This window comes from Agelaius phoeniceus, chromosome 3, assembly GCF_051311805.1.
Source record: "Agelaius phoeniceus isolate bAgePho1 chromosome 3, bAgePho1.hap1, whole genome shotgun sequence".
NCBI classification, from domain to species: domain Eukaryota; kingdom Metazoa; phylum Chordata; class Aves; order Passeriformes; family Icteridae; genus Agelaius; species Agelaius phoeniceus.
In genome coordinates this window covers 57,980,380-58,052,468 of record NC_135267.1, presented here as the reverse complement: position 1 = coordinate 58,052,468, position 72,089 = coordinate 57,980,380, and the positions used below count along the sequence as shown (strand labels likewise).

The 72,089-nt window shown below is 40.6% G+C and overlaps 1 long non-coding RNA gene across 1 annotated transcript; it reads left to right on the top strand.

The window, feature by feature from the left end:
* The first annotated feature begins 22,932 nt into the window (after positions 1-22,932).
* LOC143693712 (uncharacterized) lies at positions 22,933-45,298 on the top strand. Its single transcript, XR_013181650.1, has 3 exons — positions 22,933-23,040; positions 39,845-40,009; positions 43,938-45,298. It is a non-coding gene; the product is annotated as an uncharacterized LOC143693712 (long non-coding RNA).
* The last annotated feature ends 26,791 nt before the right edge of the window (positions 45,299-72,089 follow it).

Here is a 72,089-nt window from a genome sequence, read left to right as displayed (position 1 = left end):
GATAGGAGAGCTTAAAACATTCTGTGCAGGGTTTAAAAAGTCAAGACCAAAAGCCATTAGCACCAGGGAACTTTCAATCTGGAAATTAAGAAAGGGAGAAAAAGATATGTGAGGAGAGGAGGTACTTAAAAGACACTAAAATTCCCTCAGCTTTTACAAGTATCCTGTTATTATTATATTGCTTTTTTGAGTCACATAACTGAGGCTAAACTGAATCTGCTCCATGGCTCGAAGGGCAGCCGGGAGTAACAAGCTCAGCACACTCTGGCCTTTTATTCTGAGTGAAGGGTAGAGATACAAACTGTGCTGCAAGCCCTTTGGCCCAAGAATCAGAAAAACCTGCTCCTTTGTTTTGCCTCTTCACAAATCAGCAGCAGCCCCTTTTCAGACAGTGCATGATGGAAGGGTCAATCACCTCGTCTTCAGTCTAAGATTTTCTCTGTAGTACCATTTGTCTCATTTTTGACAGCTATCAGCAGTTTTGCTCAGCGGACGTGGGACATTGCTGCAGACAATTTACAAACATCAGGGGAAAGAAGGGAGTTGGTGGTGGTTTTGAATTCACAAAAGTTCTTCATTTTTTGTTGTTTATAATGAGTAGCTGAAAAATAAAATGAGTGTTTTGTTTCCTGATGTGCACAAATATTTGTTCAAAATAACTTAAATTGTTTACTGAAGTTACTCCATTTGAACATTTCTTTTTTAGGCATCATGTGAAAGCTCTTATTTCTTCCATGATGGATATTTGTCATCAACTCAAGTCAATGTTTGGACAAATCAAAGGATGGATTGTTCTGTTTTGCTTGCTTGGATTGTGAAATAGGAATATCCATAACATGACAGGGCATGAAAGAGCCTGTAATGAATTAAAGCTGTACTTTAATGAATGGGCTTTTAATTTAGTGGATTCCTTGGAAACAAGTGTGGTAAATCCACTTTCGGTAAATCCAAAGGATGGTTGACACATACGTTTTGTACGGGTGGGTACTGGCAGACAAGAGCTGATGATTCATCATTCCAGATGGACTGTTTTTCAGCAGATGAGTGTTCTAGCTATCATATTTCAATTGGGAGAATTGCTCTGGTGTAGAGCCAATAAAATGTGATTATCTCAGCTCAAAACCTGGACAGATGAAAACATTCTCAAGCCGGATACTTGAAATCATCCAACCAACAAGTATCTCCCAATCTTCACTGTAAAGTAGGCAGGTTTCTACCTGCTAAATTTTTTGCTCAGTTGGGCTGAATGGAATTAAGTCAATGGATATTCCATGATGAGCACGGAAGGACTGAGCAGGCATATACAAGTGAAACATGGGATAATACTTAGTGCTTCATTCAAAGCTGTGTGTTAATTCAGATGCCCCTCTTGGCATATGCTGCACCTGAGTGTTTTTTACATTTTAAACCATAAACAAAGATAACACCTACCATCCATTCTTAAGAGAAAAATAGAGACATCTGTATCCAAATGTGTGTATGATGAAAAATGTGACTGTTCATCTGTACTAAGTATTTAAACCACTGAATTTTGCCAAGACAACTGTGCCAAAAAAAATGGGTCTTTAGAAAGCAAGACCTGTAAGGGAACACAGGAAATAAATTGGATTATTTTGCTCCCCCGGTCTTTTCAGGAAGTACTGGTTAAATGTACTATTTGTTCCATAAGGGTTTAGTAACCCACTAACAGAACCTGATGTACCTCTAACCATCTGATGTCTCATTATGATGCAGGCTTGCATCACTTTTTGCTTTCAGATGTATCTCAGAGAGTGCCACCATGTCCATGTGCCAATCTGCATGAGAAGAGTTCAGGGCAACAGACATTCTTTGCGTACTCCCATTCAGAGAGTACTTCAGAGAATACTGGAGCTGAGCCCTGTAATCACAACCCTAAATAAACACCTGGGAGTCCTGATTGCCAACAGTTCCCTCAGAAAGCCATGAAGGGCTAGTCTGGAGAAATGCTTTTGTGGGATATGTGACAAGAGCATACTTAAGGATATTTGTGCCCTTTTCCTGCAGCAACTTTTTGGTGTTGAAGGTGCTAGCATGGTTTTTAGTCCTTGGTGATCCCTTTGTGTTTGATTTTGTATTAACCTGCTGTTAGGCTTCTGGTTCCAGCTACAGACACTGACTCATCACTGTAGAAATGCCTCCTACTGCTCAGTGAGGCAATGTACTGTGAACAAACTTACCGTCATCAATCAAAACTATTTCACAAACTTGTTCCTGGCTTTTGTTGACCCTGTGTTTTCAGAACTGAGAGTGCAAAATGCAAACTCTGTAGCTCAGGACTGAAAGTTTGAATAGGATAAGAGACACTGTTTCTCTGCACTCAAGTGTGAGATTATGATTGCAACCAAGTCTCTGGTGTGACAACTTTGTGAGGTAAAAATGTAAAACCCTTGCCCACATGTGTAAGCATAAGCTCCATCTCTGCAGATGTTGTAGCCTAATTTAATAGCTGGCTGACTGCTTCCAGTAAAAATGCACAAGAAAATGTGAACACAGCAGTAAACAACTTTTCTTATATTTTTTTACAAGGAGCTAAGATTTGTCACCCTAACTTATTGGCAGAGCTCTTGCTGGCCATAATGACAGCAATACCTAATGCTACTGTAGGTTTACCATGCATTGAAAGACACCAGCCAGTGCATCACATATATTAGACTGTTAGTGACTCAATGACACAATTAGTGTGCAGTAAACAAATGCCTGGAACTGGAACTCTACCATGGAGACATTCCCAGCTATGTTAAGCCACATCATGATGATATTTAAGGCATGCAGGATACAAAACTCAGCAAGGGGATAACCTGGAAATTAGATGCCAGGGTAGATACGATAAGGCACTTTATCCCATTTAGCAAGACTGTCCATTCTGGTCTGACCATGATGTACACTGGCACCAAACTGGAGGTTATTGACCTGATCTTGTTTGCATCTGACGTTGCTGCTTTTGATAGCAAATGAGTTCTGGTGCTATGAGCTTGTAGGGCTGCCAGTTTCTCAGCAGATTAGCATTGGCTGACCTTATTTTTTAGACTAGCTTGTGCAATCACTCCCCTAAGGATTCCCATAGATCACATAAGTGAATGAAATGGAGGTTGCAAATATTGAAATCTAGCACTGATCCCTCTGGTTGAGCAGGATGTGATGAGAACTTGCATGTGCACTAGGCAGGCAAGTGCCTGCTCCTTCTCAGTCTAGGGGAGAGGAAGGTTTATGTAGAAGGGCTCTGTGGCACAGGGCATTGGGAAGCACACATCTGACTCCGTATGAATTTAAATTCTAGATGCCTGGATATTGCTGAACAGTCTTTCCCCCTAAGCAATGGCCTGTAGTGCTGCTATGAACCATGCAAAACCAATTTGCTCTGTAACCACATGTGGGAGTTCCACTTCCCTTCCTGCCATGTGTCTGTGACTGCTGCAGCCAGTGGCAGGCAGGGAAGGTGAAAACTTGGCTCTTTTCTACAGCCACTGTCAGCCCATTGCATTCTGAGCTGAGGAGTCCTGGAAGCCTGAACTGCAGTGATCTTGAAATACAAGATTTCTGCTGAGAAACAAAGCCAACTGGGCTTTGGTTTTTCTAATACCTTGATCTGCTTTACTCCTATGTAATAGGAGTAACTTTACATAAGCAAGGCATCACTGATTGTAATTGGAGGGCTAACAATCATGTGAAAATGCCCTCTTGTAATCTGTGAAAATCTGGGGTGGTTTACTAGGGGTCACTATGGACTGGCTGCTTTGGTTAAATTGCCAGGTGATCCTAATTGAACCCCAAACTTCCTGAAGCGCTCTAATTCTTCTTAGGCTATGCGTATTTTTCTGAACTGTTTGGGAAGTGCTACATGTGTCTGTTCTCATGTACTTTTTCTTCCTCTCTTCTTTACTTTTTTCCCCTTCCCCACCCTCTTCCTTCCTTCCTGTCAAAACAATGACAGCTTCTGTTTTGCAAAATGGGCAGAATTTTAGCAAAATTTAATATGGCAAAAATTTTTGGCACATCTAAATATGTGCTTTCCTGTGCCGCCTGGTTCAGGGGTAAAAATTACCTCCACCTTTTTTCTCCCTATTACCTCTTGCTCATAAACTATTAATACAAGACAATATATTCCTAACAGTTAAAAAACCTCTTTATTTCTCAGATGTACAAGCAGTGCCCTTTCCTCACCCTCCATCCTCCCCTGTACCAAAACAAAGGAGAGGCCAGCAGGACCGGAGTGTGTGAATTCCACTGGCTCCCTCCTCAGCCATTCACCCCCATCCCTCCCACCAGGAGGTGAACACCATCCACACATCATTTGAGACAAGAACAATATAAAACAATCTGCTTTCAAATTTTCTAAATATTTCACAGCTTCCATTGCAGCCTGTTGTCTCCACACCGTAAACTTGTGCCAAGAACTCCCCAACAGCATTCTCCTTTGCCTTCCCAAATCACTCAGAGAACAAACAAACCTTTCCCTGAGTCATTGATTTTTGCAAGAGAGCATTTTTATTTATTAAAAATGAAGGCAGAATGGCTAGAATGCACAGTTTACAGCTCGCAGCTCTTCAATGAAAGCCATAAGTATGATCTTTGACAGCACAGAGATGCTTTCACTTCTGTGTACTTCCACCTGTTATCAGGATTTTTCCCTGCCCAGACAGTCAGGGTACGGCCATGCTGGGGAGGAAACAACTGTCTGCCAGTTTTCTAGCCTCTGCAAGCCCATGAGGCCCTGTTGTTCCATCTATAACTGTTTTTTATGGCCTGAATTAAAAGCTTTTGAGGTAACAAACAGTGTGCACAGGATAATATTATTATCTGTACTGCAGGAACCTATACTGAATGGCTCAGCCTAGTTGGGAATGTGTCAAATTAGTACTGGAACAATTTAACAGGCACTAGAATTAATTAGGAGGATTTTTTCCTTTATTTAGAATTTTAAAAATTAAGTTATCTAGCACCTAATCATTAAGTTGGACCATAGAAATTTTCAGTACACATCATTAGAAATACTTAAAATTATTTCAGTAAGGGCTAATATTTGTCTGTGAGGTCCTAAACTCATGAGGTTGTAGACTTGTGATAGAACCAAAAGTGTGCCTTGCTCTATACGGGTACATTTTTACTGGGACATGACTACATTTTGAGCAGGCATATTCCTTCATTGCCTTCATTTATTTCCCCACTGTTCTAGTAGCGTAGTACATTTGTATTTCTATTTTATCATCTGGCTCCCCTCACCACGGCTTTCTACTTTTTTAAAGCGCCATTGGAGGAAAAGTCCGACCATTTGGTGTTTGTGTTTCAGCCCTCCCACTCTTCACTGAGCTCTTCCAACAGAGAAAGCACGATCCAGTGACTAAAGCAAAGAAAGAAGCTTAAAAGAGAGTGGTTCTGTTTCTCAATAGGACATCAGTAGCTGTCACGTAAAACAAGCAAACAACTTTTTCAGCTCCTTGAGCCATGATGTAAAAGAGTACATCTGCCCTGTGATGTGACTCAGTCTGCAGGTGCACAGCAGCAGGCAAATAGAGTTTCCTTTCATTCCATTCAAAAGCTTGTGTACCTGAAAGATTGTCTTTTGATCTTTTGTCCCTATCTGTATCACCTGGTTTAAAACATAAAGAGGTCAGTATCCTTTCTGAGGTGTGGAGAGCTTGTATTTTCCACTGATCTGAAACCATCTTGCCACTACCTGGTGCCTGAAACCCGAAAACCTGTGTCAATATGTCCTAAATTTGGCCCCCAGATTACAAGGCATCCAAGTTAAATGGCATCTGATAATTCTGAGAGTTGGTCCAATTGCCTAACAGAAATAGACTACCACAAACCTTAATCTTTCATCCTTACAAAAATGTGTCAGGGTGCCTGTATAGATGATGTATTGATATGAAACATCATCCCTATTGCTGTGGAATAGCTGTTTAGCAAAATTGGCTATTACAAAATTAAATCACTGAGCTTTGCGTGTTTGTTTGTTGGCTGGCTGTTTGCTTGATCCAGCTGGAAGCAGAACAGTGTTTTTGCCTGCTTTGGATAGAGCTTGGGGGAAAGGCTGATGGAGACTGAATCTGCATCTGCACTGACAAAATCTGGTTTGAGCTGGAGATATTTTTCATCCTGAAGTTCTCTGTTGCTGTTATGGCATATGTTTCACTCCAATAAGGCCTGTTTCTGGTGTTCATTAACAAGAAAATTTCACTGTGACTATCTGCAAAGGTGTGAGAAGAGTGATAGGAAATGCTGTCATTTTACCTCAGGGAACTGAAGACCACCAAGCAGGCAAGTCAGACAAGACATGGCAGGAGAAGCAGAACATGTTTTTGGTAACTCCTGGGTGTGTGATCAAGGACTGGATCTGTTCACCATCTCTGCACAGCTTGAAATCTATCCCAGTCTCTGGAGATGCTGAGTATCGAGTATACTGCAGATATGTTGCAAACCTGAGTCTGCTTGTTTAGGCACTCTGGATGGATCAGAGGCAGGTCCAGGACTCACCACAGGTCTCCCAGAAGGCGTGGCAGTCATTTCCAGATGTAATTTGCTTTCTTGGACTCGGGGGTGCTGCCATCTCTTAAGTTTGAACTCAGGCTGTGAGTTGTAGGTGTGTGACTTGGGAAGATTTGGGTCAAACAAAGCCTGAAATGTAGGCAAAAAGCCCACATGCTCCTCAGTCATGAGGAGCAAAAACTTTATGTCTGTACTTGAATCTGTTCCCATTTCCACTTACCAGTGTGTGATGGCCTTTCAGCAGCATTCCCTACAGATTTCTCCCTCACTATGAGCTAAAACAGGGTTGTTGGCTCTCTGGGCCATGAAAGCAATTCCTTTTGAGGCAGTATACTGCTAAACCTGCTCAATAGCTCTCAAGAGGAGTGTGAAGACTGTTTTTACAGCTGAATATGGTGCATGGGTTGAAATGCAGGCCTTTCATCTTAGAGGTTCCCTACCACATGTTTTTGTTATGAAGAACAAGGTCAAGTCTTCTGAAATTTAGTGCTACATAGCTAACAGTTTACATAGGGCTTTAGACAAACAAAGGAATCTACATTATTATAATAACAGAACCTCTACTTTTATATAATGAGCTAAAGTAAATGTATTGCAGTTTAACAGCTGATTTGGAAAGTCCTTTTCACAGTCTCTGTAGTCTAAAAGCCCAAACCCCAGGAGTATGAAGACTTTTTGAATAAACTAAACAGCTCTAACCATGGTGGACAATTTCTTGCAGGTGATGAACCATTTAGAATAGTTCCTGTGTTGCAGGAATATTTGCTTCTCTGTTTTCTATTTCCTTCAAGCAAACTGCCTGTGTGGAGCTGGGACAGTCCTGTGATCAATATGCTGCCACATACCATCTGCAGTTCTGGAATTTGCTTCTCCCACCCACATCACGGTGGTTTCACAATGTGCTTTCTTGTACTGTAGCAGGGACAGCCTCCTCAGGACGTGTTTTTCTTAGTCACATGGATTTGTCAGCCTTTTTTCCTAATCAAATGAGCTTTTCATTGTGTAGTCAGCACTGGATAAGCACAAGGACTTGCAGATGACTCTTCAAGGAAACTTTCAGTGTATTTAATTTACTGCTTATGATTTATTTCCTTGAAGCATATCTTACTTCCCCACTTAGACTGAGCAGTAGTTCCCTGGCACCTGTCCTGGGTGAAAATGACAGCGTGATCCTTTATCAGCAGTGAGCAGTATTTCATGTGAATATTTGTGCTGCAAAACCATGCTGTCAAAGGAGCTGTGCAGGGGTGGATAGACTGGGAAAATCTGTGGGACAGCAGGAGGAGTTAGCATGTGGGCAGTGTGGCCCACTTATTTGTTGTAGAGACCTGACAGGATCTGGTCCTGTCAGACAGAGCCTGAGCTTACATGGACCAGTAGAGCTCTGCTACATTCAGTGGAACTACAGCAGTTTATGAATCATTACTTGTTTTTCTTTTTTAGTATCCTGCTCCCTGGTGACCACCCTGACTCGCCAATCCTTTTCCTGAGGGTGCATTTCCTAGCTGTTAAATGTCAAATTATAAAGTTTAAAAATCCTGCCAGTTAGGCTTCAGTTTGCATTGCTGTTGGTAGTTAATGAGCAATGGTATGTGGCTGCACCATCCTCGGGGGCTTCATCTCCTCATCATGTTAATGGTTAATTATATTACAGAGACCCACTGAATGGAGAATATTCCCTCTTTAAAAATTGTTCTCTCCTCTGTAACAGAGGATCTGTCTGAGAAGAGAGGCATTTTGTAAGGCTGGTTGAATTCTTCAAAATATCTTGAATTTTGGGAGAACTATAACACAGCACATTTACTTTTTTGGTGTCATGTGGGAACAGTACCCATGTCCTGGGGACTGCCAGACTTGTGGCATCACTGTGGACAGTTTCAGTCTGTGAGCAACCATCTTACTGCTGATATTGTGACCCACTGCTGGTGAGCCTGACCTCTCCAGAGTGGGAGCATGAAGTTCAGCACAGTCTGTTGGACTTGCTGGGCTGCCTGAAGAAGCTTGTTCAAAGCTGGAGGCATTCACTGCTGCACTGTGCTGTATCCTGGGCATGTGCTAAAGCCAGAAGAATATTCAGAAGAGGGAACTCGAGGTAACAAGAAGACAATACTGCTCAGATATGCTGTTCTTAACCAGTTTCAGTCAGTTTTTCCCACTTCTCTACTAAAATTCTGTTTGGGAAAAAAAAAAAAAGTAACACTCCAAACCTTTTTTTTAGTTCTCATTCTGGTTTTGTGATTGAAAATAAAAATGTAAGCATGTATGTGGCCCTCTTGAATCACATTTTCTTCTTAGTGCTATTGAATTGGGCTCTTCCAAACACAACAAAGTCTTTTCAGAAATATCTTTTTCCACTAATGTTTCCCATCAGACTGCTGCAGGCATTCAAAGAGTGACTATGTAAGTAAAGGAGACAAATGACAATGCCAAACAATGCTGAATTGCTGGAGGTTAAAAAGAGAAGGGTTTGACAGCTAATTGAAATCTAAATGGTATCTTTCTGGTATGCTACTTCCCCATTTGTTCTCTCTTCACTAGCATTTAACAAGCCTTTATTGATTACTGTGGCAGATTTGTACTGCAAATGGAATCTAAAGGTTACTTTTTTGGCCAATAATCACTGGCTATATATATTTCATATCTATCTATCTTGCATGTTTCACAAATCAGTGCCTGGGAAAATCATGTCCTGATATAGTTGTATGTAAAGGTGAAATAGCATTGGTTATTTTTAAATAATAAATTTCAACACCAGAGTAAATTCTTCACTGAGATATACAGAAAGTCTCTGTTACTGCTTCATGACCAGCATGCCTGAATTTGGAGATGAGCTCAGCATCACAAATGTTCTAAGTTCCCTCTGAGCCTGAAGTCAGGTCAGCCATCTCTGCCCTTCTAAAGTGGGAGTACTTCAAGTCTAATCTGTGGAAAGTCTCTTTCAGATTCAGCTGGCAGCTGCAGATCTCTTCTGGCCTAGACTTAGATTCCCATCTCCAGGGAGCCAGCCATAAGGTCCCATGTGTCCTCTTGCATCCCTGTCCCAGTCCCACATGGGGCTGATTCCCTCTGGGGCTTGGCCCACCTGTGCATTGAAAAGCTAATTTCCCAACTGTGTATATGCCTCTAAGACTTTTGCTTACTAGCTAAGGTTATTAGTCAAAAGGGGAGGATTTATCAACCTGATAGAATCTGACAGTGTGTGTATCTTCCACACAGTTCGTTTCTTATCAGCCACAGTTCCTTTCTTATCAACCAAACAATTCCTATAAATAACTGTTAATTTGCAATTTTTGGCATATTTCCCTCCTCCTTTTTCCTTTCTTATGCTGTTGCCAGATCTTCTTGTGTCAGTCTGAACTTTGGCATCAAAGGCCATTTCCATACTCCACGATACTCTTAATTTTATAACCATATGAAACATCCATACCATAAAGAGTGTCAGGCTCCCATTCTGATCCTTAGTCTCCAAACTGAATTTGCAACCCAGCTCCAAAGGGCATGTAAAACCACATCAGTGTCACTCCCTCTCTGTTACCTGAGGGGCTGTAGGGCTACCGGTGCATTTCCTTCATCACAAGTTTGTACTGCTACTTCTCTTGATTTTACCAGAATTTTCTACACCAGTGCTGGTAACTTTATCAAACAGATGTGAAATCTCACTGTAATGCCCACATTCCAGTGGGCTTGTTTTTCCATTGCACTCCAATCTTGTTAGTCATAAACTCCTGGCCTAGTTTGCCATAATTCTGCCTGAAACTGATGTCAGCTATGGTTAAATGAACTACCTCAATTTCAGCTTTAGTAAAAAAATAAGACACTGATATGCATCTGAAATTTTCAGATGCATGAAAATTTCTCAACAGCTAGCACCTCATTCATCACTTTTGGCACTCCTTGGTATGAATTGTCTTGATCTACTCATCCATTTGTCTCCAATTAAAATTCTATAATATTCTGCCTACTTGGTTGCAAATTAACTGGAAGTATTTAATCATTATCAGTCAGGTTCTTCTTGATTATCCTCAAATTAGCTATTCAAAAACAGAAGTGTGAACACTGTTAACTAGGACTTTCTCTAATTGCCTTTGATTCAGTCATGGTTCCTGCTTGTGAAGCAAGGCTAAGTTGTAGAGGGGAAGATGACCTCTTCATCCATATGTTGTACCCAGGAAATGGTTACTCTCTGGATGCAGTACTCATTATACCCATATTACTATAATAAGGTCAATAGCCATCTTTATTCAGGTTAGAAAGTTGTCATCTAAGGTTTTAGAAAAATAGATTTATATTTCACTAATGGCTGCATGCTCTTCAATAACACACTCTGAATTTTCAGATTCATTTTATTATAGACGGACACATAAGGAGTGACTTCTTGTTTTGGCTTGTCTTAGCACACAGGACCCTGCCTGAACCCTTTACATCAGGATGTTGTTACACTCATGGTTTGAGACTCACCTGAAATGGATCTGTGTGTGTTTTAGAGTGCTAAGAACAATCAGTAATAGTAAAAGTAAGGATTATGGTACCACATGAGGTGATGTTTCTCAGCTGATATTCAGCTCTTCACTTCGCCCCTCATCTCCCAATGTATTTTTCCCAGACTCTGAGCTCCCTTGTACATATTCCCTCTGCTTTTTTCTACTGCATCAGTCTCATACAGTGCTGGGCATTGTAGGGTGGGAAGATGGAGCTGACCTCTGCTGGGAGCACTTGCTGCCCCAGTCCATGTGAGTGTACTTAACTCTTAGGAAATACTCTTACTGCCCAGCAGCCCAGAGCCACAGGTAGGCTACAGTGGGCAACCTGAACATTAACACCGGGCATCAAACAACATCTGCAAGTGGGAAATGTAAAACATGTTGGTGCTCATTCCTCAGCTATAAATAATAAAACATTCCTTCAAAAATGAGTATATCCTCTCTGTCATTGTTCTTTATTTCCGCTGCAAATAACTTGCAACAATAAAAATGAAGGGATGCCAAATTTGTGTGGCTCTTCAAAGTAAATTCTTTACTTGAAATGAAGTTCAGTTGGAAAGCCTGACCCTTCTCAACAGTTTTGCAGGCAGATGGGTTACTGCTGTCCTTCAGCATGGAGCCATCCTTAGGGTGCGATGCTCCTTTTCTCTCATGAATCTGAAAGAAAGGGATGAGCAACTTTGTCTCCCTCCTGTCTTGCAGAAACTTTCCCTGCTGCCTCTGGGTGGAGTCCCTCAAGGCCATGAACATAATGGTCTGTTCAGTGTTGCTGGCTAACATCCTCCTCCCCAGAGCCATTCCGTCATGGCTGACTTTCCTTACAGTTCTGTCCTCAGGTTCCTCAGACTTTTCTTCCTTTCTCACTAACAAGCATTCATTATTTCTCCCTTAAGCTTCCCAGTATCCCACAGCGGATTTTTGCAACTTTTAATTTCCCAGGAGGGATATGAAAGGTCTACAAGTAAAACGCTTTGCTTGCTCTTATCTGGGAGATTACAGAGGGGAATCGGATAAAAGCAGGGGCTGAATACTCAATGCTTTGCCATTGTCAGCAGCAATGCACTTTTGGTAGAAAATGCCATTATCCTTATGCATGAGGGTTTTAAGAACTTTTAAAAGGCATAAAAAATTGAGGAATCAAATTCTTCAGGCATTACTCTCTGCTGCCCTGAAGTTCCTTTTCATTGCACTGGAGGCAGAGGAAGGAAATAGAGTGGCTGGATCCCTCCACTCCCATAAAATATTCAACAAAGAGAGACTGTCCTTACTGCATACCTGTTTCCTCCTCATTGTGAGAGCTTGAGGGGGATGTGGAGGACACGACTCCCCATCAGCAGCATAATGAGAGGTGAACGGGCTGGGTTGGTCTGCTGCTGTTCCAATGCTGTGCAGCAGGAAGCTGGGATTCACACTGATGTCTCACTTCCTCTGGCCTTTTTGAAATTGATAATTGTGAATATTATCCACACTAATTATTTTTGAGAAGTTGCGATGAGCATCCTTGTAGGAATGTTGGACTGTGTCAACAATTAAGGGCTGCCTAGAGGAGAAAGATGGCTTTTTCTTTTTCAACAGCACTGATTGAACTGTGACAAACCACTTTTTTCCTTGTTTCTCTTGATGTTCCCTTATGCTATGACATGAATAAATTACACAGTGGGAAGTAAATGGGAAGATTTCATACTGATAACCATGTCTGTGCTTTAGTTTTCCTTGTTTTGCTTCACCATATTCCCTGCTCTAAATGAATATGTGCAGTTACATAGCTCTATTCTCTCTCAGTATAAAATGGCCCTTTTTTTCCAGATGAAATTTTCTTGTTTCATAAAGTTCATCTTCATTCTTTCTTCTGGAAAGGCCTTGAGAAATGTAGAATTATGCTTAGAAATCTAGATATGGTAGAAAAAATAATGTTAAATGTCTGTCTCAAGTCCCTATACTTGTACCTGGAGGTAGTAAAGTTAGAACTTAACCTCAGAATTTCACTTCCAGCCCTTTTACACATTTTCCTCTATTTAATGTTATTGATTTCAGGTTGCATTTCATAATAACCATTATGCCAGGTGCTGAACTGGGTGGCTGTGGAAACCATCTCTGTGCTCCTGCTGGTAACAAGAATGTGCTGGTTGTAGGTCAGGTTGCTTAAACTGCCACGAGGATGCTGCACATCCTCCTCATGGGCACGAGGAGGCCAGGCTGTGCTCAGTAATGGGCTGACTCTGTGCCTGGTGTGCCCTTGCTGCCACCAAACAGACACAGCTGAGCTTTGCTGTTTGTTTCCTGTTGGTGAGGGAAGGAGAAGCCAGCCCACTTTGGGTGACCCAAAGGAAGGAGGGTATTGCCATCTGGGAGACAGGTATATTGGTATAAGGTGTAGTCTGAAGCCTTGTGGCATTTTTCATTTTATTTCTGCTCGTGTTAGATGGGAAGCAAGACTCAGATTGAGCCTCTGGATGTAGCATGCATGCCAAGGACAGGTTACCCTGGTCCTGTTTCTAGCCTGACAATGAGCCTCTCTGCTGCTGTTGCAAGGTCCTGTTACCCCTCTGTACTGGTGTACAGAGCACAGCATGATGTCTTCAGCAGGGAAGGGGCACTAATGACTGCAAAGGCATGGCAAGGCTTCACTCACTTAGATTTGCAAATGGCTTTGCTTGTTTCTCAAGGAAAAAATAATGACATAAAGCTAAATACTGTTAATAGTAAAAACTGGCACTCACCTTTATAACCCACCTTTAATAAACAAAGGTTTTAGTTTAATTGCCCTATACTGCATGTTAGAGGCATATATGTCTTACTGATAGTTAAATCAGGTTACCCCCCAAACAGCCTTCTGTGACCATAGTTAATTGCATAAAATTTTAAAATTTACAAAATCAGCTTTTGGGATTAAATGACAAAACTGTCAGTCATGTCTCTGAGGACTTCCTTTTTTTCCTGTAACTGTTGCTTGAAGGATTTCAAAAGCTTCTTTTCTTACTTAGCTTGATTGGTGAACCTAATGGTCGTTTTGATTTTTTGTCTTATTCTTGATTATTTCTAAACTCCCAGACACTTCCAGGAAAACAAGTTTCCTTGAAACAATGTGCCTCAGAAACAATATTTTATCATAGGAAACTGTAGAAAGCTTGTGGGCTTGAAGCAGAACTGATTTTCTTTTCACTCATCTTACAGCCTAACATTACACATAAAAAATGAGTCTATGAAATTTCAATTGTTCTTGTGGGACTGGAATTTTAACTAAAGGAAAAACATTTCTATAATACCTGCTCAATCATAACACAGTTCAGTGGCCTGCTTATGATCAGGTTAACTATCCTGATGCTTCCTTATCTCTTTCAAGGACAATCTTGCATCAAAGTCAGCCCTGCACTGGAAGCTGGCAGGTTTTTCACTCCAGGCTCTAACAACCACTGCCTGCTGGCTGCCAGCCAGAGGCACAGCATCCCATATGGCATCACCCACAGAAATGCATATCCACACGCACATATACATGCACATATATATAAATATATGCGTATACATATATCTCATAGGATTCCTTTTGTAAGGCTCCTTCCCTGAGGCTGTGCCTTTGATAGAAATTCAGCTCCTCTCAGTTTGGTTGCAGGAGTTCCAATCCATGTTACCAGAGCAGAGTGATGCTGTGGGTGACATTGCTGTGTGAGCATCATTTTGCTTTCTCCACCCCTCCAGCATGCCTCTGATGTGATACACTTGTCAGCAAGGGAGGTGTAATGCTCTGGAAGATCCCTGCAATCACAAGCCTAATATGTAGAGGCCTCCCACAGAGAAACTAAAATACCTCTGTTACCTCATTGCTGGGGATTGCACTTGCAATAATAACTTCAAAATGAGAATCAGAAGCAGCCCAGTGAGTGGATTCCTCCTGACAGGGTGTGCTTGGGAAGTGGCAGTGGTAGAGAAATGGTGCAGCGTTACACTTCATTGTGCACCTTTGTTCTATAAGCTCACTAAGAGAGCTGTTCTATGACACAGTTTTAAAGAGTTTCTGTTGTCTGCAGTGCCACAGATTTGCTGCTTACATCAGTAGGTATATGAAAATCCCACAATTTGTCATACTGGCATCCACTATAAAATGATGCAGTAGAACCATAAGAAAACCAGCATCTGGGCTGACTCTCTTCTCCTCTCTGAGGCATATGCTCATTTTCTAAGGATCTCTGCCATAGTGTTAGTGGATCATGCCTCCTCAAAGGCTAAAGATTGATCACCTCTAATGCAAAGGCTGAGCATTGAGAGCTGCAGAGTTTTTCTGATGTCAGATGACTTTATGAGAAGCTGTAGAGGTGGCAGCACTCAGGAGAGGACTCTGGCATTTCCCAATTATATTTGCAATACAGGTGTATTTTGACAGCTAAAGAAGCCCTGGATATGCTCTGGCTGCCTTCTGCCACGCAGAGGGACTCTGAGGTGTAAGGGGGAGGGGTCACAACCACGTCTCCTTTTAGCACTGGGCTAGGACACAACTGGGGAGAGCACAGGATTCCATCCTGGGAAGTGCTCATTCATCCCATGTCTTATTCAGATTGGCCCTAAAAACTTTTGTCTGAGCTGTATAATTTACTTGCGTGTTCAGGATAAATGATACCTGGAGTACATTCTGATATCGCTTATGTTAGGGTGTGTGCAAACACGCTGCCATTCATTCTTTGGTCTGGCTGACAGGCCTGGGTGTAAGCAAAATAGAGAAGCCTCCATTGTAACTTAGACAAAGCCAGCAGCAGCCAAGACTCATCTGTGTACAGTTTAATTCTGTGGCAGAAGACTGTGTGGTAGATGTGGCTTCAGGAAGGTTATCTGCAGTCTTATGAACACTGCTAGCAGTTGGGAACCAAAATTCAATTCTGCCCCCAGAGTCTGGGAAGTTCTCAAAGTTTTCAACATCTGATTCACATTTTGGTTAACCATCTATTTTTGGATATGTCTCTTCTCACTTGAAATGATGTGGATCAAGTATTTTTCTCTCATTATTGGGAGTACTCTTTCATCAAAACTAACTCTCATAATTTCCTGATAGCTCTGGGGGCTGCCATTGTGGTGGGAGTAGCAATAGTCAGGATGGTTATGATGTTCTTCAGAGAATGTGCCTTTCTTAGGCAGGGAGTGCTGTATGGGTGGTAAGACACTTATGTCTGCTATTGCATTTGGAGGAGTCATGTCACTCTCACTTTTGGCTTGTTACCAATCAGAGCCTCCCATGAACATATAGGGAGGCTCTGCAAGATCATCAGAGGACAGCTGCTGTGAAAATTACCAGTGTGTGGAATTAGAATCAATTGGACTTTGAACCCTGCTTCATACTGTCCTGGGTCTGGCAGATTGTGTAAGTACATGAAAGGCTTTTTGTTCATCTGTAACTGTGGTCATTAACCAAGGGACAGGCAGTTACAGTAAGCAACATAATAATCTTAAATTCCAGAGATGATTGCATAGGACACCAGAGAAACAGTGGATTATCTGGTGTTGGTCTAGTAGAAAGCAGACCACAGAGAGATCAGGTGGCAGTGAAACACAAAAAGAAATCTTTCTGCAAAACCAGCTGTTATGTTTCATGCAAACCTTGGCAACAGTGGCCCTCTTACCTGTGTTTCCCATAACAGCTCTTGGTTTCACATATTCCACTGACTGCACGCAGTGAAATTCCCTTAAGCATATGTGTCTGCTTTCCATCATTAAAAACTTTGTTTTTAAAAGAGGAAAGCAGAAGCTGTTCTGATTTTTCCTTTGAATTACATGATTTCATTAAAACTGCTATGTAATAGCCCAGGTATCAAGTTAGAAGTGGCTGCCTCTGCAAAGTGCTTTTATAAAGTGCCTATGCCAGTGCAGCTCTCTGCTAGGAAGGCAGATTTCCAAGGAGAACTGTAACAGAGGAGGATCAGAGCAAAAAACAGTGATGTAAATGTTTCTTAATTGAATTCAGTTTCTCAAGGCACTGCAATCATTTGTATTTATGAAAGGGTGAAATTCACTTGTATGTTATTTGCATATACATTGGGCCATCCTTTCTTCTAGATAGGAGAATATATATATAACCTCTCTCCTTTATTAAAGGGTGACATCTGCTGCAATGTCACCTAGAGCCACTAAGCAGGCTGGAAGCTGGCATCAGGGAATGACAGTGCTGGCAGCAGCTGCTGAGCGTGAGGGTGAGATGGGAAGCTGGCTCAGAATGAAGAGGTTGTGATATGTGGGAGGGGGTGGTCACAGGGCTCGAGCAAGGGAACATCTGGACCTGGTTTAATGGAACGTCACAATTGCTCAGCACAATTTAAATGAGCCATTAAAGGCAGCACTGAAATAAAAGGTAAAAGTGCTCCGTGGGAAAATGAAGCTTTCCTGCCACTGCTCTGGTTGGTCTCCAGCAATGCTGCCTAGCTCATTGGAGTAGTTTGTCAGCCAGGGCTGTGCTGCCTGTCAGCCCTGTGAGGTGCCTGGGGTGGCTGCTGGGAATGGCAGGTTAGGCAACACTGAGCTCTCTAATCTGCTGTTCAAAAGTGAGATTGGTGACTGCAGAGTAGGCATAGCATTGTTTTAATTGCAAAGATTGGAGATGTTCACACATGCTCTGAAAAACCTGTGATCAGCTTTGGTATAGAAAATTCTTACCATTCACTATACTTCAGTGAAAATCTTGCCTTCTTAGATTAAAGTTTAAACTTCTCTGCACCAAATTGCCAGAGTGGCATTTTCTATCTGTAATATATGGCCCAGCAGGAGACATCAGAGAAATTTTAGGGCAAGTGAATGTTATGCCAGCTGAAGTAATCTCGCTTTTTTTTTTAGAGAGAGGGTTGCATCTTAAGAGGATGAATAATATAATGAATCTTTTGGCTTGTTACCAATCAGAACAGTGAAATTGCATAATCTATCACTATTTTGGAAGGTGAATGACAGCACCAGATGTACAACATTAGTGACTCAGATCTTAGGAAAGTGATTTAGCAGAACAATTAAAAACCTTGTGTTAAGAGATGCTCAAAAGACAATAGCACAATTCTTCACAACAGAGGCTCAAAGAATTGTAATAGCTATTGACAGATGAACTCTGCTCCATGAGCCTCTTGAAAATCTCTGTAAAAAATGGTAGGCCCCATAGCAAAACTTTTAGAAAATACAAGACTATGTTAGACAGATAACATTGTCCAAGACTTTGGCTCAATTACAAGTACTGGAGAGCTACAAATAATACCCAGAGGTCAGATTCATTCCTTTTCTTATGAAGTATGTGGCTCAGGAAGTTCAGCAGTATGAAACTAAAGCATTCTACTGATAGACCTGACTGAATAGAACCTATGGCTGCTATGAATTTGCTTCTTCTTTAATGCAGTAAAGTATTGGTCATTGATCAGTTATCACTACCATACATTTGCCCCTTAAAATTACCCTCTAGCTACATCCCCAAACTATGAATATCAACTTTGTACTGTCAGAAGAGAATTAAGAGATCAGACAACTCAGAAATTCTGTCCTATGTCACTGCATAGGACCAGCAGCTGAACAAGTTTGAGCCCAGCTCCAGAAGGGGTGTCCACAACCTCCTGGGTCTAAGAAGCACATCCTCAAAGCCAGCGGCACTGGCCACCAAGACAAGAAGATGCACTTAAAAAGCTGATACTTTAGGTGAGACAGGAAATGCTGTCAACTTCAAAGTGTAGGTACAAGTTAAGTCAGAAACCTTCCCATTGAAGACATCAGAATTCAGATAAATCTGAAATTAAAATTGGTAATTAAATCTCCAGAAATTAAATTTCTGGCAACTTCTCAGCTTTACATCTCTAGGAAAAGGAAGCCAGCCTTGGTATTAGGGAGCTGATTATTTTAGAGGACTTTCAGCTGAATAAAGGCTTTATAGACTGGGCTAGTCTGTGTAGCTAGGAGCAGAGCTGGGTACACAGAGCTGTATCCCCAGAGCAGAATTGAGGCTGAGCACAGATAAAGAATTGATGTAAGTCCTCAGATGAATGAAAGCATGCAGAACTTTCTGAATTAAAACAAAAAAACAAAAAAAAAAAAAAAAAAAAAAGAAGGAAGAAAGAAAAAATTGGGTCAGTAAAAAAAAAGTTATCTAGGCTAGGAGAAGGGATAAGCACAGGGAATTAGGCTGGGAAAGCTCCCCATGTGTGACCTAATCATGTATGACAAACTCTGCAGCTGCTATTATTGGAAATGAGCTATCAGTGTAACAAATGCCATGAGTAAGGCAAGGAAGAGAGGTTTCTGAAAAAAATTTTAAACATCTTGCACAGATTTTTTTGTTGGCTGTATTTTTTGATGTGTCCATTTACAGTTTCTAAATTCTCCCCTCCCTTGCATTTAGAATTTCATCAGGAGTCTGAAGGCACCTGCAGTCTCACCATACTATTAAGCAGGCGTTGAGAGGTGGGGGCATGCAAAGTTTGCCACACAAGGTTGAACAGAGATAAAACCTTAGTAAATTGCTCTAAAATGCAGTTAGAGAAAGATCTGACAGAAACAGCATTATGTGAAAAAGTAGAACATATATAAAACAATTTCCAATATCCCTAAAAGAACCTTTTTCTTCTCTACTGCTTACTTATCAGATGTTCTCTTGCTTGAAAAGATATTTATAGTGCCATTTGATACATTTAACTGGTGGTCCTATGGCCTATAATTCTTTCTCCTATGAGAAAGTGATTGCACAGGTTTCATAATAGTAGATTAATGTTTGAATTAACACTCTAGTGGTTAGTTTTGTCACTCTAGGTTTTAAGTTGTCTTCTTTATTTGGGGCAGCGGGGGAGAAAGGAGGTGTGAGGTGGGTGTAATTTAAAGAGTAATCTAATGAGTGTCTAATATAAAATATGTAATCATTTCTGCTGTATTGCCCTCTAGTCTGTAATGGTGCTAATGTGCTGTGACCACTGATTGCTATGATTGACTTAAGTGTTGCTGTCCACAAGTAGTATTTATCACTAAATTCAACATAATAGTGGGTATATAAGAAAAAAACGTGGCAAAATCACAAAAGATTAGAAATTTGTCACCCATTGAGAACACATCACTGCCTTCTGGAAGTTATGTCTTTGGCAGTTATTATACACACTTACAAGGTCTTGTCAGCAGACCATCAGAACATAGCCTGCCTGGTTTATCTTAGGAGCAAATATTATTTACCTCAGCAGGAGTCATTGTTTGTTAGAATGTCCTTGCTATTATACCTGTCTGTCATAACTCAGCAGGTATAAGGTAATGCCTCTGAAAAAATAATGTAAATTCCTTAACCACTTCTGTAAAGCATTCAAAGGAATGTCTTTTGTCTTTACATTAACCTCATATTTGCCAGATACTTTTTGGCAGACAAATTAATCAGATTTCCTAATGCGAACTGTACAGACAAATTCTAAATAACCATAGAGACTGATATAGAAGACTGTTGCTTTATGTACTTAAGGTGGGAATTAGCTGGAACTTAGCTGAAAAGATAAGCAATCCCGCCCTTCAACTCAACCTTGAATTTGATCATCTTTCTTTAGAAGAGCACAGCTCCCTCCCTGAGTGAGTATCTGGGCCCAGGCAAGTGGGATCAGGTGCCCTGATCTGGGAAGCCAGGCATTTTGTGCTCACCTCAATATTGCCATGACTCACACTCGAGGCAGGGAAATGCCAACATTCCAAAAGGCCCAGCTGAAAAACGAGGCCATGAACAGAGAAGGAGGTTCGTGTATGGCAACCTAAGTTATGCAGGATCACTTACCTGGAAGTGCATGCCCACCATGTGTGCCTTGAGCACTCTGACAGACGGGATCAGCAGCCCCACACCTGCCCTGCCTGGAGACCCCCACACCCTTCCTGTCCAGAGCCTGCTCCATGCATGATGCTCTGCTCACAGGGCAGGGAGTGGGGCTCAAGTTCCCCTCTTAGGCTGCATGTGGTGCAAAGTGAAATAGAAACCATTCCACATCACCCAGAAGCTGAATCACCCTCTTAGCTGTCTGTAAAGACCTGGGTGAGATGGTGAGTGGGTAGTTGAAAGCCAAAGTCAGTAGGTCAGACAGCACAGGGGGACTTTTAGTCAGCAACAACCTGAATAATGTGGGCACAGAGCTTAAATTTTGTTTCATACCAGTCACAGGAAAGTAGGAAACTGCAGAGAAGATTTCAAATTAGAGGGTTTAGCAGAAGAAGAATGTTAGTCATGCTCTAGCCCAGCTGAAGTTTGAAGGAGAGGCCATGTAAAAGATTAGCAGAACAACTCAAGACACTGGGGATGGTTGAGTTTTGAAAGCTCTTGTTGTAATTGAAGTTAGTTGGAAATCTTCTGACAAAGCACTTTAACCAAAACATGTCTTCTCTGAAACTGCAGTGTGTTTTTTAAAAAGTTTTGAATGCAACAGCTTTCCACAAGGCAAAGCTCTGAGTCCTCTTGGGTCCTTCCTGGAGATGTGGCAGGGGGAAGGAGTCCTGTCCCTGCTCTGTGCAGTGGGATTGTTCTGAGGCAAGGAGCCGAGGGGAGGTTTCATGCAGTAGGCATCTTCCCTTCCACCTCTCACACCTTTGTCTCCCATGTCACAGGTCCTTCTGGTCTTGCAGTGGGCACCATGGCAGCTTCCACCTTGGCCTGGTGTCAGCTCTGAGCTTTGAGCTGCCTCTACAGAGCTGGCACACCTGCCAGTCCAGCTGGGAAGGTGCAGCTATGCTCACACTCCTACACTCTGTCCTCCTTTGGGAGTTTGCCTCAATGCAGGGACATGGTTCCTTTTGTAGAGGAAGCAAATCAGTACTTTAATGAAGGATTTTGAATCAATGAACATTTTATACACTTGAAGATGTAAATTCACCAAGATGCTTTCCAATCCTGCTTACAGCAGCCCTAATTTGTATTGGTCACCTATATTTTTCAGAAAATAAGGTATGTGCTTCCTTTTATGTCATGCACATATTTAGCAAGAGGAAGAGTGGGAAGTGATGTGCTTGTGCCTAATGGGGCTCAGCCTTCTGCCCTGATGCTTTAGAAACAGTCCTCAACAAGTCTAACACTTACCCTTAGGTAATAAAAGATCTTTTAAGGGCACTGTCATGACCTTCAGCTGGGTAAGGTTTTACTGACACCAAAACCTTTGGCTGGAGCACACCCTCAAGCCCTTAGACAGAAAACCCATCCCCCATCTTGAGTGTATGCTAAGGAAAAGTTGTATTCAAAGTCAGCAGGAACTTTTCCATTGCTCTCTGGGACCTCTTGGCAGGGCCCAAGGGTGGGCCTTTCTTGCTCCACAGCCCCAAGAATACCAACAACAGCTTTTGAAGTAAACATGAGATATGTGCACCCCACAGAAACACCCTGTATGTTATGTGGAAGGCAGAGCTGTGTTCCAGTGTCAGGCTACAAGATACAGAAATGTTCACAGTTTTCCTGTGCATTCCTGAAAGAGCTCTACCCCTGCTGCCTCATTTCCCAGACTCTCTATGTTCTGAACATATCCAGTGGTACCAATTAAATGCTTACAGATTATTAATTAATGAAGCAGCCTGTGAGGATTTGTGCTGCAAGGCTCCCTCAGCATTAAGATGGCTGTTCCAGACTCCCTGTCTCCTCCGAGGTTTTCGTTCAAAAAGACCCCTTCATGTGTATGCTGAGACAGGTTTAGAATTCGTTATATAGTTCAAAATAGCAGTGATAAATAAATGAAAATATTTTTAAGAAGTGGATAACTGTGGGATTGATATTTGCAGGAGGAAGGAAAAGCCAGGGGGAAGTCTGGTGTTGGGGGAGAGCCACCTCACGTGTCACGGGTGAGCGTTCCACAGGCTGCAGCCAAGGGCTCCTGCCTCACGTGTGTGAGCACAGGAGCAGCCAGCTTCCTTCCATGTGACTGGGCAGGAATGTTGAGCACAGCTCTCAGTGTGCCTTAATGCGTGCCTGCAAAGTAAATTCCTACAGCTGTTGTATAGTCGAGTGGATTTCTTTTTTGAAGTGCTTGTAAGATGTCATTTAATGGGGTTGATATTGAAAAACAGCTCATGTTCTTTCTCTTCTTTTACGTCAGCAAGGGTTTTGGAGTAGGTAAGTTTTTGCAGGGTACAGCTTGTGGGTTTTCTAAAGGTCATTTCCTAACCAGGTCTTGAGTACATTTATCTCTTGAGAGGTCCAGAGAAAAGTCCAGGCTGCTTTGGAATTTGCATTTCCATATTTTCATCAAAGGAGTGTAGGAAAAAAGCAGAAATCCTCTAGAGAGAAAGTATCCTAAGTGTACACATTTGTCTGACTGCTCCTTGTCACCAACTTCCTTTATTTAAACTGAATTCTCTGAGAAATGCTGGAGCTAGCAAGAGGAAGTAACTGGTTCCACTGCACAGTCTAGGCATGTAAGGGTTTGAATTTCTTTCCAAGGTCAAGTCTTCAGAAGTAAATTTTCTAGCAGTTTAATCTTTATTAAAAAAGAAAGAAAAAAAAAAGGGCAGCATACCTGAAGAAATGCCAAAGGGATTTCAAATTGCATTTAGAGATAGCATTGTAAGTAATTGTGGAATTTAATGTTGCACTTGGCAGTGCAAAGCTCTTATAATAGAATAATTCCTTTATGAACTCTTACAGTGAAAACTCTGCAGAGGGACTGGTGGAGGAGGTCCCACAGTCAGACATCAGGCAGTGGTGCATGACAGCCAGCTTGGGGTGGGCGTGCGGGGACACAGACTCACAGCATGGGGTGGGTGAGCTCTCCCTTTCACTGGGACAGGAGCAGGTCAGGTTTCCTACCCCCAGCTCAGGGCTTCTCCAAATCAAGGCAAAGCCTTTGATTTTCTAAAGAAGATGGAATGGGGCTGAGCTGGAGGTGTAGAAGATGGATTTTAGACAGGAGATGAGAGAGGACATCCCTGAAGAACGGGACGTAGCATGTGTTGCTGCAGGACAATGGAATGGGAGAGAGGGAACATAGATCCTGACCCTCTTTACATGTCAGTAGAAGAAAAGCCTGATTTTCTTGGGCCGTGGTATAAGAAAACTAGAATAGAGTTTCTTGCCCTGACATAACAGTGAGTGAGACAGTTAATTAGGCCTATGGATAGTCCTGAAGCTCATCCATGCCATTGTTCTTACATTTTGCATCATTAGCAAATGTCACTGTTGTGCCTGATGAGTTTCTTTTCCATATCCTTTACATCCTTCTGCCTTTGGTGACTTTCAATGCAACAAACAAATAAACAAACTAACCAACAAATTTCCTGGTGTGCTAGTGCATTCTGTGTTGTCACTTCTAGCTGCTGGAAACAGGGCTGAAGCCACTGCCCTGCTTTGCACGTGTTATTAAACACCAGCTAAAGGAGATTAGTCATTATTATCTCGAGGCTAGTGTTTAATTAGTGACCTAGCAGCAAAACCTTCCTGCCTGATCATTCCAGCAGCTCTGAGAGCTGGCCTAGAGACTTATTCCAGGCACACTTTGCTGTGTAAGAACTGTTGGCATGCAGACAGTGTGCACACCAACTGGGAAAAATGAAGTGGTGTCAAGAATGCTTTGGCTATATTAACTCTGAGTATGTCCTTGCTGCTCTGAGATTTGGGGTTTAAACATAATATTGTTTGAAAGCGCTTTGTAGCTTTGAATATCATATTCCAGTAAGAGGAAAGGTTTATATCATGCTGAAAACCCATGGTTGTGCTTTGAAAGAAGGTTGTAAAAAATGTATTTTGTCTGTTTGGTTTGAAGATGTAATTCAAGGAAATTTGCATTTTATTCTTGAATCTTGAAGATCAGCACAAAGACCTTCATAAATGCTCTGACTGATTTATTAGCAAATCCAGTCAGCTGGCTGCCAAATATCAAGATTTTGGTCATGTTTTCATATTGATTCATCTGGTGAAGATCACAGATGCAGAAAAGAGCCCAGTCCATTCCAGCTGCTGAATTTATCCAACCCTGACATGGACTGAGCTCTTCACCTCTCCATTTTAGAGAAATATTCTTTTTCCCTGCTGAAAGTTTCAGTGTTTCTCCTCCCTAATGCCCAGAGATAGATGATTTGGCAAAGTACCATTCAGGAAACCATGCTGCTTTGTCTTGTGTGTGGTCTTTGTTGTAGGACTGTCCCATCATCACAGCTACAAATTTGGCACTATTTTATTTGACACAGAGCTAGGTACCTTGCTTCAGGGATGGAGCTGAAGTCTTCTGAATAGCACTCTCTTCAGAGAAAATATCCTTCAGAGAAAATATCCTTAGATTGGAAGTGTGGTCATTCATTATTGGATGAACAGCATGAAACCTTTGTGCAATAAGAGGAGAAATATTTCGTTGAAAGGCCTTTTATTTACCTGCTGCTCCTCAGTTGTTTGCTTTTATACGTATTTGTTTTTTCTACATTCAAATTAGGAAAGAGATTTTTGGACAGAAAATTCTTCTGTTTTAGGAAGGTTCTATTTATATTCTTCCAAACGACAAAGCTGTCTTCAATAAATATGGCTTATAGGTAGCATTGCATGCTCTGATTCTAAAATCCAGGACATAGCTGGTCCAATTAATACTCATCTTTTGATGACTAAGATGATTATTCCAGTTTCCAGTTCTTAAGAAACCTCAAGAAAACTCCTTGCCTTGAGCTCTCAGTTGTGTCTTCATTCCTCCTGAGTAAAGAGTGTGAATCTGACTGGAAAGACATTTTCCACTTGTTTTGTCAATTCCATTAAAAGTATTATCTCCCTAGAGGGTATCTTTCCTCAAATTAACAGATTTATGAATCCCCTAAGGGATAACTTGAGACTGTATCATAGTCCAGTGGATTTTGATTTTCGCTGAGAAAATTTGCTCCTCTAAATTTCACACTTCATTTTCTTTTTAACACAATATAGAAAATTCAAATGGTTTTCATCCTTTTGCAAAAGGCCTGCCTCTGCCCTTCCCCTTTTCCCCACCCCCCAGCTTCCTGCATGGAGTGTAAAGAATATTTTTTTAAAAAACAAATGGATTAGGATTATTTTATTTCAAAATCTGGATTAAATGGGCAAGAGATGTTCTGTAATGTCTGGTGTAAAGCCAACAAAACACCTGCTGGTATCAAGAATGAGTCTAATGAGTAGGACAGGTTCTCATCTGGTGTAAAACAGAACTACACTAGTGAGGTAGACTGAGATCAGTAGGGCTGTATTTTTTGCACCAAATAATCCAGCCTACTTCATCTCAGAGCATTTAAAGAAGGCTGAGGAGTGATCATGTAACCTCCAGGCCCAGGAGTCTTTGAGTGAGTCAACTTTCTGCCATCTACAACCTCTGGCCAGCTCGTCAATCCTCTCTTATTTTAATTTTTGTTTCCTTTTACGAGCATGTTAATCCTGCTGTTATTGCTGCCTTTTTGTCCCACTGCTTTTCCATTCTTCAGGGAAGTTCTTGAGGACACAGTACTTTCATTAACTTTTCTTCATACAATGAACTCCTGCAGAAGCCTTTGTTTATCAATTTTTTTGTATTTATTTACCTAATATGATTTTGATCACAAGGAATTTATTTAGAATTTGATGAGACTTCCGCAGCTAATTACTATCACATGTTATAATTCATTCTCAAGTGAATGAGCCTTTCAAATAAAGCAATGCAGAAATAACCACTGGGACCCTGCTGGGACTACTTTGTTTGGCAAAGCTGGAATTCAAAGACTTGAGAATCAGAAAATACTTTCCAGCCAATTAAAACTGTACAAAAGACACTGACCCTTCTTGCATGAGGCTGTTAAGATGAGATGCTCTGCAGGATGACTGTTCCAGAAACAGGAAGCAAGGAGTGGTAAAGCATTGAGGTTTTGTTGCCCTGTGCACTGCTGCCAGTTTGGAAAAACCTCCCTGAAAATTTTAAGACTGATAATTGTGATCAACTGGACAGAACTGATTACTGTGGTTATTATTACTATTATTAATGAGGCATTTTACAGATATTTAGAAAATTATGATCTCAGAAACCTGCTGCCAAATGCACCATATTCAAAGAAAGGTGCTTCTGCTGCTTCTGCTCTGTGCTCTGCTGACTCCAGTCTCACCCCCAAGAACATCCATTCTCTCTAACTCATTTGGTCAATCAGCATTTCTCAGGAGAAGAGCTATGGTTTATAGACATCTTCAGAGAAGTGAATGTTCAAGACTGAATGATAGTGTGCCCATCAGGAAAGAATGTTAGCAGCAATTATGGACAGAGAATAAAAAACACAGGACAAAAGTACTGGGAAATGCAAAGTAGTCTGTTGGGATATATGGCTGGAAAAAAGGGAGCATAACAGATGGAAGCAGGGGATGTGGGGAGGACCATGAAGGTGAGCAGAAAGAAATATGCAATGAAGGAAGCCAGATGAAGGATCTAGAGGTGTCAAGGGAAGAAAATTGTCAAGGACTCCTACCGGATATTAGTATCAGTATCTGAAACATGTCGAAGGTTTTAATCTGAAGATCCCAGTTGAATAGGAGTTTGCAAACAGATTACAGAACAAAAAAACTCCAGAATTTTGGTATGTTGCTGCTTATCATGGGTCCATTGTGCACTATCGGTATGTAGGGAGTCATGGGCTTTATTTTTAGAGATTTATGAAAAAAAGTTGAGTCTTTATTGGCATCTGACAAACCTGGATGTAACTTGCTTTTTAATTGTTATGACAGTACTGTTGGAAGCTTTGAGAAATTTTTGGTAACTGTGTGGAAATGAGTACACCAAAAATGAACAGGAAATGCGCAACAAGAGAAAAGATTTAAATGGACTTGTATTTTCCTGTTATGCTGTTGTAGTTACAGCTGCTTGATTCTTTCAGCTGAAAAGAAGGAAAACAATGGCAAACTGTCAGTTTCTTTTTAACTGCTGGATGAAAGTACAGGGCATATGTTTCCTAAAAGACATACATGTTGACCTTGATGCCTCCTAACCATATCTGGGCAAATAATCAAGGTTGCCCCCTCACTGACTGGCAGCTCCTTCCACACACAGCAAAGGGACATCGATTCCTCCAGAGTCTGATTCAGATCCTACTTCAGGGATGTGCTGGATAAAAGCTATTAGTATTCTTTAATTATAATGCTAAGAGTAAGTTGAATGAGGATTTGGTAAGCTAATGAACTGTTGCTGTTTATGAGGACATTAATTGCTGCTTTCCTGAAGAAGAGTTTGTGAAAGTTTGCAGCTCAGGAAAACCTCACTGAAGGTTTAAGCTTCCCTAAAAGCTGTTCATGTTTACTTCTAATCCAGAGGAATAAACAGGTGAAGTTTGTTCTGCTTGCAGCCATTATAACTTTACCTCTGATAACTGTGCAGGTCACATCCCACAGTGGGAGACCACCACTAAAACTACTTCATGGAGCAACGTATCTGACACAGGCAACTTAATGCCAGAAAGGTTAGAGACTCTTCATCCTTGAAGATTTTGAAAATGCAGCTTGAGGAGGCCTTCAGTAGGCTCACTGTTGCTGTGAGTGAGAGATTGGACCAGATGACCTCTAGAGATTCCCTCCAACTCAAATTTTTCTACACTTTTAGTAAAAATTTATTTGCTGAATAGCGCCAATAACTTCCATGCCTCTTTCTGATTTTGGAACAAACCTGCAGGGAAATAGCTAAAGCTTTTAATTAAAATTGATTTAATGTTATTTAGTCTAAATTCCCTGGGATAAAATTGTGCTGATTAAAAAAAAAAAAATCATCTGTGATTAAAACCAAAGCAAAATGGAAAAAATTAATCAACCTTTTCTGGTTTGATTCAACACAGAATGCTTCAGTTTAAAACTGAATGCATTTTTCTTACTTTAATTTGAAGGATATTGGAATAAATATTGCACTTTTTAAAATATTTTTTAAAATTACTCTTATTCAAAACAAATCCTGCTTGTTTTTCAGAGCATCAGTCTTGCAGAACACTTCCTGTAAATGCTTCTCTAGAGATAATATTTCTTGAACTGTTCCCATTCCCAATCCCAGAAACCTGATGTGGGCTGTGAATAAGGCAGCAGATAAATTAGTCATCAGAGCTTGTCCCCACCAGATTTCTGGAACCTTTCAGTAGCAGAAACAAACTAGGGTTTTTTCTTGGGAAATAAATCAGATTAGTGCTGGGAGGGATAACTGGCCAAGTGATGTATTTTTCATCGGTTTATTTTCATCTGCCTGAAAAAAGAAAGGACTGAAGATCCTTCCCCCTCTTTATCATATGTGTGTTCTAAAGCACCTTTAGGCAGCAGCTCTCAGGGCATCCATGCTGCACCAGACAGAAACGACACCAGGTGAATTGGCAGATGTGATGTGAACACAGGTCCCGTCCCAAGGAGGGTGACACTGATATGGTTCTGTTTGCCTTCTTCACACCCTCAGTGCTTCACTCAGGTAGGAATGCTCAGTGTTCATGACAGATTCTTCAGTGGTGTCCCTGCTGTGTAATTCCTGCCCACACAGCAGACACCAATGCAGACACTTTCTGAGCCAACACAGAATCACAGAACCGTTTAGTTTGGAAAAGTCTTTAGGGTCATTGAGTCCCACTGTTAACCCAGCTCTGCCAAACCCACCTTTAAACCATACTCCAAGAACCACATGTGCACTCTTAAAGACCTTCAGAGATAGTGAATCCTTGTCTGGGCAGCCTGTTCCAATGCTTGACAACTCTTCCAGTGAAGAATTTTTTTCTTGATATCCAATATAAACCACTCCTGGAACAACTTGAGGCTGTTTACTCTTCTCCTTTCATGTGTTACTTGGGAAAAGAGACCAATCCTCACAATCTACCTCCTTTCATGTAGTTGTAGAGTATGATTAGGTCTCCCCTTGAGCTTCCTTTTCTTCCTTGCATTACTGTGGTTATTCTTCCTATGCCATAGAAGCTGCTGAGCTAGGCTTATTTGAGTAAATCTCAGATGATTCTTCTTTCTTTGACCTTCAAATACTCATTACAAAAGTTTGAAAGCATGGAAATACTGAATATAATCATATGTCAATAGGGACTCTGTTCAGGAGTGTAGGTAACATTTCTAAACACTTGGCACATGTAGTGTTTCTGGTAGTTGACTCATGAGGAGAGGTGTCTTTTGGTAATAATAGTTGATATTACTAATCATTGAAGTAGCTGCAGAAAGGTAGCTGCTGCCATAGAAATGGATTGGCAAAGCAATTTTAAGTTCCAAGTTGCAAGTTTTGTGTTGAGTCATTTATACTTGATTGTACAACACTGTCAACCTATTGCCAGCCTGTCTGTGAGGGAAGCCGTGTGACTGCTGCTGGATTCCCTTTGCACTGCTCAGCACTGACTGACCCTGGCCTACATGAGTCAATCAAACCAAAGAGACAGGCTTAACACAAAAGTGGGCTGGTTATGAGGTTTCTGATGTTCTCTATTTGGTATATCTTCTCTCTTGATTTTGGGGTGTTGAACTTATGTCTATTAAACCCAGTATGAACTAAAAGTACCCAGTAATTGGTGTTCTTCTCTCTGAATTGCTCCTCTGGCAGCTCTCACTGCCACAGTGTATCATTTTTTTTTTAAAAAGCAAAGCTGTAATATCAAACAAAAGCAGAAGAAACCATCCCCAGTGCTTTTTAATAGCCTGTGATAAAATCTCTACTGCAGGTCGCTGCCACAAGAAGACACTCTGAGCTGATTTGTTCTCCAGGGAGAGGTACAGTGTAACCAGGATCTCATTACACTGTCTATACAACACCTTGAACAGTTTGTCAGTAACTTTTCTTCCTTCCTTTATAAATTAGAGTGTCTGAACAAAACAATAAAATGGTAATTTGGAGAGGCTTGGGACAGTAAGATCAGACAGCATTATTGCTTTGGAGCATAACTATATGAATCATGACCTAACCTAGGTAAGTTTTATGGCAGAAAGGTCATTAGAATGTTTGTCTACAAACATTCTACAGCTTTTCCAACTGAGTGTGTTGAGCTACCAGGAAATATGTACAAATTGTTTTGAAAAGATGCTAATTTTCCTCCTCCTATGGCTATAATTTTCACAGGTTCTCATAGGGTGTGAGTGAGTCTTTTCCCTTTTGGAGGAAAAGACCACTGGTTGGGATACCAAGGTAGTTTGGCTTTTGATTGTTGTCAGAAATCACAGAGTTCGTGTGACTTAATAACAGTTTACTTTGTTAGCACTGAGGCTTATCTTAGTCACAGCTGCCTAAAATAAAAATTTCTCATGAATTCTGTGATGTGCAGCAATACCTTTGAGTAACCCAGACTGAGTGTGTGACAAAGGAGCCCAAAATCAGGTCTGTTCAACTTCTTGATAAGTACCTTTAAAAATCTGTCCACATCAGTGTTGCCTTGCATTGCACAGTGATGCTGTTATGAGCTTCAGGGGGTCAGGATCGAAGATTCCTCTCTCCTCATTCTCTACATTCCATTTTCTCTGGTTCTTTTCCTTCATTGTTCTGGGACTTCTTAGATTGAGGGGGAGCCCAGAGCTGGGCAGAGGTGAGCCTTGAGTAGAAGCACCTGGATTTTGAAATCTGCTCCCTTGAAGAAAGGCATTCATTAGCCACTGACTTCTTAGTGACAGATGGTTTGTACCAAATGCTGGCCCATGACACTGGATTGCTGTCACTAGTAAATCTGGACTGCGGGTCAGTGGCAGAGAAATGATATCTTGGAAGCCACTATCAGATTGAAGAAGAGCTTCCCCCAAAGCTGGCCAAGACAAAAGTGATCAGCATACTGGCTGATAGTGGTGGGGCATTTTTCATCTTCTACATTCTTTCAAACTTGTGGCACTACCAACTCTGGTGGCATTTTTCACTTGTTTTGTGCTGATGCAAATTACCTAATGGAGTGTACAGAAGCAAGCTCCTATTTCTTCAAAATAAAGCCTTTATTTATTTGAAGATTTCCTTCCCTTGACAAGGACCATCTCACATGCTGGGAAAAGGAAATCTATTGATTCATGTAATAGGCTCAAGAAATGTGGTGGATACATGGCTCCTCCTCCCCCTCATGCCAGTGCTGCTCAGGACAGGAGCTAGCAGCAAGGGATTTTGCAGGACATGTGTGCTCAGGAATAAGCTTCTGGGTTCTCTTTGCTTCATGTTGCTTTGTGGGAGCACAAATGATTGGCTTTATGGATCTGACTGCCTAGAGTGATGATTTATTTCATATGAACCATTGAACTCCACTCATCTGGAAACAACTTTGATTGCTACTGACCTTAAGCTGAGTCAGTGACTGAGAACGAAATGTTCTGGTTCTCCTTCTCACCCTAGGACCTTTGCATACCTCTCTTCTTTGTGTAATGTGAAACTATGCCCAGGAGTAAGCACTTTTACAAATAATAACATTTGCACACCAAATATCAGTGCAAACAGGCCTGCTGAAAGTGTAAATGTATGTGTTTAATATATGAAGCACATTTGATAGGATATAATTAAAATGTTATATCAATATTAGTTCAATATGAGAGCTCACAAGATTTTAAGTAGTTCCTTTCACTGCAGCTTCTTATACAGTCTCTTGCCTCTCCAAAAAAGTTTATCTTCAGGGGTTTTACAGTTTTTGAGGGGGGACTCACTTGATGTTGGAAAAATGTCTTGGTTTTTATTAGCATTGTAGCTGGATCTAGTGGCAAATTACCCAGAGGTGTGACGGACCTATCTATATAGATTTGGTTAACTGGGCCCTGAAATCTAATATAGTGTGTGGTGTAGGAACATGGCAGAAAAATCCTGGATACACAGAATAGAAATCAGCATGAGAAATGAGTGAATTATCTGTTCACAAGTCTCTGACTTCTTCACTTCTATCCACAAACTCTTCTCCCTTCTGGAGTACTCTCATTAAAGGCTATCATGTACTTGAAAGGGAAGTGAAGGAAGCTCAATCTACAGGAGCAGCATCACCCTGCTGCCTCCCAGTGTGCCATGCCTCCCCTCTCTGAAGGGCATAAACTCTTGACCCGAGGACAGATGATGAGCAGCAACCTAAAAATAATTTGCTTCTGCTGGCTACTCAGCATCTGGCACCAATGAGGGGTAGCTGAAATGCTTTTGTTAATATCTCTTCCACATGTTTCCTGAGTATTTTCCCAAAGCAGCTTAGCTCTGTGCAATGAACTCTCATTTCCTAATGCCAGTGACTGAAAGTGTATACCAGGGGATAATTGCAAATCCATGTTACTTCATCCAGTCACATCATCTGTGCCCACTCCCTGTAAATCCTTGAGAATGACTGGTGCAAAATGGTGACACAGGAGCATTGCACAATTCATAATGCATGTTAAATAAAACGCAGGGTTGCAGGGGGAACAGGCAGTCCTTCTTCTAAAACAAGACTTAGCTTTTTAGATAGTGAGTTTACACAAGGCTCTGGTCAGATTAGGCATTTTTAGAAAGCTTAATAAAAGGACAGATTGTAATAAGGCTAGCTGACCCTCTCAGCTTTAATTTAGCAACTGTGGGTAGTGTTGAAAATTACTGGATAGATAAAAAGTGACTTAATCTGCTGGATCTCTGGCACACTGTACAACTCCAAAATTCCTGTTGTCATATCTTAACAGCTACTGTTCGCTGGGAATGAGGGGTTGGAGTTACTGGAATGCTGTCTACCTGTACTTCTAACACACCTTCATTTGCTATGCAGGAGTGATTTTGACTTTTTCTCAGGCATTGAAAAATCAAAGTATGAAAGTACACAAGTCCTTTGGGGGGGCAGGTTAAAAAAAGGAGCCAAAAAAGTCTGTTTCCAGATGAGTCTTGTGATAGTTCTGCTGGAAGGACTCCTCCTTGGAACACTGTACTTGTTATTTATGAACAATGAAAAGTAGACAAGGGGGCACTGTTGCACCTGGCCTTGCTCTTCATTTATCTCTTGCTCTCCTAAATGACAAATCTTTATGTTTGGGATACGGAGCTTTTCATCCTGGTGGGAAAGTATGAGGGAGGGCTGGGAAGAAATTAATCATCCTTTTTAAATACTCCATTTCCTGATAATGAAGGCAGGGCCAAACACCAAACAGAATAAAGACATTTCTTTCATGATTAATCCACTGCTTTCTTCCAAAAGCTTAAAAATTATTGTTATAACTGGATTTGTTTCTGAGTCAAAACTTCACAAACATTTGAGGTGAATGGAAAGGTTTGGCAGAGAAAGCTGAAGAGTGGGTGAGACATCCATGCCTTGTATTAGCAGCTTCTGTTTTGTACAGATAAATGAGTATGAGACACTGATAAGCTGATAATTGACCTGATAATAGTTTCCAATGTTTACAATATATCCTTTACAATTGTCTCCCTAAGTCTTTATTTTTTTCTGAGTTGAAATTTGTGAAATATTCTGTGCTTCTTCACTGCATGGATTCACTCTCCCTTGACAGACTGCAATACTTAAAAAGTTGCTTTATTGGATGTATTATCTGCCCAAGGAGGAAAGTGACTAGTGTCTATAAACTTTATACTGGCCAGGGAATGGGTTGATTCAACCTGGGTTTTGAATTTCCTTTGGCACATAAGCAAAGGCTTTATTCTGCTACCTGTGAAATTACTTCTGAGCAGTTAATGATATTCTTCACCTCAGTTTCACAGTTTATAGATCTTAAAGGTGTTGTGGTGTTTTTTTGTTTGTTTTTATTTTCCCTTTTGAGGTCTCTTCCTGAGTTAAAACACTTTGTTCAGCCTTGACTAGCATTGCTTTGTAGGAAGGTCTTTCACCAGGAGGTGCCTGGCTGCAGGGAGAGGGCACTTAGAGGGGCAAGAAGAAAAGGGAATGCCTTTAGCCTCCTCTCTTGCTGTCTTTTGTAGTTCAGGGTGGGCCAGCATATTGCAGTCCCAGGGAACTGTGTATGTCATATTCTGAGCTAGGAAATTGAAAATTCATGCAGTCATTGAGATTCTCGATTTTGTATCAGAGGTAAGGCTTTGCTAAGTCTATGTCAGTGAAAACATGTCCACACTACTGCTTGCTGTGTTCTTGGTACAGCTGTACAACTTGCTAGCTCTGTGAAGTAGTAGTGGACCAAATAGCCAGAAAGAAAAAGACTTCATTACTCAAAGATGAAAAGGAAAAAATTTATATGTGCATATATATGTATATATATATATGCACACAAAAAAACCCACTGAGAATTATATAGTAATCAAATAAATGGCAGGTTATGTAAAAGCAAAAATAATTATTAGGGAAACAAAAGGAAAAAGAGAAAAAACAAGTTTCATGAAAACAAAGGATTAAGAGCATAAATACCTGAGCAATAAAGTAAATTTTGAAAATTAGGTGACACTAATTACTAGGTGAATATTTCGAAAGGGAAGAAAAATACCCCATTAAATATAGCTCTGTGTACTTGTAAAAAGAATAATTCATTTTTCGTCTGGTGGAGACTCTTACAGATCTTTACTATCTGAGAAGGATGATGGCAAATATCTATGGCAAATCTTTTAAAGCCAGTAGGCATAGTTAACTTGTACTAGTATAACATGGAAAAGTTGGCTAAAGAGATGACTGACATCACACTGATCATCAGTGTTATCAGTAGCTGTCAAGATGCTCTGTCAGCACTATTGCATTCTGATTTATATATTAGTACTGTTTGTATAGAAGTGGTGTTATAGGTCAAAATCAAGGTAAAAGAAAAATCCTACAATTCTTTGCAACTGAGGAGCCCTCAGAGATTAAGCGAGATATTGTCAAGACAGCCATAAGACAGAAACTAGTGCTTATTTTTAGCAACAGTCTAAGTTCATTACTGAGAAAATGTGGAGATAATACAGGAATCAGCAGACTGTTAAATTGAAAGATAGCAACAATGGGATAAGCAAGGCTGTTCAGCCATTTTCCAATGACAGTATATAATCCAGGACCACAGAAAGCTGGAGACAACTGCAGAACATGGACTTTGGACATGGAGAGGTGTCTGTGCAGAGATTTCAGCAACAACCCTCTGCAGACAGTGCCAGCTAAAGCTGTGCTGGGCTCTCCAAAACAGCAGGACCAGGGGCACAGCTTCTCCCTCTGTGACAGTGCTGCTTGGCTTTGGCAGTCAACACAGAGGCTGTTTGGAAAACAGGAGGATGGGAATCTGAAGAGAGCAGAATAGATGCATGCAAGTGATCCTGAAGGCTGAAGAATACACTCTGCAGGTGGACATAGAAGTGTCTGGGAGATGGTTTGATTGAAATCTGTCTTCCTAGGAAGCACATGCCAGCTATAAAAGGCAGAGAGGAGGAAGGCAGCAGAGTGAACACTAGCAGCTGATCCTGCGCAAATTTCAAGGAGGAGCAACTCATTAGTGAAGTACATAAACCTTCAGGACAAGCTAGGAAGTGGATTTGCTGCCCTTTAAGTTCTTCAAATCAAAATCCAATGCCTTTCTTTTGGCATGTTCATGAGTTTAGCACAGGGACAATTGGATGAAACTTATTCACATGTGATGTAGTAGAGGGAACAACAAATGAGGGAACAACAAATAACTCTTCAGGCCTTAAATTATGTGAATAGTCTATGTGGAATTTTCTCACTAGCTGGCAGCAGCAGAAGAGGAACAATCATATGTAATCATGTATTTTGAGCAGTCTTAACTCCTTATTTCATATCACCTGAGATATTAATTTGAGTAGTGATGGCTAATGGAGTCCTGGGGACCTATGCTGCACCTGGTTCCAAGTGTGAATTTTTGCCATCTTCTTTTACATTGATTACACTAATGGACTGGTACAGCCAGCTCTCTCTGCACATATTTTTTTTTTAAGAATGCACAGTTCATGAGGATTTTTCAAGTTTTAGGAAGCTGCTATTGTTTATTCAGTATATTTGTATTCACTAGAGTGAAAAAAGACTTTGTAAACCAGCAACCAACTTGTATTTTATCTTATAATTTCTGGCCTCAACTAGGAAAGCAGTCAGCAGGATCAGTTCTAAGACAGACTGTGTCAACTGTGACAGAAAAATATTATTGGAACTTACTATTTGGTGAGTTAATTTTTATGAATATATTGAGAACTGCAGAGATGCATGGAATTGGAGGCAATTAATCATACATAATCACAATGTAAGAAGAAAGGAAAGAAACTGAAAAGAAATTATATTTCTGCAGATAGCTGAAACAAGTATGCATTGAGGTCTATTAAGCAATGCCTCTTCTTGAGCACATCAATCCTGAACTTGGCTCTGGGGTTTTTGTATGGTAAAGGTACCCTACTTTCCTACAATTTTTTTGGGAAAGTTCAACAAAGATTGCAGGATTTAGAAGGGTTTCTTGGTGCATATATTTATAAGGACAGCCAAAGAATCACATTAATGATTTTAAACATTAACCTGAGTCTGAAAATTTCAGCATCTGATTCCATTTAAGTGCATTACCATCATTTAATCTATTCAAGACTTGCATGACTTGTTTCTATAAATGTCTGTATGTATGTAGTGCATACACACATACCTGCAAATAAAGACACATGTGCTACAGCCAAAGAGGAAAAAATAAGAATAATCAAGTACCTCTCAAAATGTACAGGATAAAATTAGTTTTCAGTATGGCAGGGGTGTTCTGTAGGTCACTTCTACATGCCTGTGGAACTTACCTCCAGTGCTGTTGTACACATATGTAAAGCCTGTAACCATGAGGTGGGGTTTCACTACATTATTTGGGGGCTGTTTGTGTGAACAGGTATGAAATGGTCACCTGAAAGATTGACAGCAGCAGTATAAAAACATGCTTTTGCAAAAATGTCAGGAATGTTTTGTGGTCTGATATTCTGGTACATTCCATGCTATTGATTCAAAGAAATGCAAACAAACAAGAACTTCATCATGCAATTACTTATCTAGGTAAAGTTAAAGAGTTTCTGACATGCTTCCATACTAATACAGCAAAATTCATAAGAGTTTTTTTGAAGGTAATTGTCAAAACAGTAAAATAAATATAGATATGTGTGTCTGTTGCATCTTCTATGGTGTAATTTATGCACCCTATGCACCATTTTTCTCTTTTGCGTTTGGTTTTCTATACTAGAAATGTCAGGTCCTGGTTTACCCTTATTGTCCTTGGCAGCTTTTGCAGAAAATTTGCAAGATAACATCACTTGTACACAAACCTGGTGATATACTTTTCTTATCATTCTCAAGGACTGACAAAAGGGAATGAAGAGATAGGTTCCCACTCAGTGAAGCCACACGTGTTTCCCATGCACAGAAAGCAAATCTAAGTCAGGGGCTTAGGTAGGGTAGGAATGCAAGGTATGTCTGCAAGCACTCCACAGCACACCAAACAGACACAAAGACAGCTTTTGTCTGAGTGATTTTCGTTATTAATGCCACTGTGACCATGCTTGCATATGCTGCTGTGGAATATAGGGAGGGCCTGAAGCAAGATTTGCCATAATTGTGCCAGTGCAATCCAGGTCTGATTTGTAATGGTTTATTAAAATGTTGGTGTTTGCAGCAGTATTAGTTGGAGGCTGTGAAAAATAGATTGTATGATCTTTCCAAGCAGTGAGAGGAAAGCAGAATCCTTATTTATGTTTGAGATTGTTTACAACTAAGCAAGCTGCAGTCTTTCTGTTGGGTGCTACCTACAGCATCGTGTTGATGGAGTGCTGCTATTGGGAGACCATAGATCCCCAAAATACTAAACACACAACATACACTGTCTTCTGGCAGTTTTAGGCACCTGGGAATGTTTGAGGGCATGGCCCATATGCAATAGGCCATTGTTTGCACAGAGACTCGGGCACTGATCTCTTCAGTGTTGCTATGCTTAACTGAATAATTCCTCTATTTAATTTCTGAAATTTACTTATGATTCTATGGCAGAGACTTCAAAGTAGTGGGAACCTTTAAATCAGTGGGTGGTCAGATTTCTGCTTGCTTATCCAATAACTTTCCAATAGAAAACGTAAAAAGCTTTCATAGGTACAAGGATTTCCTTCTTCCCAAATGAAGAATACCAATTCCAAATTTTTCCTTTGTCATTTATTTCTGCCCCAATGAATCTTGACTCTTTTGTCTCATTGTTGCAGGGCCTCTGTACAGAGTTGGAAAGGTTTTCATCTCAGTGCCAGGAGATGTGGGTTTGCAATCTGCTATGCACAAAAAAATGAACTAACCCTTCAAAAGTGAGCCACAGAATACAGAACTGAGCAGACTCATGTCTCTCGAGACAACTTGAAATAGTTAGAAATAGATAACTCTGTCTCTGAAAACTGCAGACTTTCTTGATTTACCCTGCATAAATTTTCTCAGTAAGTGGGTAAAATGGTGCCTAGTGGCAGAATAATGAATTCACTACGGATCTTCAAAGTTTCAAGTGAGCGCTGAGAAAACTAGGCTATTTTCTCTCAATCTGAGACAGGTTTTTAATGTAGGTATTAATGGGCCAAAGTAAAGCTCCTCAATATCAAAAACTTCATTAGTCTTTGAATTATTAACTTTTGGCTCTACTCGTTTTATATAGTTTCCTAAGATTTACTGAACAAATGTTCCAAGCTGAAAAATTTACCTGTGTATTCCTGAATACTCTAGCAGTGTAATTAGGCAACTGAAACTTTGTAGCACATAGCATTTAGGGTAACTCCCTAATCGATTAAGATTAAAGATCAAGAGCTCTCTGATGGAAGCAATTATTTAAACTATCCATCTTCATGCTTACCTCAAAAAATATGGAGAAAATGCTGTGTTGTTTGGGTTTTTTTGTTTGTTTTGATCATGTGTTAGCTTCTCAATTCTACCTGTCTTCCACAAGAGCTTTTAAATTTGAATTATTTCTGGTAATATACTCCAAGAATTACAAAACTCCTCAAGTTGTATACTTAACTAACTCTGTGAGAGATCTGAGAGAGTAATTTCAAGCCAACTAACTGCTTGCTGAATCACTGGTTACCACCCTTGTCAAACTTCTTCAAGCACATTTAATTACTATTATTTTACAGTGATGCAGAGAATTTGCAGGGAAGCTTAGGACATCTTTCAGCTGATGGGACCCGTACATGAAATATTGCCCAGAAATGGCTCCAAAGAATTTTCAGCATCAATCAATAAGATAGATGAAGAGGAAGAGAGAAGCAGCACTACTTGCCCACATACGAAATCAAGAGGTGAGTGACAGAAAAGAAAAAAAATTATTTATTTCAGATTTGTATGATTAATATGCTGCATTTAAAATCAAACTGAATTGCTCTGTGATGATCAACTAAGTAACAGAGATAGGATGCTGAGTATTATGAGTTTTACATAACAGCCACCTCTCATCACTCTTTTAAAACATGAACCAATCTGTCTCCAGCTCATCCCTGGATGAATAACTGCACTGCTGTCTAAAGGGTGGGAAGCTTGAAACACATAAATGTAGGGGAGGAATAAAAGCCCAAGATTCCATAGGAACTGTTTTCCTGCCTCTTGTTTCACTGTGGTTGACACAGATCACATCCTATCCCTTGCCTGAAGCCTACAATGAAAGTGTTTTTTAAAAAAGCCTCTATTATTAATTTTCAATAAGATGAAAATATCTATAGAAAAGCCAGTGTCATAGATGAAGACTGGACTGGCCAAAATACATGAAGCGGTTTATGATTTAGATTTTATACTGTTCAGCCAGTCACATCTTTCTTCTCCTTTGAGACAGATTCATTTTGAAAAGGCTATATTAAGTTAAAAAATCTATGCCTTGCCTTAACTCTGAGTTTTATATCCTATCCTTCCATATGTGTGTGTGTGTGTGTGTGTGTGTGTGTGTGTGTGTGTGTGTGTCTGAGATTACTTTAGTAACTGCCAGGAAAACATCCTTTAGGGGTTACATTAAATCTTTTATTTTGCAATCAGTGAGGGGGCATTTCAGATGATATTCAGTGATATTTAGAATATGGCTTTTGCTGGTCTAGCATCTCATGTATTCTGCTCCCAAACAAGAATAAGATTAGCAAAAGTAGACCACACTTGTGTCACAAAGCAGACAATGGAACAAAGGAACTGCCTGGCTAAGATCTGGAACTGCTGTGGAAAGCTTTTGTGTGAGCTCTAGGGAGGGGAAATACTTTGCTAATATATGTCTCATTTCTACTAAGAGAGTTTTCCATGATAGTTTGGCTAGTAAATCTCATCTAGGGTGTGTAAGGACAGTGGTGTGGGCTCTGTACTCTTGTCTTGGCTGAAAGTACACAGCCAGCACTTTGGGCTGCAAAGCAGTATTGGTACAGTGCTGTGGGGCTGCCTTCAGCCCCATGGAAGCTGTATCTCAAAAGAATTTACTAATGGGTATGGACTGGATGGACTGGATGGACTGAATGTACTAGAATGATGGACAGACAGATAGAAGTAGAAAAGTAACTCACTCTGACTATAATTATTTTTTGTTCATACGGAGGTCATATGGATTAAGAGTCTTTATACCAAAACAAGATGTACAGAAAAAGTAAAATGAAGGATTTTAGGGAGTCTGAAGTCAAGGTAGAACTGTTGCATGGAAATTCAAGACTACTGTGCAGTTGATTTCATTGGAATTTACTCTGTACATTTGTATATGGGTCACAGTAAGTTCAGCTGCCAAGACACTCTGCTTTAAGGATGCATGGTGTCCCATTGACATGGCATATTTGTGCAGCTTAAACTGAACATATTCCTTAGGCTTTGCCAAGCCATAACTTTACTAGGTGGTCTGTCCACCAAGAAAAACATGGTTTTCCATCTTAGGAATTAAACTCTCACCTAGAAGGCTATTGGATGTCCAAATTCTGCTTAGTTTGGTATGCAATGGCACTGTGTTGGTTTAGGTAGCTCCCATCCTTTCGTTCTGTCTGCTTGTGTGTTTGGCTTTTGTGTCTTTCCACCACAGTTTGCTGCTGCTTTAGTTTGTGGAAGTACAGCTGTTTGTGAATCTGCCTGGGAAACTGAATCACTGAAGTGATCCAGGAGAAAAAATAGTGCTCTATAATGAGAGCTTCTTCACACAGCTCTTTGGCATTTTGCCCTGTGAAGCCACCACATTAATGCCCATATAGGTCCTTAAAAGCCACAGAGAAAATGATAAATAATTTAAAAATTTATTTTAAAATTTAATTGGCAATAGAACTGAGACTCCTCAGAGAACTACACCTACGCTGCAGTAGGAAGTGCAGCAATCATACTCCAAAGATGACAGCTACATCCTTCTACCTTGAGGACGAGCCTGACCTATTTCCTTTAACAGAGAGAAAGCTCTTCCACCCTTCTTTCTTCGGATTTAAGAATAGAACAGCTCGCACCCAAGAGACATGGGCTTTACTTCTGTAGACTCCAGTTTTCCATGGCTTTTCTGCCTTGCATTTCTTCTGCCTAGGCATAGACGGCGCTCTTACACTGCCGTGTGCAGCTGGAAATGCTGCTCCTAGAGTAACATGCTGTTTCAGCTGTTGGTTTTGGCCGAGTAAAGCAGCCAATGCTCCTGTCCCAGGACACAAGGCAGAGCTGATAACAAATAAGCAAACACATTAATCTGTATTTCTGCAAAGGTAAATACCGTTCTGTGAAGGTAAATAAGGTTATTTGCATTTAGGGAAAGAAAAAGTCCATTGAGAAATACCATTGTAAAAAGCTGTGTGTAGCTCTAACCCACGATGTCTTATCCATGTGTGAAATCCTCCCAATCAATCTATGTTTATTGATTGAACTGGTTTTCAGCTGTTCAAGTTGACTCCCTTGCACTGATTTGAATTGTCTGAAATTGTTTTGATAGGCATAAAAGAATGCAATGTAATATGTAGATATAAGTGCACATGCATATGTGCATGCACATGTATATACATGTATGCAGATATACACATACATATGCATATCTGTGTATATACTGACAAGTGACTCTTCCTTACACGCATGTTAAAAGCAGTAAAAAAATTAAAAGTGTGTTAGAACCAGTTTTGAATCTTGACAGATCTTGATTTGATCTTAACTTATGTGGGTTGGAGAAGCAGGTGATAAGAGAACTCCCACTCTGCCTCCTGGAAACATGCTGAATATATCTGGAGAGCAGGACATATCCATGAGCCAGATCACACCAGTGGAAGATGTACTTAAGGGTTGAATAAAACCACCAAACCTCTCCTCTCCTCTCCTCTCCTCTCCTCTCCTCTCCTCTCCTCTCCTCTCCTCTCCTCTCCTCTCCTCTCCTCTCCTCTCCTCTCCTCTCCTCTCCTCTCCTCTCCTCTCCTCTCCTCTCCTCTCCTCTCCTCTCCTCTCCTCTCCTCTCCTCTCCTCTCCTCTCCTCTCCTCTCCCTCTCCTCCACATTTGACCAATGACTCCTTTCCCATGCTTTCCTTTTATACACATCTAACTTACTGTCTTTTACTACTCTTATTTCAATCAATTTTAACTCCTGGGTCTGTAGCACTTATTGGACTCCAGTTTTGCCCTCTCTCACTGAAATGCTCCTTGTACTTGCATGCCCTGAGCTAACTAGACATATTTTGAAATTTATTAGCTTCCTAGATGTTTTTCTCCCAAATCACCAAGAGTGTCCCAAAGAGAAAGACAAGGATCCTTCTATGTGCAGAAATGGTACGAAAAGATCAGTGAGAAATTATTTTATTCCTGGGCCATCATTTCTGAGGGAGCTCTAGGCCTGAGTCTGACTCCCCCCTGGTCCTTCTCCCCTTTAACCCCTTATGACCAGTTCTTCAAAAAGGAGGGTCCCTTTTTGCTTTGTAGACTTTGCCTCTGGTTTCTCTCAGGACTAGATGTGAAGGTAAGATTGTATCTCATATCCCATCCACATGGGGAAAAATCTGAACATCTGTGGGCCTTGGCACTGAGAGCAGCTACAAACAGAAGAGTCATTCTGCACACTGGTGAGCTGTATCACTGCACACCATCAGAAGCTGGCAGGGAAGTAATGGAAAATGAGTTAAGTGTCATTCTGCCTTTCTGTAGCTCGTCATTATGTTTTTTCGTCAAAGACATTAGGCAAGTTTAGGATTACTCAGCTGGTGCTTGATAATAACAGGGGCGTGCTCAGGTACACTGATCCTTTCTGGTTTGTTGTCCTTATTGTTTAGGAAACTGAGAATGTGATGCACAGATGAGCATCTTGGAACATATCAAGTATGTGCATCTCTTTGGAGCATCAAATCTTTTAACATGTATTTGGAGCCTTTGAAAAGAAAGTGGAGAATAGGACAATGAGCAATTGAATAATAGATTCAGAGAGAAGCTGCTTGTGAAATGAATACAGATCTACATAAATGAAGAGGAGAATAATATGAAAGAACAAAACAAAAGAATCTACCACAGAAAGACAGTGTTGTGATTATGCTAATGAAAAGTATCGTAATTAGCTCTTCCACTGCTCTTCTGATAAGATATTAAACCAAATCAAAATGGACCTCTCTCCTTCAGCACTACTCAAGTGAGGCAGTTTTTTTGTACAGTGACATTTTTTTGGTGTCACAAAGTGAGGAAATTATAAACATAGCTATAATCTCTTGCACTGTAAAAAAGGTATGGAGTAAAACAGGAAGTGAAATCCAAGCATACCTGGGGGTAAATAAAAAATGTTTTAAATATTAGGATTTTGTGTGTTTTCTAATTATTTCGGATCTTTCAAGTTCATCTTCCCAACATGTGGGATGAAGATATGCTTTCTTATGAAGCATGAAACCCAAACAGATTCATACTTGTTCATATGACTCCAGGAGCTGATGTTATCACAGAGAAAGTATATCATGGGATTTGTAACAGCATTTGCAAAACTTAGTCACACTGGGTCATGTGAAGTTGTGATCTTGTCACAAAACACAGATCGGTGGCTGTTCAGTGCAGAGGAAGCTGCCTGGATGTCGGAATCATCAACTTTTTATTATAGTAAAAGGTTTTTAAAAGTTTGCTGTGGAATCTAAAGAAACATAATGATTAGAAAAGCATTTTTGTCAAAGAATATGCATTTGTGCCATGTTCTTAGCTTAATCTACATTCCAACAATGCTTTGATGGTATATTAATTTTGCTCAACTGTCCATAAAATATACTTTTAACTTGAAATGTTGAATTTCTTGTGCATCGTGTTTTTTGACATTAGTTTAAAGACCAGGAAGGAAATTTTTAAAAGACACAAGTGATAGCTAAGATCAATGCTAAACTTTCACTATCAGGTCACCCTCATTCATTTTTATTTTGATTTGTTGCACTCCATCTTCCAGCCTAAAGAGGAGTTTAAACAGTGTATGTTCTTTGGGTGTCTTTATAAATAGCAAAATGCAGCAAGGTAACACATGAACGATTGTGAAGCACATCACAACCCCCGCAAAAATTGTTAGCAGGGTGTTTTGTAAAATTGATTGTGTGATCTTGCTGTCAAAGGAGATGTCTGCATACTCCTGCCTGACAGATGCAGATGGACCCTGAATTATAATGCAGTAATATGGAGGAGGTTGTGGGCTGTGGAGACAGACATTATTGTCTTTCAACAACCTAAATATTCTGAATTTACTAATAGTTCTCTGCTACTATGTGTTTGTAACTGGAAAAGGTGATCTGTACAAGTGCTACACTCCTATTCCTATGGATTTAATAAAGCACATTGTTCATCAGAGGTCCTGGGTTTATTAATCTTCATCTGGCTTTCTTGGAGGGAAAATCCTCTCCCGGTGCTGTGGGGATATAGACACTTTTCTTTCTGGCTCCATTTGAGCAACTGGCTCTGTGCTCAACAGCTGATTTGCTTCTTCCTCCAGTGTCTCGTGTGTGTTCATCACATGATGTTGCTGGCTTGTTTTCCTTGCTGTGTCTGCTGTTGAAGTAAATGCCTAAAGAATTGTTGTATTAAGGACCATTGACATTGCTATATTAGAAAAATAAAAACTGATATCTAATTTAAGAGGTACATGGGTTTTTTTCTCCACTTTCAGTGGTGGCAAGGATGCTGTCCAGTGTGAGGCTTCATGTGTTTGGAACTGAAAGGTTACAGGAAATTTTTCATTCTTCAGCTGTGTGTCTGTCTATGGTCTTTGCAAGGGACAATGAATAGGACCCAGCAGCATTTCCATGCAGGGAACAGCTGAAAAGGTTTGTGCTTCCCAGGAAACAAAAGCTGAGTTTGATTGAGGCAAGCGCTGCCTGCATCACTAGCTCAAAGAGGAGACATTTGGCTCCAGGCTGGCGGCACAGGTTGAAGTGACTAAAACATCCTGAAGTGCAATGGGAAGTTCTGCTCAGCAGCGGGGAGGCGATGGAAGCGTCGCTGGCCTATAAACAGGATGAGGGAGCAGCAGCAGCAAAGTGCAGAGACAGTCGCTGGCGCTGCGCTGACAGGCAGACACATAAACAAAGGGAGAGAGGAAGCTCTGTTTATATCTGGAAAAGAAACCCCAAACTATAGGATGCAAATGATGGACGGACATGGCTATAAATAGCTACAAAGCATAATGGGACTTAAAAGATTTAGTTGTGACATAAAGACTCCATGCAGAATGGCCTACGTAAACTCACTACTTTTTATTTAAGTGATGTGCTTTTTTTTTTCTCCTCACATATTTAATATTCCTGACCATGCTTTTTAAACAGGGAGGAGAAAATTCACATAAATCAAATAAAAACATTGTGTTCTTTTGTAGAAATGAAGCAGCTAAAAAAAGTTGGGATGCTGCCAGACTTTTCAGTCAATTGTCTAAGAGATCCAGTCAGCAGTAGTTTTGTGTTTGGGTATGAAATAGTGTTTTATTAGATTAGTAATAATACTTTGGAACCCAAAGGGTAAGGAGAACATAGCAATATCTTGTTGAACTTTTAATTGTGTTCTCAGGGTTTGGGGATATTAATCAGAAGGCAAGTGAGAGTGTCATGCCCCATACATTATTCTGCCAGAGGAAATGTGGATGGGAAACAATCTGTACACAACCACTTCAAGATGCAGATTAGTACTGTCTTTCTACGTACAACTCAGGTAGTTAGGGAGCTTCACCTGAAGCTTTTGCTGGACTAGCAGATTCAGTTCAGTGGGTTTTTGTGCCAATTGTCGTAGTAAAGAAGGTTTTGAACAATAATAGGTAGAGATAATTTTATTACAAAAAGTTTCTCTGCCGAACTTGAAGTGGTGATATAATGCTGACAAAATAGGTATACTTAAAACATTTATGGAAGTGGTCATTTGTTTCTTAGTGGAATTATTTGTGCTAGAAAAGAAGAATTGCATTTTAAAAACAAACAGTTACTTGGAATAAGATGCCTGCTGGCACTTTTTTACCAGATAACAATTCTGTGACCTTTGAGGAATTTGTCTAGAGGTCCTGCTATGGGCTATTGTGCATGTAGATTTTAACTTGAAGTTTTCATTTGTAACAGTCAAACTGCTTCACAATGGCCTTTCTGGCCTTTCTAAAAAAATGAACAAGTATTATTTTTTATATACACAACATAAAGACCTGTGGTTAATAGTTTCTGGTATTGTGTGCAGACATGAATACACAAAGAACAACTGAAATTTGTCTCTAAAAGTCAAGGAGAGGTAAATCTTTTTATGCCCTCAAGCCACCTGCCCTAATAGAAATTGCATAACAACTTCAGTTTCATTCAGGGTGGCACTGTAATTTCCAACTTGACTGTCAGACTCATTTCTTTCACAGCAGGGCATGCTGTGCTTTCTGCACTGTGCAACTTCCACAACCGAGTTTCTTTACTAAGGTTCAGAGGGAAATTGTCAGAACCTCTAGAGCAATGTGCTTGTCCATCCTACAAATGTCCTCAGCCTGTCAATTCTTTCTCTCATGGCTTCAGGGTCAGGCTAGGAAGAAGTAAGACTTTCATTGTTAGATCTCTACAGGAGGTGTTTATACCCAAAAAATTAATGTTAAATTAATGTTTTTTATTTGCCACTGTCTTGTCTCTGACTGAAGGGGAGTTTTTTTGCCCTGTCCTATTTGTAGTTCCATGCTCTGCAATGCAGCCACTGTTGTGTAAGCTTGCTGCTTGTTTGTGCTCAAGTGCTGTATTCCTTATGACATTCTAGGGATCAAGCCTTAGTTAGGCTGGGAAGTGGGAGACCACTGCCGCAAGCAGCAGAATTCCCTACTCACCAAGGTTTATCAAAGACAGAAATTGGTAGATGACTTTGAAGTGCTGGAACTTTTCAGGGTGGTGCAGACTTTTGGGACTTCTTGACCCAACTCAGTATTGACCAAGTTCATTTCTGAGTAGCTCACCTGTTGCTGAGCATCTTTGAACAGCTCTGCCATGTTTCTAAGTTGCCCAGAATAGGCCCATGTTTGGAGCACTAGGCTGACCACTGCCATTAAAATAATTTCTGTTGCTCTGCTACTGAAAGGAACAATGTCATTGCGATGCACATTTAAGCTGTGGCATTTGCATCATACTTAGAACTTATTTAAATTCCCTCTTTGTCATTTCATTTATTGCCTTAAACAATAAGAAAAGTTCAAAATAAGAGAAAAGAGAAAGCACAAATAGAAAGCTCTGAAAATGAATTTAAATTTTCTCTTCTGTTTTTCTCAGATGGAGGAGTTGGTGGTTACATGCTGCACTGCTTGGTGGATACGTGCCTGGCCTGGCTATAGTAGGTTAAAAGGAAATCAAGGGTGGTGCTGCTAACATTCCACCCTCAGCTCCCTATTCACCTCTCATCATCCACCCTTGCATTTGAACTCAATCACTTTACCCACCCACCTAGTTTCCATGTGAGATTGTGCTAATGGATGTCCCGCAATATTCCGGGAGACTTGAGCTGGTTTTGCAATTTGCAACTTTCTTTTGAATTTCAAGTGTTTCCAACTTGCGAAATCCTGATTTGGGTCAATATCTGAACTCTGTCCGTGTGTGTATAATTCACAGATCAAGAGGCTGATCATCAAAACTTTTTTGTGGTTCAGGGACATTAGATACTGGGGTTTTGGTATAATTCTGTGTCTAGCAGGAAGGAAAGGGCCAGAAAGGGAACTGATAATGATTTGAATGGAGTAGGACCTTGGGCAACTGTGCTTTGCATGCCCTGCAAGCTCTGCACAGTCATTAACACTGATGAAGCATTAGAGATGTGTGGTGCCAGATGGAAGTCAGTCCTTCCAGGAACACTTGCCGTATTTTTATGTCTTCTCATCTCCTACTCCTGTCTTGGCAGAAATAGAGCAACACAGTGGAACACCAGACTTTACACACCTTATCAACATTACCCTCTTCCAAAGGCCTTTCTCTTTCCCTTCTCAGTCCAAGTTTCCCTTTTTCTTTGTTTTCCCTTCTTCTCTTAGTTTCCCTCCTTTTCCTTCACTCCTTTGCTCCATTGAAAATCTCCCTCATGCCAGGAGAGGCCAAAGCTGAGCAAGTATCAACAGGGCATCTTGCAGGAAATAAGCACCAGGCTGCATTGTGAAATTTCATGGTACTTGCAGCATGGCAAGTTTTTACAACCAACTGTCGAGAGAAGATGTTCAAGAGGATGTGTTCAGCACCAGATCAGGGAATCTCAGGTGAGATTCCTGGTGCAGAGCTGGCCAAGGCTCCCTGCGTTTGTTTTTTCTCTCTTTCTGGTCTAATAATTATTCAGCTGGTCTATCCAAAGTGGAATTTCTTCAGGCAGAGCTGCCCTTCTGTGTCTGTTTAGAGAGTTCACTGAACATATGCTGTCTTAGGTATATTGAGGCTGAGCAAAACTCCTAAATTTAAGTGCTGTACAGATGGATCAGGGATTTCAGCTACTGGCAGGGAGTTTAGGACAAGGAAAAGATCCTTGTGAGTTCACTTTGAAAACTCTTGCCTGTTTGGTTTTTGCCCTATTACTACAACTTAGGGAGCCAGAGTATTGTTTAGGCACAGGTAGCCTTGGTTTTGCTTTGATTTATATATATTTGGAGAATTTTCTAGATGTGTAGTGAGTAGCTGGAAGAAGCACTGGGGACTCAAATGTCTCCAAGTCCAGGGATGGGGTCTGGAGGAGACAAGACAACAGACAGACTCTTTTGTATTTTCAGTGCAGGGTGAAAGAAATGTCACATGCTTTATCCCTTCACATTAACACAGGAAAAGCATCTCACTGAACTGCACATCCTCCTATTTCTGAGGCAAAGCAGAAGAATATGAGAGAACAGAAACAATGGAAACAGCAACAAATGAGTAAATTTTATTCTGACATAAGGCCTAGACTTCAGAAGTGTTTACTTGATCCTTAAATCCCTCAGATTTCATCCTGATCCTCTCCCATATTTTACCTAGTAGAGCCCAGCTGTGTGGAGTAAAATAGAGCAGCAACCTGCACACATAGAAATTCATCAAGTCCTGTCACACATCAGCTCTTTCTGCAGAATTGTCCGGTAATGTTTAATTGTCAAAAAAGTCTTAACTGCAAAAGCATTAACTTAAGTGCAGTTTCTTATTCTGACACTGAACCTTGGCCAAGTGTTTAATGCTCACAGCCATAGGAGGTGTTTCTGTCACAGGAAGCTTTTAAAAAACATGACAAATTATAAACCAAAGAATGTGACAGAAAAGAACCAAGAAAACAAAATGAAAGAAGCAAACACATAATTTAGAAACTGTAACACTGTTCTTTAAGTTTTGGTTAAAACTTTAGTCTCTGCAGTAACAAAGTTATAGTTCAAAATTTGCTTGTCATTTCTTTCTAGCAAAGTGTGAAGTGTTCATGATCCTCCTGGCTCATGTATATTATAAACTTGGCACATGTCCTTTTGAAAGACTAAGCTTTCCTCAAAAAACTATTTTCCATTGCTTGCTGTAAATATAATGTTGTTATACAGTCTCCTCAGACATAAAAACCTGCTCTTATAATGTATGTTGAAATTATTGGGATAGAATAAGAAACCAGATGGGTTTTTTCTCAGAACAGTTGAAGCTGAATTGAGGTGATTATTATTGCTGTTAGTCTCATTTTGCCATAGACTTTGTGCCTCCTGACTCAACAAATATGAAAGACATCTAAAAGTCTCTAGAACGTGGTACTTGACAACTTCCAAATCTCCTGAAGTGGGAGATTTTCTGTAGTGACCAGAGTAGTAGATGGACATCACTGACTGCAGCAAATCTAACTGACAGCAGTCACTTTATGCAAACTCACTTTACATAACTGTGCTAAAAAAATTCACAGCTAATTGGCTGTAACATTCTCTCTCCTTTGGCCACAATGACATGATTTCTTTTTAAATATGGCAGGCACGTTTTGCTATGCAACAGCAGAAAATTGTACTCTGTCATTGTGATTATCTGTTGTCTGGCTTTCTCTCATGTGCAGTTTTTATCCACAGTCTATTGTCCGTTTTCAAAAGCCAAAGACAAAACCAGAAGGATTGTGTTAGACATGTCTTGCTGCAAAGAAAGCCAGTGGTATCCTGAGCTGTGTTAGGAGGAATGTTGCCAGCACAGCAAGGGAGGTGATCCTGCCACTCTCCTCACCATGGTGGGTCCCTGCTTGGAGTGCTGGATCCATTTCTGGGGTCCCCTGTACAGAAAAGACATTGACACACCTGAGAGAGTCCAGTGAAGGGTTACAAAGGTAACTGAGGAATGAAAGCATCTCTCCTATGAGGAAAGGCTAGGAGAGTTGGAACTGTTCAATCTAGAGAAGAGCAAGTTCAATGGGTCCTTAATATAATATAGCTCAATATATATTCATACCTGAAGGAGGATGTAAAGAGGATGGAGCCAGGCTCTTTTCAGTGGTGACAGAACAAGAAGCAATGGGCAGAAACTCAAATAATGGAGATGCCATCTGAACATGAGGAAACAATTTTCTGTTCTGAAGATGACTGAGCACTGGCACATATTGGCCAGAGAGATTGTAAAGACTCTGTCCTTGAAGACATTAAAAAGCCATTTGGACATGGTGTAACTGACTCTAGAAGACCCTGCTTGAGCAGAGGGTTTGGACCAGATTACCTCCAGAAGTCCTTTCCAACCTCAGCCATTCTGTGTTAAGGAAACAATGAAGGAACAGAAACTGCATTTTGTGTCGTCAGTGAGATGTGCAAGCATATATTAGGTAAGGATTGAATAAATAACCATCTGCATTAATACATGGGTAGCAAGGCTAAAAAATATTTTCTTTCTTCCTTTCTTCCTTTCTTCCTTCCTTCCTTTCCTCCTTTCCTTTCCTTTCCTTTCCTTTCCTTTCCTTTCCTTTCCTTTCCTTTCCTTTCCTTTCCTTTCCTTTCCTTTCCTTTCCTTTCCTTTCCTTTCCTTTCCTTTCCTTTCCTTTCCTTTCCTTTCCTTTCCTTTCCTTTCCTTTCCTTTCCTTTCCTTTCCTTTCCTTTCCTTTCCTTTCCTTTCCTTTCCTTTCCTTTCCTTTCCTTTCCTTTCCTTTCCTTTCCTTTCCTTTCCTTTCCTTTCCTTTCCTTTCCTTTCCTTTCCTTTCCTTTCCTTTCCTTTCCTTTCCTTTCCTTTCCTTTCCTTTCCTTTCCTTTCCTTTCCTTTCCTTTCCTTTCCTTTCCTTTCCTCTTTCACCTCACTCCCTCTCTGTCTGCCTCTCTGTCTCACTCTCCCTCACTCTATCTTTTTACATATGTTGAGAAGAAACTTCCTGAAAAATTTCCTGACACTCCATCCAAAAAATCACAGGGGGAATCCACTGGTCTTCTTTTCCCTGTTTCACTGTGCCTTGATATTTATCTCCTATCAGAGTGTTGTACTGTCCCATGTAGACCACAGTTAACTTTGGCAGACTGATATCAGTGACTCAGTATGCCCTGGCCCCAAATCAGACTAGAAACAGGAATGTCAGGCCCCTAAATTAGAAATGATAAAATGATGAAAATGGAGAAAGGAAAAGGGTTAAAAATATTTATTTTGGGTAGGAGTCAGAAAAGCCTCTGACCTTGACCTCTTTGCTTACTGGAGAGGACACTGTACTCAACCCAATTATGAGATACAGCTGAAATGCAATGTAAAAGTGATTCCAAATTTCTGTTGCCAGGAAGCAGATGACACACTAAATTGCTTAGTAGATTGAGTACTTAATTCAGTGATTTCCTGCTGCAAGAGTTGCCAGTGTACAGCCATTTTGTCTTTTTTGGCAAGGCAGCTGCTTTTGGACGGCTGTCTCCAGTAGTCTTTCCTAGGCTTCCTGTTGTAGGAAGGCCTGTTTCCTGCCACGAGATTCCTGATTAGACTCTGCACTATTTTTGTCTGCAAAATGCCTGTGTAGCAGGTTGCTTCTCTGCATTTGATACTGATTTGTGGGAAGTGAAGCCAGATCACAGTCTGGCCACAATAGAGCATCCAAATCCTTTGAGAAATCAAAAAAAAAAAAAAAAAAAAAAGCTGTCTCTCAACTGAAAAGAACTGATGCTTAATGTAGCATTCAGAGGTACAATGGAAATCCAATTATTTGTTTTTGTAGTGAAGTTTCACTGTTTGTTTCTTTTGGTATTGGAAACCAGGGCCTATCAGCTTTACATTGTCTTTTTCAAAGCATCTCCCTAGGTTAGTTTTCCTCCTCTCATGTTCAGAGGATCTCCTGGTCCAGGTTCTCTGTACCTCTGTAGATATAAAGGTGTTTTCCATCTCCTGCTCAGTATATTGCAGGCTTAAATTTTTGTTTCTGCTGGTGGGGGGGAGGGGGAAGAATAAAGTCCTGACAAAACTGCGAAGATTTTGTAGCTGTATGATTAACTTTTAATATGGGAGTGTGTGCTCAGTGTCAGGTATTAAAAAGGAGTAAAAAACCTTTTTTCCCTCTCCTTAAGACACAATACTGAGGTCTGAACAATCTGTGAGATAGTATTGCTCAAGTCTCTGAGATATTTCTACTACACAGTTAAAAATGGCAAGAAATAAAAAAAGGGTTTGGCCTGACTGCTACTGGTAACATGGACAGAGGAGGGGAATTGTAAGAACAAAAATAATTGACTTTGAAATTTACTTTCATTCACACATTTTGTTAATATACTTTAGTCCCCCCATGCTGGAAAGTTTAGCACATGGCTGGCCACAGGTACCCAATTGCTGCAGCTGACTGCAGGAAAAGGGTCCTTGATATCAAAGGCAGAGAGAAAACAGTTCAAGAGGGCTTTTTGTTTATCTTGTGAATTGCTCTTCAGTCCAGATCCTTCTTCTCTATGCAGTCATGCATGCCTGCTGCTTGCTCTTAACCTCATGTTTTCCATATTTTGATGTGAGGACATAGATGCTGACTTCATGACACTGGAGTTCATGTTGACTTGGCTTTCCAGTGCAGGAAAGCAAGGTACTCTTTGCCCTCAGTTGCAGCACAGTACATTCTTTCTCTAGGTTTCTTCCTTCTTCCAACCATTCACTTTTGTTTTTTATTTGTTTTCATAGAATCATAGAATTGTTAAGGTTGGAAAAGACCTTCAAGGTCATGGGCTCCAGCCTTTGACCAAACACCAACATGCAACTAAAGCATAGCAATAAGTGCCATGTCCACCCATTTCTTGAACACTGCCAGGGGTGGTGACTCCACCGCCTCTCTGGACAGCTTGTTCCAAGCTTAACCACCCTTTCAGTGAAAAAGTTCTTCCTGATGTCCAGTCTAAAACTCCCCTGGAAGAGCTTAAAGCAATGTCCTCATCTTGTCACTGGTTGCCTGGCAGAAGAGGCCCACCCAACCTGGCTACTACCTCCTTTCAGGCAAAGATTATTATTGTAGAGATTATTCAGATCCCTCGGAGCCTCCTTTTTTTCCAGGCTAAATAGTCCCCTGCTCCCTCAACTCCTGAGGGATGTATTCTCTTGACCCTTCACCAGCTCCATTGCTCTTCTCTGGACTCACTCCAGCATTCCAATGTCTTTCTTGTTGTGAGGGGCCCAGCTGGATGCAGGATTTGAGGTGTGGAGTACAGGGGGACAGTCCCTGCCCTGGTGCTGCTGGCAGAGCTATTGCTGATCCGGGCACACGCTGGCTCATGGTCAGCTGCTGTTGATCAGCACTCCCAGGTCCTTTTCCAAGGGGCAGCTTTCCAGCCACTCTTCCCACAGCCTGTAGTGCTGCACTGGCTTGTTGTGATCCAAGTGCAGGACCTGGCACTAGGCCTTGGCCCGTGGATCCAGCCTGTTCCAGGTGCCTCTGAGCAGCCTTCCTGCCCTCCAACAGATCAACACTCCTGAAGAACTTACTGTTGTCTTCTAACTTGCTGAGGGAGTCCTCAATCCCCTTGCCCAAATAATTGATTAAATTATCAAACAGGCTGGTCCCCAATACTGTTTGCTCATTATTATTTTTCTGCATCCCCTTATTGAGAATTCCAGCCTCTTTTTGCTTTGCCATACCTAATCTCCTTTCACTTTTCAGCTCAGACAATGGAAAAATGCAATTCTTTTCTGGGTGCAAACCTACATGAAAGATTTTTTAAAATTTTCTTCCAAAAAATATGAGGAAATTAACCTTAACAGGCCTTATCTGGTATTTTAATAAATGAGAGGTTTAAGTAGAGACCAAGAAATTTGAAGTTAATTTAAGACTGATCTAAACTGTTGTGGCTGTGGGAAATTGGTGCTGTTCTCTGGCCCTGGTGGAGCCCTGCCTTAATTTTAGCTTTCCTGAAGCCTTTATAATGTTGTCTGCAGCATTGACTTAGACAGTTTTGTTGTTTAAATATAAATATTGGCTCTTGCACACCTTTGTTATTCCAACCTATTTTTGCCAAGAAAGGATTAGGCTGTATTTCAGCAGGGCCGAGTGTAGTCACAGCCTGAGAGTCCCTGTGGTTCTGTCAGGAGCACACAGACACATACAGAGCCCACACACTCAGTGATTTGTACTGACTGCTGGGCTGCAGCTCTGTGGCTTTTCTCCACAAGTCCAAGCCTGTTTCTGCTCCTGCCTTTGCAGCTGTCTGAGGGCAGCATGACCTGGACTGCTAACAGCAGATCTTCTCAGCTTGTCTGTGATAGTCTCTTAGTGAAAAGATGTTGTCTTTGTAATGTAAATGAAATCCTTGTACATTAGAGATTTGAGTGTATATTCTTCTAGGATAAGGGTCTGTCGCAGACATCTTTTCATTAAAATCCTTTCCTTAGGATTTTTTCCTCCTGAGAAGCTGAGAGGCCTCAGGAACAAATGAAAACAATGATTATCTGCTGCTGTGGAATGCAACAGGTGCATCTGTGATTGGTCTCACATGCTCGTTCGTAATTAATGGCCAATCATGGCACAGCTGGCTTAGACTCTCAGCCCGAGCCACAAATCTTGGTTATTCATTCCATTCTATTCTTAGCTTAGCTAGCCTTCTGAGATGAAACCTTTTCTTCTATTCTTTTAGTATAGTTTTAATGTAATATATATAATAAAATAATAAATCAAGCCTTCTGAAATATGGAGTCAGATCCTAATCTCTTTCTTAAACATAAGAGCCCTGTGAACACTGTCACAAAGGTCCTTGAAAAAAGTGCTAAAAAATACATGCAGTAAATAACTCCAGGGTAAAGGAGTAAAGGTAACCTTTACCAGGGTAAAAGTAAACAGCAACCTTCTTTGCCATATGTTGTATGCCATATATGTACTATATATGAAGAATACAATAAGGCCTCTGCATTTATTCTGGTATTTGGAAGAGCAGACCCCAAAAGCGGGTTCTAAGCAGTAAACTCTCAGATCAGCTGCAGAAGTTGCTGTGCTTCCAATCTGATAAATTAGAAACAACTTTTCTACTTTTTTCTGCTCTGATGTTCTGAAGTTCTGTTTTGATGCCAACATTGCTGAGGCAAAGGAGGTTGAGCATAAAGCATCCTTTTTGCTATGTTGCTAGTTTCTTGGACAGTCAGTATTTGTTACTAACTGGTCACCAGATTCCCACCTGCCTTCTTGTTGTACCACTTCCTCCCTGAATCATATCCCCTTGCCAGCTGCGCTTTGTTGGTTGGTCAGAAGTCCTGTAAAGTCATTGTCCCTTCTCCCTCATCAACTCCAAATGGACAGTGCTCCTTATGCTTGGGAAATGTGGGCACTGTTGTTGGGGGAGAGCAGCTGTCAGGGAATTTAGGGCATGTGCTTTTTGGAGTTACCAATGTGTTGTTAGCACACATACATCAGGGTATATGTTATCCCTGCAAGAGCTGCATGTTGTCCAGTTGACCCATCCTGTACTGTATGAAGAAGGCCTGGATAAGATTGCTGGCAGTAGCACAGTCATTTCTCTTTTAAACTGAACAACTGTCACAGAGCTCAGAGGACTTCACTGATATAGAAAACCACAATGAGACAAAACTTGGAGAAACTAAACCAACAAAAGATTGAAGGGCCATGAATACTTATCTGGCTTTGGAAAAGTGTATTATGAAGAAGGCAATTATTCTTACTTGCCAAAGAGGAAGAAGGTAACAGGGTAAAATTGCTGAAATGACTTACTGAAATTGTGAGAGGAAAAATACAGCCTCCTGAGTCAGCTGAGTGCTCTTGCTTGGGAGTACAGTCCTATACTAAGCAGCAATCAATATTTTCTGTTTGCTACCTTTGTATGCCTGTCTAATCTCTGCTGCTATCTTAGGTTTGGCTTCCATCTCCTCTCCTATCCATCTCTATTAACGTCACCAGCATCCACCTGCAGCTATGTCAATGTTAGCTCTAGCAGCAGTGTGCTCGTTAGAGTAAACTACAAACTACTTGCTACACAGCCAAGGCTGGCTCTGCAGAAAAAGTTAATCAGAAACACTTTAGAAATCATGGATTTGATCCCCTGGTTCAGGAAAATGGATCAGTGGCTGCCTCCTAAGTGAGCCATGACAAGACAGTTTGATAAGTGTCCTCTCTTCACGTAAACTTTGACCTTTCATCTGAAGACAGAGTTATATGGTTAAGTACAGTGAGGTTAGTGTGACAGTGCAACAACAGGGGTTTCCACTTTCTTTTTTATATGCAAGGCTCAAAGTTTCTGCCTTTTTCTCCACATGCCCTTCAGGACCATCAGTCTTGGAGTCTTCTGCTGGTTTTTTTCCTCCCTCCTGTGGCTTTCCTCCCTCTGTACCCTGTGTTGCCTGACAACTCAGAGCTACTCTGTCCCTTGAACTTGCTATTTTGCCACAGCCCAGTCCTGACCTCTTGAAGAACAGAACATGATATTTATGCTCTGTTTTTGGTGTTGGCCGCTGCTACAGCCAAAGTAGGTCTCAGTTTGGGTGTGGGCTGATAGCACTGTGGCTACTTGGCACTAATTGTCCTGGTAGAAACTCATGCTGTAGATATGAAATAGTTGATTCTGCTTTCACTTAGGAGACATGTCGTGCACAGCTGTGGTTGGCAAAGAACTTGTGCACATGCTGGTGTTTTGGAGTAGCAAACAGGCAAAGGAATTGCAGCTGGTGCATTGATTGACGAGGCTAAACAAGTAGGTGTTTCTGTTTTCAATAACAAAATCCTGTGCAATGCAAAGACAGATAAACTAATTTTCTGTGCTTCTGAGAAGAAATGACAACTGTATCTTTTCTGCTTCAGAGAAAATATTTTCTGTAGCTCTCCAAATTCGCAGTTATATCCAAATTATGAGACTTCTACTATTTAACAGTGGCTTCTGGACTTGAATTTTATAACCTCTGTGCTGGAACAAAACAAGTTTAAAAAATTCCAATATTTGTAACAAAGTTAATAAAAACTATAATTCCTTCTGTGAAAAAAAAAATCAAAACCACCCAAACCAAACAACCATATCAATATTTTAAAGAATAAACGCAAAACAAGAACAAATCTTTTGATAAAAAGAACATGCAAACCATGTTGCGTTAATCAGTATTTTCTGCTTGCTGCCTTTGCAAACTTGGTACCTGCCAATATCTCAAGATTTGCTTACATACACACTCTTATTCTTTCTCATTAACGTCACTAATGTCTACTTGAATTCCTTGCAAGCAGAAAGACAAAGTCAGTGTGCACTGAGTGCAAAGAGTACTTGTCACCATGGCTAAGTGTTAACGTAAATCAGGAGAGTTAATATGTAAGCTTATCTGTTGGCTTCAAAGTGAATGAAGTCCTAGCTGGAAATACTGCTGCAGATCAACTTGCCCAATTCTTGCATATTGCCAAAACACAGAGGAAGCAAAGAATTTTCCCACTTGATGCTATTTATTATTTTTTTTCAATGAAAGGTCATATACATCCCACATTGCTTTCTCTCCTCCTAGCCTTCAGAGGCTGAGGAGCTCTGGCAGTCACAGCAGAACAGGTATTTCTTCAGAAAAAGTAAATAGGAATCTTTTCCTGAGTTTTAATGGGCTGCCGAAGGACAGCAGAGAAACCTGGATTGTCTGCATGCATACTGGTAAATGGTGTGAGAGAATTCATTCTTATGTGCAGCCCACTGGGCTTTGAGAGTAGGAACATTAGTTCTGAGAACTGACTTTAAGGGAATTGTATCACCCTTGATCACAGTGTGATGTGTTTCCTACTGACCTCAATGTATGATTTTAGAGACCTAAAGGTAATATTTGTATGTATTTTACATAATTATAAAGGTGCCAGAACCTCAATTTCACCTTTTCCTCAAGAAAAAGCATTTTTTACAGCAGAAATCACAGGTTCTTTAAATGTACGTTTCTGTTCTGGGTGCCATAATTCATAGTTAGGAATGCCCGTTATTAATGAACCAGGGGAAGCATCCAGTGCTGGGAGGCAGGGGAGAGAGGAAACAGTGCAGGCAGCACTGGAGCAGGGCAGTGAATGCTGAAGGGGCAGCTGCAATGCCCACTAAACATTTTATTGTTAATATGGGCCACAACAACGACCTGGGTACAGAGGGCAGGCTAGGAACCCAGTGACACTCTTCAGCTCTGGCTTAAACAGATGGGAAATGGGTTTGGGAAAGTTCATCTTCAGGTGGGAGAGATGTCAGCAGACCCAGGGCTGCTGACATCAAGCTGTCTGCCAGGGATGATGGTCAGCAGGGAGATAGGAGAAGATATTGCTCCAGTAGCTCTGGAGAGGGTGTCGTGACCTCTGGGGCTGCCTGCAGCTGAGAGAGCTGAACAGGAACAAAACCTCAGTCTCAGACAGACTGTGGTATGGGAAAGATCCAGCAGGACAGGACCAGGCCTAGGAAATGCAAGATCTTGCTGCCCAGTTCTCTGGTTAGTTGCAACATAAATAATAGTTAGTGTAGGCATGATTAAAAAGTGGCATTTTAAAAAGGAATCCTGATGTGTAGAGCAGAAAATGACATTCAAGTATTTTTGTTCTATACATACTTTTTCTCCTATGGTACTTGTTTATCACTGCTAGGTAACTTATCACAGGCTTGCTGGTTGACACTGATATGTATTGAATCAAGTCAAAGCATAATTTCAATGCATTCTAAACATCCTCTTTTTCTCTCTTTCCTCTTGGCCCCATAAAAAGTTGCACAAAGTTTATGGATCAACATAAGGAAAAGTGCAGGAAGATATTAGGTCCGCTGTGAGCTAATGTTGAATGGTAGCCAAGTTTTTTAGAAATCAGGAGATATTATATAGCTATTCACATCACTGATAATCTCCAGTTTTCCCTAGACCTGTGAAAAAAAGACAGGTGCCCAGCATAACTTTTTTCCTCTTTAGATGTAAATAAAAATAATGGTCTTAGTGACAAGGAAAGTAAGTCTTCAGTGAATAAATCTCAACAATGATGTTGTTCTGTTTGTCGCATTAACTTTTGTCCTTCAGAGTTGTGCAACCAGTGCTGAAACTCTGGCATTTGGATCTTGCATTGAAGCACTCATTCTCTTTTGCAAAACTTAGCTCACATTTCAAAGTGAGTTAATTCTGTTCTAATACTGCAATAAATCATCTTTCCCCAAATGTCAATAAGCCAATGCTTTTTAAAGAGCAAGAAGAAATATTTATGACAGATTAAAGATTAGAAAATGAAACAGCTGATTTAAGAATTTATAGTTACATACTTTTTGTATTTTTCTTGTTGCATCATGAATAATTGCTTATCCCCAAGGTGTGTGTGTTAGAAAGTTGGACAATTATTTGGGGCCTTAGAGAAAAATACATTCAAAGGTTTCTTGGGAGCTCTCCCAGGCCAGATGGGAGAGGTGTCTTCCCAACTCCTTTACACATAGAATAAAATAAAATAGTCTGATCCATGGCTAAATATACATGGACTTTAAGCATTGTTTTAAAGCAGTGTGTGATTTGAGACCACTAGCTGGACTGCACTCTGGAACAGAGTAGGAGTGTGACACAGTCACCTATCTTTCTCATCTCAAGGGGGACACTAAATTCCTCAAAAGCAAAGATGGTGCTGCTTTTTCCCAGCTGAAATGCCAGATACCAGTTTAACAGGATAGTAAACCAGTAGAGTCAAAGGCTTACCAGGACAAAATCTGGGCCATTCATGAAATGCAGCTAAAGCCAGTGCCACACAATTCTGTTTCTTAGAGGAAGGCACTGCCACAAGGTATATTCAGGTGAGTTTTTATTGCTTGTAACTCTACCTTGGGTTATGTCACCTAAGCTGACAGGAAGCTTGAGCTGTTTTGTTTTTCAAAGGACATCTCTAAGTATTAATTACATATTTTGCAAGCCATACATTATACCTCAAACTCATGTGACTTGTGCTCTCTATGCAAATCTTAGAACTTACTCTACCTATGTCATACTTCTCCATCTTTGATCTGTCCAGGTTGCAACTCTCCACTCCCACAAAACATTGGGTTGACAGGAAGAAATGAACATTTCTATCTTTTGGTCAGGGAGGTGTTTCTGAGGAATATGGGTGTAATGCAGCAGGAAAGTGGTTGGTTCGGCTTTTATTTCTCTGTCCATGCAGCAGGATTGAGTCAATGTGTTCCTTAAGCAGTGTAATGTTCCACAGTGTAGTGTAGTTTTAGGTATGGAATATTGAAAAGAGACAAACATAGGCAGGGAAGTTAATTCTGGTGACATATGGGTCAGACTGTCACAAACACATTGAATTTTACATGTATGTGTATTTACATTTAAGCTGATCCCATGAAACATAACATATTACACAACACCATAGGTATTATGTCACTCTAAAATTTAGCCAAAGGCAAGAAAAATTTTCTTCACATCACCTGAAATCTTAAGAGAATATTTTATTGTTCTAATCAAGCTACTAATTTTGGTCTTTAAAAGCTGCTACAGTATTGTTTTTGAGATAAATGTTCCAGCTGCTACTTTGTTTCAATGGAATCAGTATGTGACAAAGGCAAGCATGCTGGTTTTGTTCCCTCAGGACTGAGTTGACCACTCTCATCACAAAGGTCAGTCTGGATTTCTTCTGTTGATTGCAGCATTCCTTTTGCTATTTATACAGGTATCAAAAATGAAAGAAGAGGGGCAAAGTATTAATTGCTTTCTGCACAGTTGGTAAGGAAGTACAAACAACAAAAAGATCTTTCCCAGACATCCTGCTGGGTAATTGGCCACCTACAACTGCAGTCCTGCTTAAGGTCTTCCCTCCTGCCCCTGTTGAATCAAAGAAATAGGACAGCAGGATGTATATTTCTAGTTACAATCAACACAGTATCATCTCTGCTGCCAGTGAGAGGTAGAAACATGTGGAAAACAACTTCTGCTCAGGCAGTAGGCTCAGGCTACAGCGCATGGGGTAAGTTGGAAGAAATATGTCTGTCTAGGACCTAGTGCCACTCCACTTGATGGGAACAGCTTCAGATCTTCATTGAGACTGCCTGCCTCATTGCACTCAGCACACCAACACTAAATAAGGGGTGAAGCAGACCTATTAGTACAGGAGGCCAAGGATTCAAAATCCATCTGGGTATTAACAGCTATGCAAGTGGCTGATTGAATGACCTGTCTGTGAAAAGTAGAGGTCTCTGCTTCTAGCTGCTCCTTATTCCCCACTAAATGAAGTCTGAGGCATCTTTGTCACTTCATTTATTACAGTTAGTCACCATAATAACCAATAAAGTTCAGACTGAATTCCATGGAACTGGTAAAACTTAAACTAAACAAAGAAAACAAAGAAATCCTTTGGATTCCAGATGCTTTACAGTTTCTGTGTGTTTGTAAAAGCAAAATAATCCCTTAACACTGAAAATAGTAGTTAAGGCCTTTATTTTAGTTTTGACCCTATCTGGAATATACTGTGATCATTCTGGGGTTATCCACTTATTTTTTTTTGTAATGAGTGTCCAGCAGTCCTACTTATGTACAATAAACAATGGTGGTAGGTGCATTAAAAACCCAGGCATAGTTTCTGTCACAGGCCTTTTACAGCCTAAATTATAAAGGGAGGAGCAGACATGGAAGTACAGTTGAAGAAACAAGTAGACACAGCAACTCTCTACCTCTTGACAAATTCCTTTTATAGGCTATATAGATTGCAAGAAAGGGTCTTCAGGAGAATCCTGAAGAGGAAAGATTTGCACAAGTTTATAGGGTGACTTCTAAAATGTGGGAACAAGTTTGGAAATATAACTCCTGGGTGTCATAACCTGCCAGATACAGTTTTTGAAAGGAAGGGTCATCAAGTGAGTAATTAATGGGACGTGGTCCTCAAGATGACTGTATCACACAAACACTGAGGTGGGAAGTGTCCTCTTGAGGTCATCTAGTCTAAAACCCTGTTCAAGCAGAGTCAGTGAGAAAAGTTTGCTTGGGGTGATGTCCAGGTGGGTTTTGAACATCTCCAGGAATGCAGCCTCCACAACCTCTCTAGGCAACCAGTTCCAGACAAGAATAAGAAAGTTCCTTCTAATGTTTGAATGAATTTTCTTGTATTTAATTATGTTTCCAGCTTGCCAGTGAATTGTTGCACTGCCTCCTGCATCAAAAACAGTCTGTGAGCATAAGATGCCTTGAGGTTACTTCCTTCCTATCCTGGGATATGTGTCAGCTTCACATGGTATCCTTTAACATCTTGAACACCTGGGAGTATTAAAATCTGAGATAAATTTAAGATTAAATTAGCATCAAGACTATTCATATATATGTATATGTATGTGCATGTCTGAGTATTTGTAAATATATGCATACATGTTGATGAGCGTAACAATGTATTACATATTAAAATAACTTTTACATATTGAAATAGATTTTTAACATACCCTTATCTTGGTATTCATGAAACTCATTAGGCTCTTTTGACATAATTTCTTTATTATCCTCATTCCCAAGTTGCTTTTAAATGCAACCTATTTTCTCTCTATACTGCTATTTAGCTGATTTATTATAACTCATCTTCTTTTCCCTGGAAGTTGCTGATCTAGGGCTAAGGCACTAAAAAAGGTGAAGGTAAGAATGTCTCCCCAACACAGGATTTCATTCATTTGTTTTAAGTGATATTTTCATTGTAGACATCTTTCTATGTTTGTATTAACTTGAAGGGAAGGGAAGGGAAGGGAAGGGAAGGGAAGGGAAGGGAAGGGAAGGGAAGGGAAGGGAAGGGAAGGGAAGGGAAGGTGTACTGAAGAGGCTCCTGAATTAGACCATCTACATGGATGAGACAGGTTTTTTCCCTAGTTTCCATAAACAGAATCACTGTTACATTTTCAAACTCTTTGTTAGTTACTGAGCAGTAACTAACAGTTACTGTGCAGACTCAGATGAAATGGGACAGCTCTGTCTGATGAGCTGCTCTGTTCAATCTGATCTGCTCAGAGCCCACATGACCTCTGGCAGGTTATCAAGGTGCTCTTCATGTAACCAGAATCTGAAATGTACCCAGGACTGCAGATCTTCATAAGCAATATTTCCAGCAGGAGTATAAAAATCACCAGAGGAACTGTGAAAGCAAGTGAACAAACAGATAAAAGCACCTCAAATTCAGCATCTGCCTGTCAGAGCAGAAAAAAAGTTGGGTCCACAAATCTTTAGTATAGTAGGTATGTAAGCTGAGTTATACTGCATTGAATGAGATTTTTTTTTTCCTACTGCCATTTCATGAAACTCTGTTTTGACTGTTGTGAAAAGTAGTTAAGTGCAGTAACCTCTTTTTTTTTTCTTTCCAATAAAAATATCACTTTTTATATTGTTCCCTGTACCCACAGAAAATCCTAGTACACAGGAAATATAGAGGCACAGACAGCCTCTGTATTTCATTTAAAAAAAGGAAAATGAATTTGTTTTTCATGGTCTTCCACATGCCTTCCCCAAAGATGATGGAATTATGTATATTCATGAAGGGCAAGAAAAATGACTACTTGTTATTGAAAGAAAAGTGAGGGTTTTTTTCTGCTAAGGAAAAAAAAAAATCAATCTATTTTTGTTTTATTCTTCAGTCTTTAAAGAAAAAAAATAGCTAAGCTGATTTAAATTAAATTTTACAAAGCATCTGCTGCTGGGCAGAAATCTTATAAATCCACTTTCAGCCCAAAGCACATTTCTATGGCTGAGTTATAATAAACCACACAGAAGAGGGATTCCACTTGAATTGCTTACAGAATATAGTAGCACGAAAGGTATTATTGTTATAAAGCTTCACAGTAATGTTTGAATTTAGTTGACAGAACCAGCAAGGCTGTTTTTTTAGTTTGACCTCTCATCATAAGAACCTACTAGAATCTCAGACTACAGAGAATAAAACACAGCCAAAAATTCAAAGCAGAAAAATTATTAAAATAATAAAGTGGAGGCTAGATTGTCCCAATGCTATAAAACATTTGATGCATGAAAGCTGCTATTCTGAGTGTTTTGGCACTGGAAAATAATGGAAAAAAAATCAAAGCATTTGTGAAGTAAGTTCCCATTCATCAACATTTAAAAGCCAAGGTGATCTGCAATGGACATGGCTTTATTACAGACTTAGTTTATCAGATACATGTTAGCTTACAGTGAAGCTCAGTTTGCAAAATCAGGTAATCTGTCTAGTGGTTATACAACATAATGTTTCATGGCAATGCACATATATAGGTGACAAGGAGTGTTTGAAAAAAAAAATAGGAGAGAAGTCTGGGCATTATCTGATGGTTATGCAAAGTACATATTACAGGACTAATTTTAACTGTTCACTATCAGAATGTTTACATAAAATTTTCCCCATATGGGAGCCTCTGTACCCTTGGGGTATGTTGCCAGGCTCTTTAATGACATAACTGCTCTTGTATCAAATTTAAGGCATGGTCTTTATTTCACATAAGAGAAATATGAAGGCTACTAAAACTGGAAGATTTTTTCTGTGTTATCAAGTGGAAGCATCTTAGCCTGGTTCTTGGGAGAGGGCTAGGCTCACACAGGAAAGGGTGTCAGAGGGAAAATGCAGACCATGTGGCTGCATCCAATAATCCCCTATGCTTGCTATTCTCCAAATTAGAAACACTGCAACTGGTACAGCTCCAAGTATCAACAGCAGCAGCTTGAACATAAAAGGCTTGTCTTGCATCTCAAATATAGCAAATCTCTGCTTTGGTCTCAGTAGTAAAGACAAGACTGTGATTACTTTTCTTCTATAATCATTGCTACATGCAAAGCAAAGCACTGAATTTGGGTGAAATTCTCCCTGAGCAATGCCTCATACCTGCCAGAAGATAAAGCCATTGTAATGGCAATTAATTTTAGTAAATGAAATATGCTTGTGGTAGCTCACACCCACAGGGCTGGAAATGAAAGACAAGAAAGAAGGGGATGCTGAGGTGCATGGAGAAATGCTCTTTTGTGGACACAATGGCAGCTTTTACTAGAAAGCCAGATTCTGACTCACTGATATGATATGAAATAGAAAAGAGACAGCAAGTCTGAAGGTGGAAAGGGAATGATAATTTGATCACAAGGAAAGGAAGGAGTGTTTCCTTGCTTCATGTCTGAAGAACCTTTCAAACTGCCAAGAAAATGAAGAAGGCACAAGAGATGGGCAAATAAGTGTCAGGAGAGATATACCAATGTCATGTCCTTAACTGAGAACCAAAAGGGATCATGGGATCAAAGTGTTCCCAAACCAAAAATGCATGAAGTGATAAAGGAAGGGGCTGTCAGTCATGCATGCCTCTGTGATAAACTCTTTGAACAACTTCTTTCTGTTCTTTGAAATAATTCCGAAGTATCATGCCGTAGCAAGGGTAAAATAACACAGTGTTTATTCAGGAAGTCTGCTTGACTATAACTTTTCTGCTAATAAGTCAATGAACATGCACAATGAATAATTGTGAAAGAAGAGAATGGTTGCTCCCTGCAGGATGAAATATTTATCCTTCATTAGGGGAAGAGCTAGCCAGTTCTGTTTTGCTGGCTACTGAGGCAGAGAAAACTGATGGTGGAGACTTTTTCTACTCTACTCATGGGTGACAATTTAAAACCTACTCCAACCAGCATGATATCTCAGTCCTTGTCATCAGCACTTATTATAAAATCAAAGAATGTTTTGGGTTGAAAGGGGCCTTCCTTAAAGGTCATCTAGTTCCAAACCCCTTGCCGTGGGCAGGGACACCTTCCACTAGACAAGGTTGCTCAAAGTGCCATCCAGCCTGGCCATGGAATCTTCTAGGAATGGGGCATCCACAACTTCTCTATGCAACCTGTTCCAGTGCTTCACCAAGAAAAAGTCTGTTCTCCTGAAGGCCACATTGGGGAGCTTGCCAACCTCCTTGCCATCCTAAGGATTTTGGACCTCACCAATTCATTGTCACTGCAGCACTGGCTGCACTTGAAGTTCACATTGCCCACCAGTCTCTTCCTGTTGGTGAGTACAAGATCCAGCATATCATCTCTCCTTGCTGGTTCTTCTGCCACTTGGAGAAGGAAGTTATAATCAATGCAGGAAGTCCTGGACTGCTTGTGCCCTGTTGTGCTGTCCCTCCAACAGATTTTGGGGTGGTTGAAGTCCCTCATGAGCACCAGAGCTTGTGACCGTGAGGCTGCTAATGTCTGTCTCTAGAGGCCTGGTAAGGTGACCTACAGTAGACCCCTACATGTCACCTGTCCCTGCCCTCCCTTTAATCCTGACCCATGAACTCTCAGTCAGATCCTCATCCCTCCCCAGGTGGAGCTCCATTCTCTCCAGGTGGCCACTGACATAGAAGACAACGCTGTCTCCTCATCTTCCTTGCCTATTGTTCCTAAAGAGCCTGTATCCCTTCCAGTAGTCCAGTCAAAGGAGTTGTCCCACTACATCTCTGTGGTGCCAGTAAGTCTTAGCCCTGCAGGCATGCACATGTCTCTAATTCCTCCTTCTATCATTATTTTGTGCTCCATGCTGCTTGCCTTTGCATAGAGGCATTTAAATTTGGCCACCAATGAAGCTGACTCACTGGCCAGAGTGGCTGGGACTCTTCTGTGCTGCTCTTCAGATGCCGACCTATTTGGCTCTTTTTAGGGAACTCTTGGCACTTTGGAGTCATAATTCATGTGGAAGGATTTCAGGTTCTTACCACTTTATTTAAATTTCTTTATTTAATTTATATTTTTTTCCAGCTCTCAGACAAAGAGAAGCCAAAGTACCTCTATAGAGTAATGCATTATTTTTTTTTTTAGCTAATTAGGTTTCTCTGAAAGTGAATTTGACCACCTTGGAGGTATTGTTGGCTGTGTCAATTACAAGAATAAATCCAGGGGCTTGGCTTAAGTTAGTAAAATATGCAGCTACAATATGAAAACTAAGTTATTCAAGTATGAATGATTATCCTCAGAATCATCAGCAGACTTTGATAATTTCTAATACTCCTAATTCTATTTAGGGATTGCTAGAAAAATACTACATAGGTAAAAAGATTCATTTTTGTATGGACAGATAGAGATGAGATGTTTAAACTCTTCTGGGCTTTCAACATATTTCTTTTATTCGCTACATGTATTAAAATTAAAATTTGAATTTGTTCTTCCTGCCTTCCTGCTTTCTTCAGATAGATACCAAATGAATGGGTAAACTCTGGGGAAAAATCATACCTTTCTCTAAGAAGCTTTCCTATGTTTTGGAATGAATGTGGTAGCTGAGATGAAGCATGTGTACAAGAACAAGAAGGTCCCAGTCACAGTCTAGCTTGTGTTTTCAGCCCTTTCAAAGCTGCTCCCTTGCTGTCCCAGGAGCAGGATAGAGAGGCAGCACAGCGGGGGATCAGCTTTCTGAGATGTGGATGTAAGTTGGCAGGTGAAAAGCAATCAGCTGCACACCCACTCCTGCTCTTTGCTGGGGCTCTGTGTGGTCAGAGCTGGTTCAGGGAGTACTGCAGGCTGGCAGAAAGCACCAGCTGAATCCAGGAATCCCTGCAAAGCCTCGAGAGTGGGTTTCCCAGACTCCTTGGCACAGTGGCTTTTTTGTATGTGCTTTACAAGCAAAAGTGCAAAACTCTTCTGAATGATCCTAGGGTTCATCCTCTGACTCTAGGGGAAACCTCTGTGATAAATCTGTGCATTCATAACAGTATTTGCAATGCTTTCAAGAAGTACTGGGGTAATCTTCTGTGCTTAAAGGCAGAGATTCAGTGAATGGTTGCCTGAAAAACAAGACTTTTAAACACCTAAACTTCTACTGCAGATAACTAAAACATACTTAGAGGCATTTTTCCTCAATATATGAATACCTTCTATATTTATGTAGTTGAATACTTTGCAGAAGGAAATTATTGAGAATATGCCTTGATCTGAGTGCATTTTAATGCAATGGAAAGCTTTAAAAAAATCTACAGACTGCTTCAAAATTTTCTTGAATAGAAGTAAAGAAGATCATTATAGTCTCAGAGAGATAAAAAGACACACCTGCTTGCTTCATTGATGGTTGTTGGGGTTTTTAACATTTTTTAATTCACTAATTCAAATGAAAAAGCCTTCTGTCTTTCCAGATATTTCATGTTTTGCATTGTATCCATTTAGGAATAGGAACTCCTTGCACCCAGACCAACAGGCTGCCTGGGATTCTTCAAAGCAGAGCACTCAAAAAAGCTGAGCTGACCCATATCCAGTCTGCTCTACAAGTGTGATTTAGATTGCAAATTTTTCCACCATTCCCAGCACAAGAACTATGCAGCATGTATACACAGTCACTGAACCTAATATTTGCTGTGTCTCAGTCTCTTCTCTCTGTATGTCTCTTTTTGTCTCAGGGAAACATATTCCTTGACATATGGTTTAGTGGGCATGATGGAATTTGGTTGAAGGTCAGACCTGATGATATTGGAGGTCTTTTCCAACTTTAATGATTCTATAATTCTATGGAACAGGGAAGGCCTCTCTTCAACTGTCATTTAATTTCCATAATTTGCAAAGCACTGCAAATTCATGTTACAGCACATTATTTTCTAAGCTTTTTTTTCACCACTGGCAAGCCTAAGTGAAATTTTGATAGCAAGGCAATGTTATACCTTGTGCAGGTGTTGGTGATGCAATGTAGAGAATCAATACTGGCCACAAGAAACAGCTGAGTTTAATTTTTCAGCTTGAAACCCTGGTGAATAATGAGTCTTTTCATTGGCAGCAGCAGGCTCAGTGTCCTCTGCAGCTCACATAATGGCCCTGCTCCTCTCCCTCGCTGCCTGGCCGCAGGAGGAGGAGAATCGGTAACACTAATCTTTGCATCTCAAAACTGGTTAATTAGTAACCAGTTTTGTGTCACGGGAATCAAATGTCTTTAAGAAACTCTCGAGAGAAATGAACATGACCCCTGTGTACTTGGAGACCAGTTCTGTACATGAAAGGCTCCTGCAGGTGCTGTCAGGCATGTGGGTGCCAGCAGCCAAGGGTCACGTTACACCACTCTGAAAAGAAGGAAAGAGAGGAAGACAAAGGAAAAAAAGACACATTACAAATAGACTGTCACAAAAATAATGTTTCCCTGTCTGTGAAAAATGACTGTGGAATGAAACTGGTTTAGAAGGAAGGCCTGGAGGGTTATTCATTAGATGGGTTCTGGCACAGAAATCTGGCCCAGGTACAAGAATACCCAAACCCTTCCGTGAAAGAAGCACCAGCCTGGGGCAGGCACTGCCTCCACATTACTGCTTTTCAGCAAGGTCTTCATGGTTTCCTGGGCAAAAGCTCTCCCCTTGATCCCCTGGGGACAGGGCCTTTTCTCTGGCCACACAGAAATGCAGGTACATGAAATCACCTTTCCTCTTGACTACTAGGCAATCTGGTAACAGTCTGCCCTGTAAGAAACCAGAAACTTGCAAGCTCTGAACACATTTCTGAGACAAATTGCCTGGCTTTTCAGTTTTACAGAACAAATCCTCATCATAATTTCCGTCTTGCAGGAAGTATTGCTTTTAATTGTGACATGAAGTGCCTGAAAGAGAATGTTGGAATTCCCTAGGAGACAGAATTTTTGAGCTAATTCAACTTTGCTGATCATGCTTCAGCCCTGCAGCAACTGAGGCAAAGAAATTGCAGAGAATAACCTTTGACATTGCACATTTCATTCATACCAGAAGAACATTGTTAAGTGCAGAGACTGAAAGAAAAACACCTGTAAGTAAAGAGCAGATGACCAAGCAGCTAATGACATTACCATGATGCATGCAAGAGATGGATCTGTATTAAACTTACCATGTTGTCATTCTCTTCAGGCATTGCTACATCCCTTCTGATTGCTGGTCTTTGCAACTTTAACCTTTTAACTTGGGCATACTTTTTGGTTTTTTGAACAGTTCTTCAACAGCACATTCTAAAGGAATTTTAAGCCATCCCATTATGATACAAAGAAAATGGGAGACAAAAGCAGGGACATAATAATGCATGTCTCTAAATTAAGGCCTGCATTTGTGTTAAGTACTGCTCAAGAGTTTGTTTTTGAAACTCATGGTTGTGGTTTTTATGGTGGAAAAATGATTGGGACAAAAAAAAAAAGTGGTACCTAATAGAGTAGCACCTAAATTGCAAAGGGGAAAAAAATTCTCTTATCATGAAGTTTCCAGATGGCAACAAGAGTGCTGGTGTCTGGATGAAAGGATGCTGTAGTCTCCAGAACGTGAAGAGCTCATCACATAACTATGCTGAGTCTAAATACAAAGCAGACTGGTTTTATAAAGTAATTCTGAAATAGGGGATGTCTTCATTGTTTTGCAAAATCAAGTAAATGTGCAATATATAACTTTATATCCAATATAGCCTGACTAACAGAAAATGTTCTTTTGAGAGACGATGTGAGACTTCTGAGATGTATCATAGATAAATTAGTTTCAACTGCCTGGTATGAGTTTACTGCTGGTTTTGTATTCATCTAAGCATGACTTTTATGTTCAGTGGAAAGGGGGAGTGTTAATTATTTATGCTACTATAAATCTTTAATTGCTCTGGTGTCTGTAGTCGCTTTATCATTTGGAGCAGTGGAATTACTCTTGCTATGGTGGACAAAAAAAGGGATATGACTGAAATGAAAGCTGTTCATCACTGCCTTGTATAGGAGTAATCTTGCTTTAGTGG